Source organism: Coffea arabica, chromosome 6c, assembly GCF_036785885.1.
Source record: "Coffea arabica cultivar ET-39 chromosome 6c, Coffea Arabica ET-39 HiFi, whole genome shotgun sequence".
NCBI classification, from domain to species: domain Eukaryota; kingdom Viridiplantae; phylum Streptophyta; class Magnoliopsida; order Gentianales; family Rubiaceae; genus Coffea; species Coffea arabica.
Genome location: NC_092320.1, coordinates 51,412,022 through 51,484,110, shown reverse-complemented (window position 1 = coordinate 51,484,110; position 72,089 = coordinate 51,412,022). Strand labels below are relative to the sequence as shown.

General features: G+C 36.2%; 3 protein-coding genes and 1 long non-coding RNA gene across 4 annotated transcripts; 2 read left to right on the top strand and 2 right to left on the bottom strand.

Moving 5' to 3' along the window:
* Positions 1 to 18,704: 18,704 nt before the first annotated feature.
* Positions 18,705 to 19,841, bottom strand: LOC113693245 (uncharacterized). Its single transcript, XM_027211808.1, has one exon. The coding sequence runs from the start codon at positions 19,839 to 19,841 to the stop codon at positions 18,705 to 18,707; it is 1,137 nt and encodes a 378-aa protein (XP_027067609.1).
* Positions 19,842 to 26,156: 6,315 nt separating this feature from the next.
* Positions 26,157 to 26,872, top strand: LOC113693244 (putative late blight resistance protein homolog R1A-3). The gene is made up of 2 exons (XM_027211807.1): positions 26,157 to 26,645; positions 26,747 to 26,872. Exons 1-2 carry the CDS (start codon positions 26,157 to 26,159, stop codon positions 26,870 to 26,872), a joined length of 615 nt encoding a protein of 204 aa, XP_027067608.1.
* Positions 26,873 to 45,234: 18,362 nt separating this feature from the next.
* LOC140008782 (uncharacterized) lies at positions 45,235 to 46,718 on the bottom strand. The gene is made up of 3 exons (XM_072053658.1): positions 46,628 to 46,718; positions 46,087 to 46,177; positions 45,235 to 45,997 (listed from the first exon to the last, which is right to left on the bottom strand). The coding sequence occupies exons 1-3, from the start codon at positions 46,716 to 46,718 to the stop codon at positions 45,235 to 45,237; spliced, it is 945 nt and encodes a 314-aa protein (XP_071909759.1).
* A 12,287-nt stretch (positions 46,719 to 59,005) lies between these two features.
* LOC113691627 (uncharacterized) lies at positions 59,006 to 67,948 on the top strand. The gene is made up of 2 exons (XR_003448746.2): positions 59,006 to 59,426; positions 67,584 to 67,948. It is a non-coding gene; the product is annotated as an uncharacterized lncRNA (long non-coding RNA).
* The last annotated feature ends 4,141 nt before the right edge of the window (positions 67,949 to 72,089 follow it).

The following is a 72,089-nucleotide window of genomic DNA, read 5'->3' as shown; positions in this document are numbered from 1 at the left end:
AAGATTGATGCAAATATTGTTCTTTGTATTGCAAATCGGGAAGAAGGATCTGGGATAACAATGGTTCAAGTTGTGATAAAAATCACTTTATAGACTTGGATTAGACTCTCAAATTTAATTATGTTTACGGGATGCAAGACACCCTTATTCTCAAAATTCTTTACTAGGAGTTATTGAATCAAATTTAGAAAATGGATCAGTATTATCCAAAATTTTCATTCAATCTTTCTGATCCAAATATTTTATCCATTTTGATGTTCAATAATGTTCAAACTTTAAATGGATAGCCCAAATCAATCAGGACCACAGACGACAGCCTGTCATTGTAGGAACACTATTACCACTAGGGCTGATTGCAAGTCCCAGACGAGCAGCTCAATCAAACTCACGAGCAGCTCGATCAATTACTCAGCTCGAATTCGGTTTGATCGAGTTCGACCCCGAGTTCAAATAGCTCGAGTGGGGATGCAAGTCGAGTTTCCAGTCCGAATATATTAGTTAACTACAGTTATGGGTAGTTTTCAGCATAATGTAAAACTTATAATAAACTAAAAATGTATTTTATTTGTTGATATGTAAAGGAAAGACTAAGAGATATTGTTTAAAGAACGACAAAAAGAAATGAAGTTAACATCATAAATCACCTGTAGTGGAAGTCTTAAATCCTTCCATTGCCTCTACTTAATGTTTAGATGAAACTCAATGGTTCTTGTTATCAACAAGAAAAATTTAGTAGGCTTTCAAAACTATGCCTTGCTGCTGCTGCTTTGCTTTTTTGTTTTTTTGTTTTTGAGAGGGGGCTTTTTCTGGTGTAATGTATCTTTCATTAATCAAGATTGGGTTAATACAATATCATCAACAGGAGCTTGGAAACATTTCAATACAAGTATTCGTTGATGCTAAAGAATCTTGGATGCGTATTTTGAATCATGTACTAAATCGGAGATTTGATCTGAAACAAATGCGCATAATACCTAATAAAAAAGAGTAAATCTTATATACACTAACTATATGAAAACTATCATCGTTGGATCCATAACATATGTACAAAATTTAAATTTCAAATTCAAATTTTGCATAGTTATTTTTCATCCTAGACTGATAATATATACATTATCAGTGTAGGAAAGATTAATCCAATGAAAAAATAGATATTGAAAAAGTTGCATTCTAGTCTAGATGACTTTCAGATTGTTGGATTTTGATGGATTCTAATATCAAATTATAGGATTAAATCTACTAATAATGGAGGTAAACAAATATTTAATTACACTCAAGGTGTATATAAAAGTAACGCTCACAAAATAAACTTGTACTAATTACTACTCTCTCCGTCCCAATAAGTTTGTCACTTTTGGGGAATTGTGTTTTTTATCAACAGTGGTCAAAGAGTGAAGGAATTGTGTTTGCTTTCCATTTCTAACCTTCACTTATCGGTGGGAAAATGTGTAAGTTTAAAACCGTTTGAATGTTTGAAGCTACATGTGGGGCCAATATATTATCTTTTGTGCCTAAATCTCCATACAAGTAGGCATGCTCTAGTACGCTTCTGACTCCTGAATGTATGTTGCAAAGAGAAAGTGGGACCTATAACATTATTTGAAGATTGCTTGTGCAAGTGCATGAGGGGTAAAAATTGGAACAAGTTACAAAATTATTAGCCAAATTTGGTAAGATGACATAATTTTGGGACAGACCAAAAGGAAAGTATGACAGTTTTAATGGGACGGAGGGAGTTCTAAATTGATGTTCACTCTTGAGACTTATTAGAGTCTCACTCGTAAACAATATTTTAAAAGCTGGACCTGACCAATTGGTTCAACTAGTTGAACCGCAATCTGACCATGCCTCAAGTTTGGTTTAATGAATAATCCAAAGAATCAATTAAATCAGTCAAACCCGATTAAGAACCGGTTAAACCTGTAAAAATCGAGAGATTCAACCAATTTTTATTAAATATTTATGTTGTTATTCTTGGTTTTGATGATCACAAAGTACGTTGAAATGTTTATCTAAATCTCTTCAAATATAAGTATTTTTTCCTATCAAAAAATCAGGTACGAATATTTCAAGAAATGAAAATCAACCAAAAGAAGAAGCAAAAACAGGACACTCATGTTGGACGTCCGAAAGGAATCTGTTGGACGTCCGAAAGGATAAAGAACATCAAGAAGGACGCTCTGTCGGACGCTCATAAGGAAGCGTTGGACGTCCGGAAGGATCGGACGCACACCTCGGACGCACATCAACCGCGTCGGACGTCCGAAAAATTCCAAGATGACTTGCTAATTCTCTGCCAGCGATCGAACGCTAATGCTGTCGGATGATAAAAACGCATCGGACGTCCGAACTACAATTTGGCGGTTTTCGGACGATAGGTTCGGACGATGATTTGGTCATCGGACGTCCGACAGCCCCAACGGCTAGCTGACTCTTCATCTGCCTTCTATCCGTTGGAAGCATTGATGAAGCCCATTTTTGGTGCCCTTTAAAAACAAACTGTTCTGAACGAAGAGAGGACTTTTGCACACTTTGTTTACAAGATCTCAAGAGATATTTTAGCTAGAAAATAGTCTCCAAAGCTAGATTTGTTCTCCAAGTGGTGTGAATTTCTTGTGAGCATTTCTCTTGTGGTTGAAAGTTTCATTAGTGTAGCTTTGTTGAGGGTTATCTGAGTGATTGTAAAACTTCTTAGCTTGACTAAGTAGGGCTTAGGGCAAGGAGGAAGTGCTCCCTCCATTGTACATCTAGTTGATCATCTTTCATCAAAGAGAAGTTGCTCAACCTAGTGATTGGTCTTCAAGTTTGAGGAAAGCTTGGTAGACAATCGGTTTGATATTCTATATTATTCTTTATGTTTAATAAAATTCTCATTGCTTATCTATACTTGTTTTTCTAATCACCATTGCTCTCTTCTTCTAATCTACTTGATTGATCATTACTAGAAAAGAAGGTAAATTTTTATTAAAGAAAAAGTGCATAAATTTGATTAAGATTTTAATCAACCTAATTCACCCCCCCTCTTAGGTTGTCTTTGGACCTTACAATTGGTATCAGAACTTGGTCTCCTAGAGATTAAGCTCAAGCGGCTTGGAGTAAAGATGACAACCAGCCATGCTATGTTTGTTGAGGGGCAATCTGTTACTAGGTCTCCCATGTTTAGTGGATCTAATTATGTTAGCTGGAAAGAAAGGATGATTATTTTTTTGCAATCTATTGATATTGAGTTATGGTTTATTGTGAGTGAAGGACCGCATGAAGCTAACTTTCTTGATGCAGATACAGGTTTGTTTCGGCCAAAAACGAGAGCTGAAATGAACGCTCAAGATAGGACTAACCTCACATTGAATGCCAAGGCCATGAATATTCTTTATAGTGCCTTAGATTCAAATGAATCAATTAGAGTAAAAGGCTGTAAATCGGCCAAAGAAATGTGGGATAAGCTAAGAGAAATCCATGAGGGTGGTGACAACGTGAGAGAACAGAAAAAGGCTATCTTGGTCACAAAGTATGAATCATTTAAAATTGAACCTCTTGAGGATATTGACAAAATGTATTGCAGGTTCAACGATTTGATCAAAGATCTCGAGGTGTTGGGCAAAGAATACACCTTGGGAGAGAAGCACAGGAAAATTCTCAATGCATTGGGCAAAGAATGGGAAAATAAAGTGACTGCAATAGAGGAGGCGAAGGATTTAAATTCCGTGCCTATTGAATCTCTTATTAACTCACTAATCTCTTATGAGCTGAAATTGAAATCTAAAGTGCAGGAGGAAGAGGATACTAGAGCAAAGAGAAATATTGCTCTAAAGACTACTCAAGGTGAAGATGATCCAGCTCACTTGGATGATGAAGACTCGGATGGTGATGATAATGATCTTGCTCTTATCACAAGAGGCTTCAAGAGAATCTTGAATAAAAGAAAGTTTAGAAAGGGAGGACCCAGCAATCAATTTCAAAATTATTCATCAAATGCAAGGAACAAAGGAAAACAAGAATTCAACAAGAAGCAAGTGAACAAATGCTATGAATGTGGACTGCCTGGATACTATGCAAACGAATGCCCCATGAAGAAGATGAAAGATGGGAAAGCTGATCGAAAGCCGAGATTCAACAACTTCCAGATTACTTGAAATGAATGCAACTCCGAAGGAGAAGTTGAAGAAGAGGAAGAATCAGCTCAAATGGCCTTCATGGCTATTGGAAATAATGAGGTAACTTCCACACACTCTCAATCTGAAAGTGATGATGATGAAGATGATGATCTTGAATCCTTTGTTGAAAAACTGCATAATACCTTGAAGGAATCTTATGATAAAAACAAGCAACTAAAACAGAAAATTGCTTTTCTCATTCAAGAAAATACAAGTTTTTTTTAACAAAATAAACAACTAAAGACTGACAATGAATGTCTTGTAAGATCTGGATGTAATGTTCAAAATGAGTTTGATAAAAAGACAAATATGTGTGAAATGCTGAAGGAAAGACATGGTGATTTGAAAAAAAGAATGGACAACTTGGATGAGACTTTGAAAGCAAGAAAGTAAGATTTTCTCAAAAAGAACATGTCATCTACCTATCTTACTGCTCATCAAAGAACATTAGCACACAACAAAAATGCACATGGTTTCACAACATATAGAAGAGGTGAATTGAGATATGTCAAACCATTACATGTTAAGGACTCTTCCATTATGTGTGGTTTTTGTTGTCAAAAAGGGCATTTTAAAGGAGATTGCTATGTGAAAAGAAATCTGAACAAAGGGATGAGATGCATGTGGTTAGTTAGACACAATGCTAACTATTGTGGACCCAAAAATTAAAAAGGGTACCAAACACTTTCTCTTTTCAGGAAAAAGGCTCAAACAAGTCCAAATGGTTTATTGATAGTGGCTGCTCAAGGCATATGACCGGTGATCCTTCTTTGTTCTTAAAGTTGAAATCAAAATCAAGTGGGAAGGTGACATTTGGTGATGATGTGAAAGTTAAGACAATTGGAATAGGTGATATTGGTAAGGATGGTGAAACTTTTGTTCATAATGTGCTCTTAGTTGATAACTTAGGTTATAACTTATTTAGTGTTAGTCAATTGTGTGATAAAGACTTGAATGTGTTGTTTAAAAAGCATGAATGCATTGTGCTTGATTCTAAATATAATGTTGTGTTCAAAGGAAAGAGATTTAACGACATATATATTGTGGTTCTTGATAGAATTGATTCATCTAGCTTAAAATGTCTTAAAACTTCAAATGAAGATCCTTGGTTGTGGCATAGGAGACTTTGTCATTTTAACATGGATTTACTAAAGGAAATTTCAAAAAAGGAGCTAGTTAGAGGCTTGCCAAAAATCAGTTTTGAAAAGGATAAAATTTGTGATGCATGTCAATTTGGAAAGCAAACAAAAGTTTCTTTTAAACCAAAGAAGTGTGTATCTACTTCCAAACCTTTAGAACTCTTGCATCTTGACTTATTTGGTCCTACTCAAATCACTAGCTTGGGAGGTAAGAAATACTGCTTTGTGATTGTGGATGATTACTCTAGATATACTTGGGTAATATTTCTTGCTCATAAGGATGATGCGTTCAAGAATTTCACTTCATTGTTTGCTAAAGTGCAAAATCTGCTTGGTTTAAAAATTGTTAGAATTAGAAGTGATAATGGAACGGAATTCAAGTATTGTGGTTTTCCAGAATTTTATGATCATAATGGTATAACATATGAGTTTTCTATTGCAAGAACTCCACAACAAAATGGTGTTGTAGAAAGGAAAAATAGGACTCTACAAGAAGCTGCTAGAACCATGTTAAGTGAATGTAGTTTGCCAAAATACCTTTGGGCTGAAGCGACAAACACTGCATGTTATGTGATGAATCGAATCCTTTTGAGACCCATTTTGAATAAAACATCTTATGAACTGGTTTTTGATAAGAAACCTACGGTTGGATATTTCAAGGTCTTTGGTTGTAAATGTTTTATTTTAAATTTAAAGGAACATTTTGGTAAGTTTGAGAAAAAATCTGATGAAAAAATATTTTTGGGATATTGCGAGAACAAAAGAGGATATAGAGTCTTTAATAGACGGACTTTTGTGATAGAAGAAGCCATACACATAACATTTGATGAAACTAATGATGATAATTCCAAAAGTTCGTGTGAGGATGATGATGTAGGTGTTCGCGAAGGAATGGAAAAGCTAAAAATTGGAGATGGAGGAAACTCTGAACCGGAAGCAAAGGAAATGGAGAATGAAACTCATGAAGAACAAGAAAGGGAAGATGAGGACAGAAATGATGATCCATTCAAAGATCTTCCCAAGGCTTGGAAATTTAGCCAAAATCATCCAAAAGAACTTATAATTGGTGATCCATCCGAGAAGGTAAAGACTCGTTCCTCATCTAGAAAATTGATAGACAATTTTGCTTTAGTTTCTCTTTTTGAACCCAAAAATATCAATGATGTTTTAAAGGATGAAAACTGGATTTTGGCAATGCAAGAGGAACTAAATCAATTTGAGAGAAATAAGGTTTGGACACTTGTTGATAGACCTCAAAATCAACCTATCATTGGCACGAAGTGGATATTTAGAAATAAGTTGGATGATAAAGGTGTTGTTGTAAGAAATAAAGCCAGATTAGTTGCTAAAGGATATGCACAAGAAGAAGGAATTGATTTTGATGAAACATTTGCTCGCGTAGCTAGATTAGAATTTATTAGAATGCTTCTTGCTTTTGCTTGCTTCAAAGGTTTCAAATTGTTTCAAATGGATGTTAAAAGTGCCTTTTTAAATGGTTTTATTGATCAAAAAGTATATGTGGATCAACCCCCCGGTTTTGAAAATACAAAATTTCCAAGTCATGTGTTTTAAACTATCTAAAGTATTATATGGTTTAAAACAGGCTCCAAGAGCTTGGTATGAAAGACTAAGTGGTTTCTTGATTGAAAATGATTTCAAAAGAGGTATTGTGGACACCACACTTTTTACTCAGCAAGTGTTAAATGACCTTCTTATTGTGCAAATATATGTTGATGATATTATTTTTGGTGCTACTAATGAGTATCTATGCAAGGATTTTTCCACCACTATGCAAAGTGAATTTGAAATGAGTATGATGGGAGAATTGTGACGACCCCACTTCTCCCAAAGGCGAACCCGAGGGTATCAGCAGGCCGTCTGCCTAGCTCGCGCCAGGACTCAAAACTTAACGCAATAAAACTAAAAAAAAAAAAAAATCAAAAGAGTACTTATTTACATCTCCCAAAAGTATCTGACCATCCACTATTACACTCTTATAACTACAACCAAAAGTAAAAGGTAGACCCTAAAGAGGGTCCTTATACAACCTACCAAAACTAATACAAACATTCTAATTGTCCAACTATTACAAACAAACTTAACTATACTAGTGTAAGTGCCAAAATCCCCGCGTCGGCCCCTGCTAAGAAAAACAAAAGAAAAGGGGTAAGCTGAATGTTTAGTAAGTAAACAGGGGCGAAAGCATAAATTCACGTAGCAACCATCACACAATAAGAGTAAAGCAAAAGCAGAAAAGAACAACACCATATAATAAGGATACGGGTGGCTTCAAAGCCAATTCATGTGCCATGTATGATCTCCTGCCGACACTCCGTCGACCGCAAATAATAGTCCGTAGAACCCCGCTTGTACACCCACCGAGCACCTTATCACCCTCACTGGCCAGTCACCTCACAAACTTGCTCGAGCGAACGAAATTGAACTTGCTGCGCAAGCTCGGTTCACAAACTTGGTCACCTTCTCGGTGAACCGGATTCATAAAATTGGTTCATAACATGAACCTACAAACTTGGTGACCTCAGACTAAGTTGGACTGACTTCGACCAAGCCCTAACCGGCTCGAATAGTCCATACAGGTCTTAGATCGGGCCCACGAACTCACAAACTTTGCAAACTTCACAAACTTTACTCGAAAGTCGCCCCGAGCCACAAGCTCAAGGGTTTTGGTTCCAAAAGGTTCATATACATATGCTAAGTACAATTATACATTCAAATTAGGGTTTAGGTCGAGCGCGATAAAGTACACCCTCGCCTAAGTACCCTTTTCACACATCTCAAACACATAGCAAAGAAAACACACCAAACTGGCCTGAATACTTACCCAGAAACTGAAATAGCAAAAGTACGAAGTCGGATCGAAATGAACAGTTAGTAGTGGGCCCCACCAGTTCCGCCCAACTCACCACCGTCTGAAATAGGAGATTGTGTCACATAATATCGCAAATGGCTACTATCGTGCCTAAAACAAGCAAAACGGCAAAAACGACACGCGCGCACGTAAATATGACGGACGGAAACGGAAACGGCCGTTAGCGGAAACGGCAGATTTGACACTCGTTTCTATTTTAATCATAAGTTGAGCTACGAATATCGGATTAAGGCGTATGAGACGCCATATCGAAGCTTAAAGGATGAAAAACAACTGTTATGAAGACATCCAGAACTGAAACTGGAGGCTTCAGTCCCAAATGAACCAAACACAATCACTTACGAAATCTGGCCAATGCACAAATGGTCAGTTTTGAGTGCAAACTGTTTTCTATGCTACACATGGTCAAAAGAGCTGAAAATTGGCAGTTAGATGGTTCATTCCAAATGGAACAACTTCCATGAGGTCGGCAATCCAAATTCGGAACGGAAATTGGTCATCAGGACCAAAACAGATCTGACCAGAAAATGGTCATTTTCACGGGCAGGCCTTATTTGCTCGGCTATATCTTAGGTTTTATAAATCCGATTCATGAAATTCCAAGGGTGTTAGAAAGCTCTGATATAGGGATATAAGTTTGGTGTTTTGGTCGCAAGCCCAAACAGCTTGTAACCTAGTCAAATGTGAAGCCAAAGTTCCAGTCCTAAACTGTCCGGATATAAAAACAGTTCTGACATGCATTCTTATTTCGATCATAACTAGTGCTACGGGACTCGGATTTTGACGCACTTTATAGCGTTTCGAAGCTGTGACCAAGATCTACATTTCTTATGAAGGAGTTGACACCCAGATCGTACTCTATCAAAATCGAAAAAGTCACGGTCAGAAACTTTCCAAAAACGTAACAGAATTTGACGGTCAAAACAGGTCTGAGTATTTCGTTTATAACTCAGGATATACTAATCCGTTTAACCTGAAATTTTACAGGCATATTCAGGACCCAAGGGGATACGGCTTTCATGTTTTGAGGAATAGCTAAATCCATACATAGCATTAAGAAAAATGAAGCCGAAGTTCAGTCATTAAACTGTCCTGTTTTTCCCAGTTTTGCTGTTATCGCACGCCGAAGTCGCACGGTCCGTTCCTACGATTCTTATACCAGATTTCCATCCATTTTGATACCAAATAACCTTATGTATCTCAGTTCTTAATTGGTCTGAAATTCCCTTCCCAAATCAGTCCAAATTTAACAAACATCAACCACAATCCCTAACCAAATTTCATTTGTACCAATGAACTTAATCCAACCTCTCACTAACCAAACCCTATCTCACTAACCATAAGCTAAGCTACATTAGCCTAATAGAGTCTAGGGTTTCTTAACCCAAATCAGATTTTTGCAAGTAACCAACCAATCACATGAGGCAATTCATCAAACATAACCACTACAAGTCCATTTCTCAACTAAAACAAGTAAGGAAAGCATTAAAATAAAAAGCCCTAATTCTCTTAATCTTAAATCAAAATTTCAGCAACATCTCCATCATAATTAAACCATGAAACTTCAATATAAACCTCATATTCACCATACAAACCCATAATCATAACATAATACATCATTTCCATATCTTAGAGATTAAAGCCCCAAAATTAATCTTTCAAAGAAGATAGCATACCTTCAAGTGAGTTTAGTAGATGATAAACTTTAACAATCAAGCTCTTAAGTGGTTGCTCCAAGCTCCCAAGACAAGATGCAAGCTAGAAATTGAAGATTTTTAAAGGAAAACTCTCTCCCTTGCTCTCAAGGAATTTCAGCCCCTCTCTCTCTTTTTCCTCTTAAATTTTTACTTTGATTTCTTCTAATTGTCTTATAAGACTAAGAGGTAAATAAGTCAAAGAAGACACAAGAGATATTTTAGGCCAACCAATCACAAAAAAGATGCTTTATTTGCCTTTAAACCCCTTGCACTTCAACCTAATTTTAATTCTACTCTTGCCCAAAAACATTTGATACCATTTCAATTAACTCCATAAGTCATAACTTAATCTCATTTAAAACATGTAATCACACTTAATCACTTCACTAATCACTTCCTCATCTTAATCACTTATACTTAAACATACCATTCCCATAATTAAAACAATCAAATAATAACTTTTATAACTTAGGCAAAATTAGGATTTTTTTTTAATCCCCACTTAAGCTTTCTAATAAATTGGAACACTAAAGGTTTGCTAATCATTCAAACTTACTAAACCTTTGTAATTAAAACAAATCCTATATTTACTTATGTCAAAGCACACACTAGAATACCGAATATAAATTATAACTTGAACCTTATAATAATAATACGTAAACTAGGATTTTCAAACTTAACCGAATTAGGGTTTCCATCCTAGCCATAAAACCCTAATTTTTTTTTCCATACCGAATATCAAATAACCCTAATATCGACTTACGAACGGACTGGGGCCTCACAAGAATTAAATTTCTTCCTTGGACTTCAAATACATCAAGCTCTTGAGGGAATTTTTATAAATCAAGCAAAATATACCAAGGAATTGCTGAAAAGGTTTGGCATGGAGGACTCAAAGCAAGTTGGAACTCCAATGTGCACTTCTACAAAACTTGACAAAGATGAAGAAGGTAATCATGTGGATGAAAAGTACTATAGAGGTATGATCGGTAGCCTACTCTATTTAACCGCAAGTAGACCTGATATTATGTTTGCTGTTTGCTTGTGTGCTAGATTTCAATCTTGTCCAAAAGAATCACATTTGAATGCTGTTAAAAGGATTTTTAGGTATTTGAAAGGTACATTAGACTATGGTCTTTGGTATGCTAGATCTAGTGAGTTTGCCCTATATGGATATTCGGATGCTAATTTTGGAGGTTGTCGTGTGGATAGAAAGAGTACTAGTGGAACTTGTCACTTTCTTGGTAATTGCTTAGTTTCTTGGTTTAGCAAAAATCAAAATGCAATCTCTTTGTCCACAACCGAAGCGGAATATATTGCCGCTAGTGCATGTTGTGCTCAACTTTATGGATGAAACATATTTTGAATGATTTTGGATTGTTGTATGACTGCATGCCTATATTCTGTGATAATACTAGTGTTATAAATTTGACCAAAAATCCAATTCAACATTCTAGGACAAAGCATATAGATATAAAGCACCACTTTATTCGCGATCTTGTTCAAAAAGGTGAAATTTGTGTAAATTATATTTGTTCTAAAGATCAATTTGCTGATATTTTTACAAAAGTTTTGCCATTAGATCAATTCATTCATCTAAGATCAAAATTAGGGATTATTGAAAAATCATCTTAAAATTTTTCATAGCCTTCGGACGTCCGAAAGAAGATGAACGGACATCCGATGATGTTCTTCAGCTATTGTCCAGAATGCACCTGTTCGGACGAAACTGTCGGACGCACGACTTCGTTCAGCCGTCCGACAGTGCAACGGTAAACTTTTTAAAGCAACTTTCTTCCTCATTTGCTTCAAACTCTTCTTCTTCTACTTCCTCTCGGACGAAAACTCTCTCATCTTTTACTCTCAAATTCATACCACTCTGAAATTCTCATTCCCAAATTGACTCAAACAAAACTTTTCCTGATCGATTGCGATTCATTTCTCCTGATCATTTCACCGAATCGCATAACATTTCGCAAATTCCCAAATTTCGCTCAAAACCCTACTTTCTCATAACCGCTCTGTCAAATCTTGTTCAAGGCCTTTTTGTCCCAAAATTTCTGTGAAATTCACTTCCATACTACTGTGTGCATCATTTGCATCCTTCATTTCACACATTTTGCATAATGGTGAATCTGAGAGGGGGGAAGGTTACTGCCGGACGTAAGCATCCACTCAGGGATAAGGATGATGATCATCCTACGATCAAACGGTCATCCAAAAGCTTCAAGAGAGGAGCTGTAAAGGGTCAAATGTCACGGCCTACATCACAACCCACCCCTCTGCCTGAACCTGGACAGAGAACCTCATCTCAACCGCCTCCAAAATCAACCACACTCCCTACATTCTTTGATGATGCTGCAAAAGACAAACACTCCTGGATATCCCAGAAAGGTGTCATCCCTCAACGCACTGTAAACTCTTCTGAATTTCGCCACATAGGTTTAGAATCCATTCTGAGTCTGTTTGCTTTCCAGAAATGGTCACATCTCATTTCTATGCCCAATGTTTATTACCCTGAAATGCTGTATCAATTCTTTGCCAATCTTAGGAAAGGCACTGACCAAACTGAGATCATGTCCAGGGTTAATGGGGTAGACTTAGTCTTTGATTCTGAAACTGTGAATTCCATTTTGAAAACTACTATTGAACGTGGATGCAAGGATAAAATTGCAAGTTTCTTTTCCTATGAAGAGCACTCTACTGCTGATAATTATTTTGATGGGGCTAAAATGTTGACTTATTTTAAAAGAAGTTTTTCCTCCCCTGCTGATGCTAAACTAAATGATCTTGCACCTGTGAATCTAATTGCTTTTTCAATCATTTCAAACCTGCTTGTGCCTACTGATGGCCATAGAATTGATGCAAACAAAATGGAGTTGTATCTTTTTTACTGTTTTCGAGAAAAAATTCGTATTGATTTTGGTTTTGTCATGTGCAAGTTCTTACTTCGCTATGCCACTAATTCTCGCAGAAAATTATCTTATGGAAAGTTTTTCAAAAGATTTTTGAGTTTTACAAAGTTCCAATTCTAGGTGTTTGTCCCAAAGAAGCATCTTCTTATGCCTTTACCAAAGGATATTTTGAAAGGAAAAATCTTGTCTTTAAGGATAATCTATGGGCTTATAAGGGGGCATCATCTAGTGAACATAGGTCTAAGACTGCACATGATCCTTCATTTGTCACACTCACTCCCATTCATCCCAGGAAGTCTGCCACTAAGGCATCTTCCTCCTCCAATGATGAAGTGATTGAGTTCCTTCGTGAATTCAAACAGCATGTTCTTCTTCTGGAACATGGTCTAATGCTCACCATGTCCTCTGAGCATCAAACAGCCTACACCTAGACAAAAAGAATCTCCTTTTCCCCCACCTGTGGTTGAGGATGTTGCCCGTGGCAAAGGGCCACGCCCCACTGATCCAAGTTCATCAATTTCAGACCCGAACTCATCAACTCCTGTGACTCCTCATGGCCCTTCCACATCAGATAAAGGCAAGGCACCAATTGTAGAAGCTGCTGAAGATGATGAAGATACTGAAGAGGAGGACCTCTCCCAATTTCAGCTCTCTCGAAGAACACCTGGATCCACATAGTTTATCATTTAGGACATTTGCATTATGTTTGTCTATTTCATGTTTTCTAGTGTTTGTGGTGTTCAACAATGGATATGAAGGTGTTATATTCATGTTTATGTTGTGTTCTTCTAGTATTTTTGTTTTGGAAGATTATGGTTGTAATGGTTATGAATATGTGGATGGATGTTTAAATATTTTAAATGATGTGTGTGTGGATGTGCTGAATTTTTTGTTTTGTTATTGGTTCTCTGTGATATGATTGATGAATGTTTGTGTGGATGTGATTGATTACCCTTTTGTGATGACAAAAAGGGGGAGAGGACTGGATTGGATTGATTGATGATTTAATTGAAATTGAATTGGCTATTGGATTGAATTGGTAAAATGTTGGCTGCTTAATTGTTATGTTTTTGGATAATTGATTAATTCGGTTGGGTAGCCAAGTGAGGGGGAGTTTTTCAAAATTTTTTTTTGCTCTATGATCCACTAAGTAAGGGGGAGTTGTTGTCTATTAAGAAATGGGGAGCTATTGCAATCATCAAATCTCATTTCAAATCATTGTTTTGTCATCATCAAAAAAGGGGAGAATATTATTCTTGGTTTTGATGATCACAAAGTACGTTGAAATGTTTATCTAACTTTCTTCAAATATAAGTGTTTTTGCCTATCAAAGAATCAGGTACGAATATGTCAAGAAATGAAAATCAACCAAAAGAAGAAGCAAAAACAGGACACTCATGTCGGACGTCCGAAAGGAATCTGTTGGACGTTCGAAAGGATAAAGAACATCAAGAAGGAAGCTCTGTCGGACGCTCATAAGGAAGCATTGGACGTCCGGAAGGATCTGACGCATGCTTCGGACGCACATCAACCGCGTCGGACGTCCGAAAAATTCCAAGATGACTTGCCAACTCTCTGCCAGCGATCGGACGCTGATGCTGTCGGACGATAAAAACGCATCAGACGTCTGAACTACAATTTGGCGGTTTTCGGACGATAGGCTCGGACGATGATTTGGTCGTCGGACGTCTGACAGCCCCAACGGCTAGCTGACTCTTCATCTGCCTTCTATCTGTTGGAAGCATTGATGAAGCCCATTTTTGGTCCCCTTTAAAAATAAACTGTTCTGAACGAAGAGAGGACTTTTGCACACTTTGTTTACAAGATCTCAAGAGATATTTTTGCGAGAAAATAGTCTCCAAAACTAAATTTGTTCTCCAAGTGGTGTGAATTTCTTGTGAGCATTTCTCTTGTGGTTGAAAGTTTCATTAGTGTACCTTTGTTGAGGGTTATCTGAGTGATTGTAAAACTTCTTAGCTTGACTAAGTAGGGCTTAGGGCAAGGAGGAAGTGCTCCCTCCATTGTACATCTAGTTGATCATCTTTCATCAAAGAGAAGTTGCTCAACCTAGTGATTAGTCTTCAAGTTTGAGGAAAGCTTGGTAGACAATCGGTTTGATATTCTATATTATTCTTTTTGTTTAATAAAATTCTCATTGCTTATCTATATTTGTTTTTCTAATCAACATTGCTCTCTTCTTCTAATCTACTTGATTGATCATTACTAGAAAAGAAGGTAAATTTTTATTAAAGAAAAAGTGCATAAATTTGATTAAGATTTTAATCAACCTAATTCACCCCCCTCTTAGATTGTCTTTGGGCCTTACATATGTATAAAGTAAATATTTTAGTTTTATTCAAAATTTTCAATGCTAAAATAAATTAAAAATTTATTAAACCTTTGAATTGGGTTGAACCGATTGAACCGCAAATCGAAAGATTTTCTGGTTTACTCTTTGATTCTAATTTAAAAACATTGCTCTTGAGATGTCTATTTAAACACTCACTAAACAATTGAACTCATTTATGTACTAACTTTTCTTGAGTTGGTTTACAACTAAAGAAATAAAACATATTTATAGTAGTAAGTACCCAACAATTAGCTACAATTTTCCCTCTTCCTCTTGATGCTTAATTTGGTAGCCGCAAAAACTCTTTGAATCCGTTTGGTTCACAGACCGGATGAGATAGGATGACTCATTTTCAGATTATTAATCCTGGGTTCAGTCATCCTTGGATAAATAATCCAAATTATCTAATGTTTGGTTGGTTCTAGATTGGATAGAATATGTTGGAAAATAATCCTATCATGTATTTGGTTAGAGATTGAATGAGGTAAGATTATTATTTTAATGACCAAAGCACCCCCTTAATCTGTAGATTATTTTTTAATACAATAATTTAATATTTTATAAAATATTAATAAAATAAATTTAATATTTTTTAATAAAATAATTTAATAAAAATTTAATGTTCGTAAATTCTATTAAAATAAAGTACTTTGAAACTTTAAAATTATAAAGTAAATCAAGGTTTTTGATATGTAAAAATTTGCATTCGCTCAAACTCAGCAAGTCCTTAAAAATAGATTTTGACCAAGTTTTTGAATCTAAATTTAAAATCCAATTAAATAATTAGCCAAGTTTTGGCTAACTTAGGATTAAATTGATTAAAAACTAATCCACTTAAGTCCCTTAAATGATCCAAACTCAAGCTAATGTAGAAGATTTTTCTTTGGACCAAGCTTGAACTTATTGAAGTTCTCATTCACAAAGTCCAATTGATAAAATTATGTATTTATATAGAATTTGGTTTAGAAAATAAGTTTAGTAAGGGTAAGGGCAATATAGTCCTTCTATTATGATGTTAGTATGGCAAATTAGTCAAAAAATTTAAATTAATTAATAGGGGTAAATTAGTCAAAATTTTTAAATTAATGAATATGAGCAAATTAGTCAAAAAAATTTAATATAATTAGTAGGGGCTAATTAGTCCATTTATCATAATATTATTATGTGAGAGTATGGTTATATAATAGTTAGTATGAATTTGAATCATTCATAAGGGCAAATTAGTCCAAATATTATTATATTGATAATAGGGACAAATTAGTCAAAAAAAATTCAAAATTAGTTAATAGGGTCAAATTAATCCATTCATATTATATTATCGTGTGCGAGTGGGAATATAATTATAAGATTATAAATTTATATTTTTTATAAGCATAAATTAGTCTAAAATTTTAGGGTAAAGTACATAAAACCCCTCTGTGGTTGAGGAAATTGACACGAAACCTCCTCATTATTTAGAAACTCCCATTTAACCCCTCCTGTGGTTTGGACTTGTTTGGATTTTACCTGCTAACCGGCTAGGGAGCTAGCGAGTGATATTTACGCGACTTAATGGTAACTTGTGTCTAGCAGAAACTCATTTCATTCCAATTTTGTCCTCCATGTCTCTTCCAAGCTTGCACCCACCATAGTTGTAGATCTGCAAATGAAAAATTTCGACAGAGAGATGCAAAACGAAGACCCAAAAACGTAAAGAGCTCAACGCAACTTTGGATGGATCAAGAAAAGCTTTAGAGGGGCTAAATCAGCTATCATTTCAAGGAAGAACCCAAAAATGTCAAACTCCCAAAATTTTGGCGGTGGATCGAGAGACCTAAGGTACCAAAATCGGCGTTGTTTCTGCAACAATAAAGCAAAGATTAAGGTAGTAGAATTTGAAAAAGGTATGTTGTATTATGTATGTGAAACTGGTGCTTGTTCATTTTGGGCATGGTGCAACCCAATTAGTAGAGAGGGAGGCACTAATGAATCATCCTACCAAAGTCCATACGTGGAAGGGGTTTCATCAATTCGACCTGCAACCGCAGAAAGATTTATCATCTCTGGGCAAGGAATAGAAACTAATAACTATAACATTATTATGGGATTACAATCGAAGATTCACAATGTCGAAGCAACGATGGGGCTGATGAAGATGATGATGATGCTGACTGTACTTGTATCTTTTTTGTCACTGGTCGTTATATGTATGAGATGAATTTTGGGCAAAAAGTATAATGTTGGGCTGTTTGGCCGTGCAATAGAATATGGAGTTGGGAAATTGTAGTGAAGTTGTTTCAATTTGGAGTTGATTTTCATGTTTGAATTATAAATGAGCAACTGAAGCTGCTTTTGTTCAAGACATTGAAAAAGCCTGCTCTGGTGTGGGACATATACAGAAAAACCTGAGATACCCAATTAAATGCAATGAAGTTGTTATATTAAGTCATCAGATGCAAAGATATAACCAGCAATATTGATCTCCATAAACACTTGTCAGATTTAGTCATTTTCAGCAAAGATATGGCCAGTGATATTGCCATCCATATTACCACAGCCAAACATGATAAATAAGCGAAGACGTGCCATCCATAAACACAAAAATCAACTCATTACTACAACCATACCATAATGGTATCCTACCATAACATGGTCAAAAGGTTCACCAGCATAGCTATACAGTCACAAATGCAACAGTCAATCAAAACATAGCCAATTTATCTGAGTACAATACCACAATGGCATCAATCAACCAAACGATAGCCACAGTCAACGAAATCATTCACACAAAAACCATAATACAATATCCACGAGAGCAACAGTCAACCAAAAAATAACCAAAAATCTGAGTACAATGAAAAATACTGCAACATCCATCCATACCATAATGGCATTAGTACATTCAACCAATAAAATGACATATTCTACTTGGCATAAGCAGTATTGTTAATCAACAAAATCAGGAAAACAGCTTTTCATTTTCTTGGTCTCTTGGAGCCACAATGTCACAACCTTGACATCCTTGAAGTTGCAGCAGGTTGCTTTCTCTTTGAGAATATGCTTTGCTGGCTTTCTTGGTTGGTACCACCTATAGGCTAATTTGGCTCCTACACGTACCTCGTCATGGTTAGTATATATGTAAGTATATTCCAGCATCCAAAAATGTTTGGCCAGTACTCTCTAGTACCTGTGAAAGTGTAGTAGCAGTACTTGAGACGCTTGCTGAGCAGCAGAAGCTACGGATGTTGCATTTGAAGCTGTTTGACCAACTTTAGGTGCCTACAGTCCAAATCAAAATGAATTAGTATATAAATAGCAACAAAACACACTAAACCATATTACAGTAGAGTTTAAAATGTTACATTACTTTGTAAAGTTTAGACTTAGGGTCAATCGCTGATTTGCAAGTACGTATGTTATGTCCAGTTTTCAAACATTTCCGACAGTAAACTGCAAGTCCTTTCCTACTTGCTTTCTGCTGATTTGTAGGCTCTTCTGGACCCTTCTTTCTCTATTTTTTTAGCCTACCAGGCTGTTTTTTCACCAATGGTGGGTTCAGATATTGCATCTTGCTATCTACCTAGAACTGCTTCGAAGGAACGGGACCAATTGTGAAGTTGTAGGCCCTTAAATATGCTTCCCTATGGTAACAAGCATCAACATATTCCTTGAATTTCAGCTTTCTGCTCTGAATGCAGGCAACTGCATGCATGCAGGGAATGCCACTAAGCTGAAAATGACCACAGGTACAAGTTTTCAACTCCAAATTGACAACATTTGTCCTTCCATAGCCATCAACTTCCAAATTTCCATTTCCTCTATAAACCGCAACACAATTTCTTGCCTTTATCTTAAGTTTCTCCAACTTCTCATAAATGTTTGGACATAAAGTTCCACCATGTTTCAGCATGCCCTCTCGTTTGGTTACCAACCTTTGCATTAATCTCCTCCGAATCCACTCCAGCATTGTTATTATTGGCTCCCCTCTAGCTTTTAGAATGTAATTATTCCATGACTCACTCATGTTGTTAATGCAAGTGCCACTCCTACAAGCTGTACTAAAATGAGCTCTAGACCATAATTTTGGAGGCAACCATTTGAACCATCCCGCAGCTGTTAGCTTGTCACCTTCTTGTGGGTCAGCCCTCTCAAGATTTGAAAGGGCAGTTTCATGCTCCGGCATGCTTGCTGCTGCAGCTACCTCCCAAAACAGATCTCTAAGGTCTTGATCCTTGAATCTTTGTTTGAAGTTCTTGAACATATGTTTCAAACAGAATCTGTGCTCTGATTCAGGAAATAATTCTTCAATTGCACGGACAAGACCCTTTTGCCTATCTAAGATGAAAGTGTAAGCCACTCCTTTGTTTCCTCTTCCAATTTGGCTGATTAATTCCCGCAAAAACCAACTCCAACTGTCGTAATTCTCAACCTCAACAACAGCAAAGGAAATATGGAACATATTTTCATTGGCATCCCTACCCAAGGCTGTAAGTAGCTGACCTCCAAAGGGACTCTTGAGAAAGCAGCCATCTAGACCTATGATAGGTCTACATCCTTGTAGGAAACCATTTTTCAACGCACCTAAACCATAATATATCCTCTGAAATGTAGCCCTTTCCTCAATATTTCGCCTATCAATTTGCAATGAAATATGACTACCAGGATTGGAATTTTTTACAGTAGCTACATAATCCCAAAGTCTGTGGTATTGCTCCATGTCATTGCCCCTGAGTGCCTCTAATGCTTTTTGCTTTGTCCTGGTAGCTTTTTTTTTGACTAATGTCTAGCATGAACAATCTTCTTGTCTCATTCACCATGCCAGGAATACTACACCCAGGGTCATCTCTCACTTTGGCTTGAAATTTATGACTCAGATATGTTGAGGTGGCATGTCGATTGCTGTAATCCCTGCCACAATGGTGATCTCCCTTAAGAGTCTTAATCATAAATGTCTTTGATCTCTGGATTCTGCTTGCATGAATCCTCCAACTACACCCCTTTGTATATTTAGCTGTGATTCGAGACCTCTCATTTCTGGTGTACTTGTGCTCATATCCCTCCCTAATACCCCATTCCACTAAAACCTCTCTAAACTTATGAAAGCTGCTAAATTTCTGGCCAACCTTTAGTTCAAAGATCTCTTTTCTAAACTCTTCATCCGCATTGAAGTAGCTGTAGACAGGGGTGCTTTCATCATCAGAACCTATTCCTCAGTCAAACAGGTTTTCATCATCATCTACTGCCTCATTCCAATCTTGTTCTTGCTGATTTTGTTGCTGTTGTTGATGTTCATCTAAATCAGCTTCTGGGTTTTCAGTTGGTTGCTGATTTTCATGTTGTTTTTAGTGCTGTTCATATAAATCAACTTTGTTTGATGCTTTTGCTTGCTGATTTTCTTGTTGCTGCTTAGAAGGAATACCAACCGAATTTGCAGATCCAATATTTATAGACGCCTATGTTGATCCTTGACCATGTAAACCTGCAAATATATCATCATCTTCAGGCAGTTCTACTGCTTCTCTTAGCAAGTCAGGAAAATTTGAGTAATCCAGTATGATTTCATCTTCTTCTCCGCCTTCATGAATTGGTCTTTCTCCATAACAATCAGTCTGCTCTGATGTTGGATCTCTCTCTGTCTGTGTTGTTTCTTCTGCTGATTTCCTTGTATGAGACTACCGAAACTCTGAGGATGTATCACCTTCTTTTTTGTCTTTAAATAACCGCTTGACTGATTTCCTTGCGCTTAACTTTACTCTTTGTGACTTGACTTTTTTATCATTTCTTGCCTTCTTTCTCTTGGACTTGTCACCAGCATCATGTATCTTCTCTTTATGTGGTCCCATAACAGCTGGATTTGACTCCATTTGTGATGACTTTTCTTCGCAGACGTCATTTGCTTTGTTGTTAATGTCTGGAATGTCATTATTGTCCTCACTCCCAATTACTTCCTTGACCATGTCATCCTTGCCTTTAACAGTTGAGGACGAACTAATCCCAGCCTGCCAGGCATCATGATATGGAAGTGCAAGTATGTCATCACCAGTCACTCTCTTGTATAGTAATTTTCCTTCCGGGGATACAACTTCAATGGGATCAGACCCCCTCTCAGCATATATGTGCATTTCTTTAAGCCCCTCATAATATGTTGTCAATAATTTGATGTCCACATCATCATTGATGCTAACCACACCAACATCAAGGTCATGAAAGGGAATAGAGTACTAGAAATTCATATTTGTAACGCCGTGCTCAATGGTTTGGTACATTTTTTGAAACTGAAATATGGATAATTCATCAAGGTCGAAATCACAAAATAGCCTCACATGTTGGCTAGTATATCTAATTCTCAGTTTTCATTTGAAATATCCACCATAATGCAAGTGTATGTCTACGGTCTGCCACGAATTATCTCTCATTTTTATGCACCTAACCCAAAGTAACCGAGATTATTTTACTAATTTCGTTTTCAAGTGTATCAAAAAACAGAGATTCATTTACTCATTTGCTTTTCAAATGTATTAAAAAGGACATGCAATATTTCATACACTCAGTTTCAAAAACATAAACAATGAACAACAACACACTTATCTAGAAGGATGAAAAACATAATCAAGACCAGTATGGACCAATGAAAATTCGATTACTCCACAAAAACTCATATTTTTTTGCAGTATATTGCAATTTTTTAAATAACTGCACCCAAACATTGTCAGAAAAGCTTCTGACTAAGCCAAATCTTGACATTTTGCATATTGTTATAAAAAAAGCAAAAAAATTCCCACAAACATTGTCAGAAGACTGTCGCAAAAGCTTCTGACCAAGCCGAAACTCACATTTTGCAATATTTACCAAATTTTAAAAACAAATTCCCACAAACATTGTCGGAGACAATTCTAACTAAGCCAAACATGGTGGTTCCTTTACCAAGTTTCAAAATATCCCCAACAATTTAGTACCAAAACACCTGTCATCAAACAAATCAACTCGTCTAATGCATAAGGTTCATATATGTATTTTACCTGGTTCAGATATGCTCAATGCATTGCGAGTCTCGACCGATCTACACATAAATGCCGATCCATCTGCACTGAAGCACCGACCGATGTTCTTGGCTGTAGGTTTCCCGATCCGCAGCACACAAACACATTCTTTTTGGAATTAGGTTTAGGGTTTCTCTCTCTGAACATGAAATGTATCTCAAGCCCGACAGATCTTCACCATAACTCGCACCGCTCAGCAATACAGTTACCTTCTTCTTCGTTATAGGTTTAGAATTTCTCTCTCAGTTTCTTTCATCCGCTCCAGATTGACTCATTGCATATGTAACTTTTCACATATTATATATGAGGGTATTTTTGGTATTTCATATTATTACCGGCTCCCCAGCCGGTTAGCAGGTAAAATCCAAACAAGGCCAAAGCACAGGGGGTTAAGTGGGAGTTTCTAAATAATGAGGAGGTTTCGTGTCAATTTCCTTAACCACAGGGGGGTTTTATGTACTTTACCCAAAATTTTATTATCCTATGTGTTAATCATCTCAAAATGACTAATACCACCTCCCACGTGAGATTATTTTATCCCATGAATAGGAGATTAATTTGATTAGATAGAATGTGTCATTCTATATATAAAATGCAATCAAATATGAAATGAGATGACACGGGATTAGATTAATGAACCAAAGAGACACTTCATGTTTTAGTCGCCAACATTGACATCACAAAACTCTTCTATGCCACAAATCTTGACATTTCGTAAAGCTTTTTCTTAGCTTGCTCCGTTTGGATTAACTATTTTTGGGGGTATTTTTGAAATATTTTACTCTAGTAGTGTATATGAAAAACTTTTATTACAAATATTTTTTAAAATATTTGATATATTGTATAGATGAGATGTTTTTTGAATTATTTTTATTTGTATATTATTGTAACATTATATTTGAAAATTTTGTTTTTAAAAAATAGTCCAATCCAAACGACACGCACCTATAGACCGAGCAATGTGAAAAGTGCCACGTAATTATGGCAAATAAAAAGTCTAGAAGTTGGCAAGTATGGCCTAATCTTCTAACTCAACCGTCCCTTAATTACGCGAAGCTGCCTTAACCTTACTCAGCTTAACACCACCGCACCAGACCGCCACCAACCTTCCTCAGCTTACCACCACCACACCAGCCGAAGTTTAATTGGCACTGTCTCAGCTACAAACACTTAGACCCAAAAGTGGCCCTATCATGCTCTGGAACTTCGACCCATCACCACCATCTAGCAATCCTTACGGTGGAGTGTCATGAAGCACAACTTAAGCTAAAGAAATGAGAAGGCATGGTTCCAGAAAAGAAGGCGTGGAATGAAGTGAAGAGGAGCTATGGAGGCGTGGAAGTGAAATCACGCTTTCAGTGGGGAAGCAGCTCAAGAACGTGATTATAACGGTGTAACAACTTCTTACATCAGCAAGACACGTGTCACAACATGATTGTAGCAGTAGGAAGTTAGTTATTAGTCACTGGCTTTATATAGGAGATTTTGTATGTATTGGTAGCAGAGAATATCCAGAATTCAATGTATTGATTTGGGAGATTTCTCTCTCATTCTTTACTTTCCTTTCCTCAAGTTTTCTTGCTTTTCTGTTCATCTTCTTCACGGTAACCACCAATTCTGTATCTGAGCTTATTTCTTAATACAATCTTATTCACAATTCATTCAAGTTAGCTTTTACTTCTGTTATTATTCCACTGCTTCAACCTTAAGCTACTAGAGTTAGTTGCCCTCTGGTTCGATATCATTACATGGAGGAGTTATAGCATCTACCAAGAGGGATCCATAGCCATGTGGATTTTTTCTTTCAGGCACTCCTTTCTCCTTTTGAACCCCAGAGTCTTAGTTCTTTTTTCCTGATCTCTCTCCATCAAACCAATTGCCTGCACGCTTTCATTGTCCTCCATGTCTGCTTCACCTCCTTCAGTGTCCACCATGGTAGATATGTGGGAGTATTAATGTACAGAGAAAAGGAAAGCACTTGATTGTGAGTTCGTGAGGTTTTGCAGTTTCTTTCTCATCGATCGCCTTTCATTCTTGAGAATTGTTTCATCTCTAGATTGAGATCGATCCCTTCTGGTTTCCTTATTAATCTTCCTTTTATCAGATGGCCTCCAGTAGTATTACTTGCATTTCTTACGCCTTGGATGATTTGGAATTGCTGAAGGATGAGTATTCAGGTCGGTGGAACGTGGCCATGGTGGAAGACTGGCTAAGATGTCCGAGAACATTCTTTTGTGTGTGAGAGCGTGGGGCAAAGATGAGGTGCATTTAGCATCTGACGACAAAAAAAATGAGGTTGATAATCATCAAGTAAGTCTAGAGGCTCTGGTAGTACGGATTGAGAATACCATTCCTTGGAGGGCATTGGAGATTCGTGACATTTGTTGTAGTAATGGTATAGATCGATACTTTCAGGTTGCCCGTTTGGTCAATGATATAGCCGAAAAAGACATCATATCTTTTGGGCAGGAAATTTGCGAGTGGTACGTCTTTTTCTCGGATTGCTCATCAAAGCAGTTTAGTACTGATTTGCTTGTTAGAAAGGATGACACTATGGAATTCACGGATTCTCTTCTAGAGAATCTAGTGTACTTTCATAGATTGAAATTAGATGAAGAGCAGTATGAAGCAGATCTCATCAAAGCCCTTGAAAAGCAGCTAAAGTTCTGGAAAAACTTCATCCGTTTTGTTACACAACTGGCGTTGAAGATGCACAATTGGGACCTTTATTGACTCACATTAAAGCCATGGCTATCGACGCAGCACGCGTCTTTTCTAGGCGCAAGTTTATGAAGGTAGATGAATTGCAAGACGACATGAACACAAGCATTTTGGAACTGTTGCTGAAGATTATTCGTGTAGAGCCCCATGTCCACAAGACTTATGTCCAGGCCCTGATTGCTTCAAAGTTATCAAGACAATCACTCGGAGACACAGACAAGCAAATATTGAGAGATTTCGTCGATTCTCTCGCATGTAATCTTGGGGAGACACTAAAGTCTGGTACGTTTCTTATTATTTCTTTAAAAATCAACTGCAAATGGTTTACTAGTGGCTAAATCCTTGAGAATCGATCATTTTCAAGGAGAAAGCCAAAGTGGTTTGATGAGAAAGTAAGAGATCCAATTGTACTCATGATCTATGATGCAGGACTTGTTATTCTATTTCTCTCTCTGAAAGCAATCAAAGACAGTATATTATCCAAGAATATAGATCTTGTTTCTTGTGGTCTGCGAAAAAAGATTAACCTTATGGAGACAATAGTTGCACAGAGATATCCAGAATCAGCATCATTCACCTTTCCTAGGACCAACAACTTGGGCTTTATTGATTCTCTTCTAGAAAAAATGAAGGATTTGGCAAATACTAAGGCCGGCTCGATTGCTTTCACGAATCATCCAATTCAAACATTCCAAGAAGAACTTGTTTGTTTACACTCTTTTCTGGGGGAAATTGTGGAGTTGCGCAATGAAGATGAGGAGCTCCAAGCAATTTGGGATCGTGTGGCAGAGGTGGCATACAGGGTAGAGTTTCTTATTGACTCCTTAATGGTTGGAGATGATCTAGATTCTTCTTCAATGTCGTTTCATTCCATTGTAGAAGAAATTAAGATCATAAAAGCTGAGTCCTTGCAGATTTGTGATATCAAAAAAATTCATGGCAAAGTTAAGGAAACAAGCAAGAGATTCAATCACATGCCAACACGGGAGAAAGCCATTAATCAATGAAGTGGTGGTGGGCTTTGAGTTTGAAGCTGCAGCAATAATCAATCGACTCACAAGAGGATCAGACCAAGTGCAAATTGTTTCCATTGTAGGTATGCCGGGACTAGGTAAGACAACTTTAGCTAGAAAAGTTTACAATGATCCTTCAGTGAAGTCCTATTTTCATGAGTGTGCTTGGTGTACAATTTCTCGAGTATATGACATGAAAAATCTGTTACTTCAAATTTTGACTTGTATTCACTCCAAGCTTCCTGACTATTTTGAGAGATGAGTGAAGAAGATCTGGCTCATCAAGTCAAACGAAGTTTGCTAAGGAAAAGATATCTCATTGTTTTGGATGATGTATGGGATATTGAAGCATGGAACAGATTGGAAGCCTCATTCCTTGATAATGGAAATGGAAGTAGAGTTATCTTGACAAGTAGGCTCCATGATGTTGCTCCGCAAGATAAACTCCATCACGAAACACATTCTCTTCGGCAACTCACTCCTGATCAGAGTTGGGATTTGCTAAAAGCTAAGTTATACCCTGGAAAAGATTTAACTCCAAAATTGTGTGAACTTCAACAGCAAGTTGTGGAAATCTGTCAAGGGCTACCTCTTACAGTTGTCATTCTTGCTGGAATTCTCTCAAGCATGGACCGACGTGATTGGAAAGAAGTTGTGGAAGGTTTGAGTTTAAGAAATGTCTCTAGTATAGAACAATGTATCGCTACATTAGAGCTAAGTTACAAACATTTATCAGATAATTTGAAGGCATGTTTTCTTTATTTTGGACCTTTCCAGAAGACCATGAACACAAAACCAAGAGGTTGATTTCTCTCTAGATCACTGAAGGATTTGTTCAAAAAACTTAGCACAAGAGATCAGAGGATGTGGCAAATGATTACCTGATGCAACTTATTAGCAGAAACTTAGTCATAGTGTCCAAACCAGGATCCATTGATGGTCAAAGCTTGTCGCATTCACGATTTGTTGTATGAGTTTTGTGTGACAAGCCAAAGAAGAAAAGATTTTGCAGCTGGTATGGAGGCATGATGAACTATCTGATTTCAATATGCCATGCTACCTACGCCGCTTGTGCATCAATTCTAAGCTTGAGCACTTTGACAAGTTAAGATTATTTTCTCCAACCATACGCTGTCTCTTATTCTTCAGTCATGGTGTGGATCGTGAAAGAAGTTTCGATTTACGGCCCATTTTTCATATCATCAAACTTGTGAGAGTGTTAGATTTGCGCCAAATTCCTCTAGGCAGCACTTTTCCTAGAGAATTAGCATAGCTTGCTCACTTGCGGTACTTGGTAATTCTTGGAGATGGCAGGGCTGTCCCAGGAACAATATGCAAACTCTCAAATTTAGAAACTTTAATCTGGCGAAGAATTTCTGGGACAAGCCCAGCTCACTGCCATATGCTATATGGAACTTGAACAAACTAAGGCATTTACAGCTAGAGGATGAGTTGGGTAACAGTTATTACTTTAGATTCCCCGACAACAATCTTGACAATATTTGCAGTTGTATGAAATGGATTTCTTGTCCGGTATATACCTCAATCCTCAAGAAAACATCAACAAGCTGTTGGGAAAGTTTCCAAATATCCGCAAGCTAAGAAGCTCCCTTGATCTCGACGAGGGCTATAAATATCATGTAGCAATTGAGCGTCTGAGTCAATTGGAATCTCTCAATTTGAGCTACGACATATACCCTGATGGCCCATATCAGTTCAATATCCAATATCCTTCAGCCTCCTAACCCCCTACCACAGCCTCCTTATACTCCCCTTCCCCCCTTGATTAGGATAGAGTAGGTTATACAAATGTATCGTTGCTGATAAAAAAAATAAAATTTAGAAGGCCTTGCCTTTTTGTACCCTTTCTCTCAATTCAACAGGGACCACGTAGGAAGCATTAGTCATTGTTTAAGAGATAGTTTAGTTTTCTTTCTTTTTGGCTTTTTATGCGTGACTCTTGTTCTATAAATGTCCCAACTGGAGAAACATCCTTTACTTCTTGATTATTTAGTGAAAAACGTGATACCTTACGAATCAATTAAATTGCATGGGAATTTTCTCATAAGGCGTGGCTAGACTTTTCACCTAGTCAAGGATCAACGTGATGACGCAGTCCTGAATATCTGTGAGATCTAATTAGTTTTCACGCGTTCCTTAATTTGTTAATATTTGCACGTTGTCTACTTGAATTTCCATAGGATTATTTTGTTAATTGAATGTTAAGGGCTCGATGTTCAATGCGACTTATTAATCTCCTACCAAATTAGTCAATTAAATCCGTAATTGTTTAATTAATTAATATCAGTAGTAACTAGCGTTTCTACACACTAGGGAAACGTGCAATCTGATTTAAATAATCCTCGTAGCGTGTTATTGGTTGGGGTTAGGTTTCTCTAGTTCTTTATGCAATTGGGAAATTAATTCCTACGGTCATACCTAAGAGTATTTTCTGGTTAGGGGTAATCAATGGTCGTACCTTGACTATCAATAAATTAAGGAAAAATTGGTTGTCAGAGCCCCTCGGCGACTATAACTAACCTATTAATAAATTAAGTGAACCTCCCTTGTATCAATTGTGAGGACTTGCAAATTCCTTATATTTTTCTAAAAAATACCCTTTTATTTGGAAATTATTCATTTATTATAGCCCTACTACCCATTCATTCCACAATAAGTGCAAATGAACCTAGAAAGTAGGGTTTCACTTTTTGTTTTCAAGTTGGAGCAAGTTAGGGTTTTCACGTGTATCCGTAGTGTAATTATCCGGTACGGTGAGAGGATCAAATTTGGTGCTTAAGAGTGACTTTTAGGTGAGAAATAATATGTGATTAGAAGCAATGATAAAAAGTTAGTGAATAGGAAGTAAAAAACCCTAGTACGTGTGATTTAAGGAAAAACGGCGCGAACCGACGGGTACCGCGCACTACCGATTGAACGCACCACTTGACCACCACTTTCTTACCACATGAGCTCATTAATATTTGAGCAAAATATCTCCTTATTTCCAGCTAGCTTTGACCGAAATTTAAGGCTAAAAATGCAAGGAAAAGAAACAAAAAAATGAGTGGTGGTGGTGAAGCCACTTGTTGGCCACCTAAGGGCCATTGACCAAGATACTTATCTTACCTTCTTATCACTTGGAGCCATCTTTCTTCTTCATTTTTTCTGCTGCTTGGCCGAGAGAGAGATTGGAAAAAACACCAAGGGAAAGTTGCCCCATTTCTTCTTGAATCTAGCCACCAAGTGAGAAAGAAAGAAAACTAAACCGATTAAAGCTATCTTTGAGTGTTTATTTAGTGAGAGGTTGGTGAAATTTTGAAGGGGAAGCTAGGGTTGCTCTTGGTAACCACTTAAGCAAGGTAAGGATGATGATTTCCCCATTCCTTACTCTTGATCTTGTTTAAATTAGCTTAGCATCTCAAATTTGTGGTGAATGATGGTTGTTATCATGTTTTGGGTGTTTTTCCTTTTAGTTACATGAATTAGGGTTTGATGGATTGCTGCCTATACTTGATGTATGGTTAATATATATTGTATCCAATATTATATAGGGGGTTTTGGTAGCAAATGAAGAAAGTTATCATTGAAACCAAAAAATTCTAGATTTCTGGCAAATATGACTTCAATTCTGTCTGGTTTTAGTGCTCCATGTTAGAGGCTGAATTAGGCTTGGTACAAAACATTAAAGTTGTATAGAATAATATTTTATAGTTTCCTACAAAATTTCAGCTCAATCGGAGCAATGTAGCCTGTGAAAAGACAAAATACCCTCGCTGACTTAGGATGTTTCCAATGAACCATTTTAGACAGATTTATCCAATTAACCGTGTTTATTCACTATGATCCGTGCTGATTTAGCCATTTTCCAAAACATGAAAGTTTTAGTACTCTATCTTATCTTTTCAACACCACCAAGAACACCTTAAACGGACTTTGGTAGCCTAAGATATGACCATTTCAATGTAGTATAGTCAATTAGCCGATTAGTTGGAATTCGGTTCTGTAAATTGGGAATTTCACTGGGTTACACTGGAAATTTGACTAAGTGATCTTCATGAAAGTTGTATGCCTTCGTCTTAGCTTCAAAACGGTATAAGTTGTACTTCAATCCGATAAGCATAGCCTCAGATGTGTTCCTTCCGCAAAAACCCATCAAATCTGTCTTTTGTTAAGTTCATTTCCGCACTTGTTATTAGTTTAAATTTTTATCCTTGTATTGTCTTGAGCCTATGGAACAGATATTGAAATGAATTTGTGTTGTATGTAACTTTGGGTTATTTGAGGAAATAATGAAGCCATAAATGGCTGGAAATAGGAAAATACAAAGGGCATGCTGCCCAAATTTTCGCTCAAGGGCTAGAGAAATACACTTGCAACTTAGGTAAAGTTGATATATGCATACCACTTGAACTATCTAGGACATTTGATACCTTGTTATCGAGGGTTATACATTAGAACCTAGCCGAACTTGTACCCTTAGGAAAAGCGGTACTAACCACTATAAATCCGTTTTCCTTGCACTTTCGACTTAAAAGTTATTTCCAAGCAAACATGTTACCAAATTTTTTAGTTTGAAAAGCGAGCAACTGTTTCGCGACTATTCACCAAGTGAATTTCAATTTCTTGATTCTTATTGAACGAAACGTTTAAGTTTCGAACCTTAGTCGATTTTCAAAGTTCTTAAATCAAGTTTTATCGCAGATTTGGACTCCAAACTCGGAGTACCCCCCCGGACGTGAACACTAGAGGCACTACTTTTGGTGAGTGCTTCCAAATATCCGATTGCACTTAATACATGTGTTTCCTACTTGACCCACATGATTACATGATGAATGAATGATAGGGCAAGGGTGTACTTTACCGCACTTGTCCTAATATGACTTGTTCTTGTTTATTGATTACACTTGATTCGCTATGCATGTACATGAGTTATATCTTGCCTGGAATTCCAGAAACCCTGTGGCTAGTTAATCGAATCGAGCCGGCAAGGGTCTGGTTGACTAGATAATGAACCCTGGGTAACTAGTAATGTCAAGTGGAGTGTATCTCCTTGGCAAAACGGTATACTCGAGTATTACCACCCGTGTTTTATATGGCATACGGGCCCGGAAAAGGGGTTTGAGTGGTGGACAGAGACTGGTGTGAAATGGGGTTTTCTTTCTGGACTAGTTATTACTTGAAAGTTGACGGAGTGTCAACTACCAATCGATCAAGCTAGGATGGAGCCGAGACATGAGCCACTGTATCCTTACATGTGAACATGATCCATATATTTCTTGACTACTTGAAGTATTATCTCCTTGATTGGACTTGTTTGCTCGCTATTTCATTATCACACTGTTATTATTTTGTTTGATGGCCAATTTGATATTTGGAACTTCACTGAACTTTGGCTCACCCCGTTAGTTTTGTTTTCCTTACAGGGATACGAGCGAGGCGTGAGACGTGTAAAGACTAGCGTAGTCTAGTTGTTTTAACTTTTGACTTTTGACTTGTACTCGCGCTACTCGAATAGAATGTTTTGTATCTGGATTGTATACATTTTGAACCAGTTTGGGTATACTAAGGCTTTGTATCGTGAATTTACATCAATGTAAATTATAAGCCTGAATTGTGATATTATTTATGGTCCATGGATGTATGCACGTGATACGAGTGAATGAGTCCTGGCGAGAGTTGGGCAGGCGGTCCGCCAAACCCTTTGGTATGCCTTAGGGGGAGGTGGGGTCATCACATCAATGATCGGATGAATGGACTGTGTCTGAGTAGTTGTATCCTTGGCTAGAATTTTATCTATTCTTGATTTAATTCTTGTCTATATTCTTGCTAGTTAATTATTCGTTTTAGTTGAATTGCTTAATTATTTTTAGCTTTATTCCGATAAACCCCCTTTTTATCAATTGGAACCTCAAAGAAACAAATATCCCCAGTCCTTGAGGAGACGACCCTACTTGCCACTGTCTACTAGTTAGTCAATATTGTCAACTAATTAATTCTGGTATATCGGATTAAGTAAACTCTTCGGGAACAGGATGAATCAAGTAACCCATTGCATACCTAGAGTCCCTGCTCCAGTACCTAAGATTGATTATTGACTACTTTTAGTGGTAGTTAGGATTTATTTTATTATTGCACAGGCTCAGCACCTGTCACATAATAACTAAATATTCATTTAGTCTGTACAATTAAATTTTGTTGCCGAATGGAACAAATGCCATCATCGTCTCAACCTTACTAGGATTCAACAATTTATTTATTCTTTTGCATAATCTACTTTAACAATTTCCAATCTTTCACACTCCAAATAACAACTTATTAATTCATATAATCAAACATGTATGAAATTAGAAACCGACTACATTAATACTTGTTATATTGGAATTTGGTCAATTCCGTTTCTTGGTTGAATTACAATAGTTTAAGAGTTGATAGAATAGTTTACACCGCTTATTCAAAATATATGGGCCTTTTAATCTAACTTGGAATTAATTTTTTTGAGTGGAATTGATTCTTCTCTCACCCAACGTACCCAAAATACTATGTGGAAGGTAAATTTTTAAAACTCATAATACTCTGCTTGCTAACTAAAGTTTATAAATTTTCCAAGAACTTAAATGTCTAAAACTTTGAATTATAATAAGGATTAACTTTTTGTACACTAACTAGCAGTATTGGATGTATGTCACATATATATGATTTGAATTTCAAATTTGAATTCATGTTATGTGGCAATGATCTAAACCTGTTAGTATAAAAAAAATTAGGGATAATTTTAGAAACCTCTCCTGAGGTTTGTGACAATTTTACTAAGCTCCTCTATGATTTGAAAAATTACATTTACCTCCCTTAATTTGATAGATTTAGTAACAAAACCTTAAAATAATATTGACTTGGTCAATTTTTTAAATGACTACCCAAAAATGCCCTTGTACAATGAGTTTCAATTTATTTCCCTATACAATTATAAGATTATTTAGTATAATTATAAGGAAAAGGTGCCAAATTTGTCTATATCTACTATTAGATAAATAAATATAATAATAATTTTATTACTATGATATGATACTTTTGATGGTATTTTATTATGAATTTAGATTTATAAGATAGAAAAGAAAATGTTGAAATAATTCATTTAGAGTTTGTGAGAATCCAAAATTAATTATGCAATTTATGTTTTTAACTAGAATTGAAAGTGTTACGATTTGCTTGTAATTATTTAATTTATATGTTTACTTGTTTCTTATGATTAAACAACTAGAATGTACCCTAAATTAGTGTGGGATCAACCCTTATAGGATTTAACACTAACTAGAATAAGAAATTAGTACAGGTATAGTATAATAACATAAAAGTGTGGGGTAATTGTTAGATTAGTTCATGACTTATGCATGCTTGACAAGTGGTGAAAAGGGAGTGCCAAGTGTGGATTATCTTGCATGACCTACAACACTTTTGGCTAGAATTATTCTCGTCTTGCTCCATTTCAGTCGAGAGAGGAACTAGAGAGAGACCTATGAGAATTTCTCTTGTCTTGCTCCACTTCAGTGGAAAGAAACTAAAGTGTCTTGTCTCCATTTCGAGCTAAGAGAAACCTTGTCTTGCCTCCATTTCCAGTTGAGGAGAAATTAGGAAGGTGAGCCAACTTCCAGCTTAATTTGTAGCAGAAAAATAAGGTAAAATGACTAGAAACTTCAACCTTTCCATATACTTTAGAGAGATTTGGTTGCATGCTTGATTTGAAGATGAGAATAGGTAGTAATAGGTGGTAGATCTTGCTGAAAATTTTAGTTCTTAAACATGTGATGGACTGTCTTGTTCCATAGCATTTCATTCGAAATTTTGGAGAAGAGAAGATTTTACTAGGAATGTATGATATCTGTCTTATTTCTTGCTTTGCATGATATATATAGTATGTTTACTTATGAAACTAGTGGAAAGTTGATAACTTGGCTAAACCTCTGGAAATTTGTTTGATTGGTCGAGTGAGGGAGAGAGAAGTTTTCCAGTTTTCTCCATGAACTTTTGGCTGTAGAATTTTACATTGCTGGTCAATATACTTCATAACATTAATCTTCACATGCGTGTTGGGTTTGAGTGAAAAATAAAGAGTTTTGTTGGAAAAAAGTTCGTTTAACAAACTATCTTCTTGCTGGAAAATTTTCCAACTTTGAACTGTGGAGGAAGCTTGAATTTTCTGCTCTTAGATACAAATTTTCTTTGTTGAGTTTTGGTGGAATGCATGATTAATACCTCATCTCATGTTACAAGTCTATTATTGTGTGATTTATGGTTAAAAGCGAGCAAGAGGGGTGCTGTTTTGGTGAGAAAAAGTGAAGAGAGACTTGTTGGAATTTTGTTGCCTAAACCGTAGGGTGAAGCTGTGATTTCCAGCTTGTAGCTTCCACTTTTATTGAGATTTTCTATAAGATTCATGCCTTATAATCACATATTGATATATTGTACGATTTATGCTTGAATCATGAAAGAAAGTTGAGTTTCTGGTTAGAAATCCACATGCATGTAACCTATTTTGGAGGCAACTTCCAGCCTTGAACCATGGCTAAATTTCAGCTTTCATTTCAAAATTTTGTTGCTATTTTACCATACATTCATGTGATATGTCTTCCTAAAGGTTAATGTCAAATTTTGGTGTGCTAAATCTAAAAGTCAGGAGTGGTAATGCTGGAATTTTTGCTTGGAGCCCAAGAGTCACCATAATCGCCATATTTTTTCAAGATTTAACACTAATGTTGGCTGCAAACTTGCACACATTGGTTTGTTAAACTCCTAATGTTTTAATCAGGACATGCATGAATAAATTCAGTGATTTTTGGAAAAATTTTTGAGGAATCCTGGTGACAAATATCTGTCAAAAGAAGCCGAGAGTGAGAGCAAGGTATCCAACCTCAATTTCAAGAATTTGGTTGCAAAACTCTACCTTTTAACCTACATGTTTGGTAATCCATTTAAAACTAGAGTTTTATGTATTATTTCACTTGATTTGACTAAGATGATTTAGTAATTTGGAAAGAAAGTTGGTAGTGTCGTAAGGTCTAGTAATTGTAGCTTGGGTTTGTTCTAGGAGTCGAGGGCGAGTTAGAAGGAAACCTTGAAGCCGAGGCATGAGTGTCCACTTAATTTGGTGAGTGTTCCTTGTATGTATTTGTGATTAGACACTAAAGTTGTTTGTTGCTTGTTGATTAGTGAATTGTTGCAAATTGCTAAGTGCCTGTGTTCGAAACTTAAATTGTTTTTATAAAAGACGAGTGTGTATTTTGTCGCACTCGACCTAATTGCTCTTGGGAGTTATTAATTGTTTAACTACTACTGTTAACCATGCATGACCGTTTTGGCCCCAAACTCCATCGATGGTCGGCTTATTCAAACCAACAATGGGTTTGGTCAAGTAGGTCGATAGTCCTTGGGTACCGTTCATTGGTATACTCGAGTATGACCCACCAAAATGATCACCGAACACTAGAAGAAAGGAGAATGTTCGGTACTGTTTAATTGGGGAAATGACATTGAATCACTGAGCATGAGTAAGTGCTACGTTTGAAAATGGACGGAAGCCACCTCTACAGCCTGTATCAGTACCATATCCTTTTACATTGAACATGTCACTTGTTTTAGAATGTTAATTGTTATATATATCATGCTTTATGGTTGAGTTGCGATTGCTATGATCCTTTTGGATGAATGGGTTTACTTGGAACCTCGCTGGGTATTAGCTCAACTCCTCTAGTTGTTTTCCTTATAGGAGTAGAAGACAGGTGTGGGAGAAGCCGGTAGTATCAGTTCGAAACTTGGAATTGTACTTTGGTGAATCTTTTGTATTTGATGTAAAGTCATGCAAACTTATTATTTTGAGGAATGTACATATTAAATGATATAGTTAAAACAACTCTTGTTTTGGTTGGGAAATGTAAGCGTGAATGGATTGTTAGTAGTTAGTCTAAATTAATGTTATCTCTGAAATTAATGTGGGTGAGTGAGTTCTGACGAGAGTTAGGCAGGCAATCCACTAAACCCTAAGATTTGCCAGCGTGAGGTGGGGTCATCACATTATGAATTTTTGGAGTAGTGGGATTATCATAATTTAGTAGTGCTTTTAGGCCATTTCTTTTTTTATTTATTGTTAATTTTAATACCAAAAAATAGAAAACAAAGATTAGCAAAATATTGGATTATATATAAAATTAACTTGCTAAAAAAACACTAGTTCAAGATTTGGTTATAATAGAAATTAGAGACAATAGTGGTAGTTCTATAGTTTTATTGGCGAAAAATTAAAAAAAAAAGGAATAAGAAGGAACAAGGATGAAAAAATAATTTTAAAACTCATTCTAAGTATAAGCATAGTAAATAAGGGAATTTCATAAAAATATTTAAAGGTAAAATTATCATTTTAAATGATGAGCGAGGTATATGTAATTTTTTAAATTTCAGGAGAGCTCAATGAAATTGTCAAAAACCTAGCTCAGTGAAATTTTCAAAAACCTCAAGGGAGGTTTCTGAAATTATCCCAAAAAATTATACATTAAAAATGTATAAAAAAAGCTATCCTTACGATAAATATACTATTGAGTGATTTCTGGTAATAAATAAAGTAAAATTGCAATTTTGGTCCTTAATATTTGGTCGTTGTGTTAAATCAATCCCTAATGTTTCAATTAAAGTAAATGGACTCCCCTAAAGTTATTGGTTTTAGGCAGACTTAGAACAACTAATGGAAAATTACAATATTTAATGGTCAAAATCAAATTGAAACGAGTCAAAACTTTTAATTTTGCAATTTTAGTCCTTAATTTTTAAAATCTTGATCAATATTGTACTTTACATTTCAAATAGTTATATTTAAGGTTTCCAAATGAAATAACCAGTGATTTATCATTAAATGCATGACAAAGTGTTATAAAATCCCTATTAATATTCCTAAAAGCGCTTCACATTGATGCAACATTAGTGAATGTGTTTGTAATGCAAGCAAAATATTATTTAAAATAATTTAGCCATCCAAACACAGCCACTATCTTTTAGCCTAAAAAAATCTTCTTGTTAAATTAATTATAATTGAATAATAATACATGAACAATTTTGTTGATCTTAGTCCCTAACTTTTGATGTTTACAAAACAAATGGACAATATTAATATCTCTTCAAGAAATACTTTCAATTATGCAGCAATTTGATTCTAAGAACAAGTGCAATTGAAAGAAGACAGAAATTGCTGAAAGCTATCGGACGCTTGGATCGGACGTCCAATAATCATTGCGCAATTTCGGACGCATGAAGAACTCCACCACCGAACATCCGAAGGAAATAAGACATTCTCTTGGCTCACTGACCTCGATCAGACGCAAGCATCGGATGTCCGATGGAATCGTTCAAACTCGACGAAACTTGTTGGATGCTCACAAAGACAATACCAGACATCCGATAGAATTGAAGAAGATTTTGCAAACTCACTGCCTACTGTCAGACGCATGCTTGGGTAGTACCGGACGTCCGATACTCCAATGGCTAGTTGACTATTCAGCTACTTTCTATCCTTTGAAAACATTAATGAAACACTTTTTTGGTCTCCTATAAATAGAGCATGGTCAGAATCTTCAAATAACTTTTGCACACTAAAGATACAAAAAATCTAGAGTAGTTTTAGTGAAAGAACACTCTCCAAGGAAGATTTGTAGTCTTAGTGGTGTGATGCTCATTGTAACCTTTTCATTTGTGAGTGAATATTTCATGAGTGTAGTTCTGTGAGGGTTGTCCTGCGGGATAGTAAAACTTCCTAACTTGACCAAGTAGAGTTCGAGACAAGGAGGAAGTGAACCTTTCTTTGTACACAAAAGTGACGTCAACTTGAAGAAGTTTGTTTGAATTAATCTACAAGCTCAAGAGGAGTTGAGTAGTTAATTGGTTTGCAATTCTTTCCTTTTTATTTACTTGTTGTTACGTTTGTGATCTTTACATTGCTTATCTCTTCTACTTCTCTCAAGTGATTTTGTTCATTCATTAATTGATTCATTGTGTGATCACTTAGAAAAGAGAGTAAATTTCATATTGAACAAAAACTGCCGATAACTATCAACCTAATTCACCCCCTCTTAGGTTGTTTTCGATCCTTACAAGTGGTATAAGAGTTTGGCCTCCTTGAGATTAAACTCAATCGGCTTAGAAGTAAAAATGACAACCAATAATGCCATGTTTTTTGAAGGACATTCTGTCATTAGACCACCTATGTTTAATGGGTCAAATTATGTTAGTTGGAAAGAATGAATGATTATCTTTTTGCAATCAATTGATATTGAATTGTGGTTTATTATTAGTGAAGGTCCATATAATGCCTCTCTTATAGATGAAAATACTCATAGATCTAGACCAAAAAAAAGAAGTGAACTGATTGCTGTGGATAGAGTTCATCTCACCTTAAATGCAAAAGCCATGAATGTGTTATATTATGCTTTAAACTCAAATAAATCTATTAGAGTCAAGGGTTGCAAGTCAGTTAAAGAAATTTGGAACAAACTGAAAGAAATTCATGAAGGTAGTGAGACTGTTAGAGAACAAAAGAAATCTATCTTAGTTACTAAATATGAGTCATTTAAGATGGAGCCTCATGAAAATATTGATCAAATGTATTGTAGATTCAATGATTTCATTAAAGATTTAGAAGTGTTGGAAAAAGAATACTCTCTAGGTGAAAAAAATAGAAAAATCCTGAATACAATGTTCAAAGATTGGGAAAATAAAGTGACTGCTATTGAAGAGGCCAAAGATTTGAATACTATGCCTATTGAATCACTTATTAATTCTCTGACCTCTTATGAGTTGAAACTTAAGACTAAGGTACAAGAACAAGAAGATGCAAAGGTAAGAAGGAGCATTGCTCTAAAAGCATCTCAAGATGAAGCTGATTCTGCCTCCTTGGATGGAGAAGATGTGGAAGTTGATGACAGTGATCTTACTCTCATCACAAGAAGTTTCAAGAGGATCCTCAATAAAAGGAGATTTAGAAGAGGAGGACCTAGCAATGCAAATTCTAATCAATTCAACAATGTAAGAAACAAATGAAGATATAAGGCCAACAAAAAGTAAAGTGACAAATGCTATGAATATGGCCAACTTGGACGCTACATGAGTGAGTGTCCAATGAAGAAGAGAAACAGTGAAAGAAAATCAAGATTCAACAACTTTCAGTTCACATGGAATAGATGCAACTCCGATGGCGAAATTGAAGAGGAAGATGAATCTGCTCAATTGGCTTTCATGACCATTGGAGATGATGAGATAACAACTTGTAACTCTCAATTTGATAGTGATGATGAAACTAATGATGATCTCGAATCTTTCATTAAAAAGTTGCATAATAGTTTGAAAGAATCTTATGTTAGAAACAAGAAATTAAAACACAAAATTAATTTTCTTTTTCATGATAATACACACCTTATTCAAGAAAACAAGATGCTAAAAATTGAAAATGATTTCTTGAAAAAGAATGAGATTGATTTACAAAATAAGTTTGATAGAAAAACAAGGCTTTGTGAAATGTTCAAAAAGGAGCAAGGTGATTTGAAAAGAAGAATGAATAATTTAAATGAGTTGCTCCAACATAAAAAATAAAACTGTTTTCAAGGAAATGAAACAAAAACTCATTTTGGTACTCATGAGAAGAAATTAAATTCTGGTGCAAATAATTTTGTAAGATTTATTAAAACTGGTTTTGCAAATAACTCTTTAGTTATATGTAATTTTTGTTTTCAAAAAGGTCACATGAAAAGTGATTGCTATGTGAGGAAAAATATGAAAAGAGACATGAAATGCATATGAATAGTTGATATGATACTAACTTTCAAGAACCCAAAAATTAAATGGTACCAAATATTAGTTCTTGAACTCTTGAATAGGTGAATCTAGTGAACATCATTAAGGAATCAAAATAGTTCGTAGACAGTTGATACTCTGTGATAGCCCCACCTCACCCTAAGGCGAACCAAAGGGTTCGGCGAACCGTCTGCCCAACTCTCGCAGGACTACGGATCCGGAACGAGCGTAAACCCTACCAACCGCTCAAAAGAACTTCGAGAAGATAACATTCACTGTCCGAAACCCAACCAACCACAACAACTTTAGATAACCCTAGAAAAGAACATTTCCAAACCAAATCAACTTAGGAACGTGGTTAAACACTTTTATATAGACATGGTTGCAAATTTACAATTCAAAAGGGAATTGTTTGGTTAAAATACATTTAAGGTTTTCCAACCATCGAGGAGTTATGCAAAAGAATACTAAAACTAGCTCAACTCATGCTTCAAAACATCATAGTCTTCTAAAGGTGATTTCTTGTAAGGAAAACAAGGATAACGAAACGGGGTGAGCTAAAAGCTCAATGAGGTGCCCAAAATAATAACAGTCAAGAACCAAGGAACTTCATGCTCAATTAATCACATAAGTGTAGCAAATAAGGAGAGGAACAAAGCAACTTAGATAAAAGGATACAGGTGGCTCTCAGGAGCCAAATTTCCCGTTGCAGTACTTGATCCGACTACGTTGACCCTCCGTCAACTTTCAAATAAGGAAACCAGTCCAGTAGAACACCACTTTAACGCCAAATCCCGTTCACCAATCATACCCCCTTACCGGGCCCGAACGCCAAACAGGAACAGGAATGGTAATACTCGAGTATACCGGAATCAAGAGTCTCAATACTCAAAGATTCCCCAGGAACAGGTACCCAAGAATTGTCAATTATCTCGACCAAGTCCTTGCTAGCTCGATTTAATTAACTCCCCATGAGGTTGAGCTCAAGTTTAACGGGACGATCAAGTTTAACAGGACGATCGCTAGACACACTTCCAAACGATCTCATAACAAGTGTAAGTAACAAGTTCAAGTACATAACAAGTACAAGTAATAGATTCCAGTTCGTTCAGTACAGGCAAGAGAACGAGTGTGATAAAGTATACCCTCGTCTCATACAAGATAAACAATCAGGAAAGATATTCAAATAGTAAGTTGCAAGTATAGAAAATCAGTTTAGCAATAACTCAGGGGAGTGGTGCACACACCTGATCAAACAAGGATAATTTCAAAAGTTACCTTCCTAAGTGTGGCTTTACTCGCCGGCACCTCCTAGAACAATCAAGGCAAACACTTAAGACTGGACTCCAAAACCTAGTAAGTGGAATTCGCAAGTAAAGCTCGATTACAAGTCGGGTGCCTATCCAAATAAACCATTAATGTAAAGCGAAGAGGTGATTTTAGAGTGAAAAGATAACAATTAGTCCTAAAGGCATGCACAACCTCAAAACTCTACCTACAATGATTGACCAACTCCAAATTTGAAGTAAAAAAAAATGAAAGTAAGGTCAATACTAGGAAAATAGGATTTTCCAGTTTCGCGCAACCCTATATGAAAAATCATATCTCAAGTTTTGTAAGTCCAAAATTAATAAAAGTTATACCGTTGGAAAATACATTCAAAGGGCTATAACTTTCCAGAAAACACCATTGTAAGATTCGGAACACAAGTCAGTCAAATTCAAGTTGCAAGTTGTTGTTTTATCCAGTGGAAGACAGAACAGGTACAATATTTCAGTCAACTTTGAAAAATCACCATAAATTGCATAAACAGAAACAGGGTTGAAAATTTACACGGTTCATAGCCCTATGAATCTAGTTTAAAATTCAATAAACGGAACTCAATTCTGACATTTCTACATCAAGATATAGCAAATCTCCCGAGACTGCGCAGAAGCTCCTGCGAAAATTTTGACAGCACTTCCCCTAGTCTTCTTTACCTTTCCAACCAAACCTCAACACCCAATCACAAACTATCAAACACCTTTAATTAGAGCCACAATACCCTTGAAAACAACCAAATGGTAGCTCAACAAAGAAACCCTAGAAAAGCCCCAATTATAAACCCAAAAACCAAAAGACAGTTTCGACATCATTTAGCGGAACGAACACAACTGGAGCTACACTTATCATATTGGGGTGTAATTTGTACCATTATGAAACTAAGACAAAGGGATACAACTTTGATGAAGGCTACTCAGTCCAGTTTACAATGTTGCTAGGTCAAATTTACCAAAACAACCCCAGATTTTCCAATTCAAAATTTACTGTAACAGTCCTGATTCATTCAGTCATATCTCAGCATATACAACTCCAATTCAAGTGATTCCAAAGCCATTAGAAAGCTAAGACACAAGGCTAGAATGCTTAAGAAGACATCAACAACCAAATCAGTAGTATTCCGGGTCAAAACAACCAATTATAGAAGCTGATTAGCATGTTCGGATAGAAACAAGGCAGCAGGGGTATTTCGGTCTTTTCATAAGGTACGTTGCTATGATTGAGCTGAAATTTTATAGCATACTATAAAACATCATTCTCTACAACTTTCATGTTTTGGGCAAGAGCTGATTGGGCCTCTAACATGCTCAAACAAAACCGGACAGAACAGGGTCATTCAAAACCCTAACCTGGAATTCATGCATTCAAGTGCTAATCTTCCCCAAAACAACATTTAAAACAACTAAAAACCACTAATAAGCAATTAATTGAAGTAAAGAGGATGTTCTTGGAAAAAAAACCTTAAAACCCCAAGAAAGTTGGTAGCTTAGTGCTTCCCTTTCCAAAACAACTCCACCAATCCTTCTTAATCCTTTCTAGCAAGAAGTTTTATGGAGTAATTTAAAGATTAAACAGTTGAATTGAAAGATTGGGCAAAATTAGAGGTAAGAAAGTGGAGAGGTTTTTCTTCCTTTTTGCTTGAAGATGGCTGGCCAAGAAGATGAAGAAAATGAAAAATTTTTGATCATTTTTTTTGTTTTAATTGGTAAAGTAATGAATAGTGATCAAAATTCAAGAATAAATCACAAGGTGACACTTGTCACCCTCATAACTGCTAAGCTATCATTTTGTTTCTTCAACACTCATCCAAATAGTATCCTCTAATTATCTCTTAGCACCTAGTAAATTAAACCCTGTATACAAAACTTAACCTAATTGGCCGAATATTACCGAACTTTCCGCACTAGCGGGTCCCACGCCCGGTATACGCTCCAAAAATCTCATGAACTCAATTATATTAGAAAAATGTTTTAAAAACCCTATTTACTCATAAAACAAGTTATAAAATTTTCTAATAAAGAAATTATAGAAAAACGTGCGATTAAATAAAACAAAACCCTAGAAAATACGAAAATTTACAGGTTCTCACATACTCAAGACACATGACCGGTGATCCATCACATTCAAGCCAAAATCAAGTGGCAAATTGACATTTGGAAATGATATAAAAGCAAAAAATTAGAGCAAGAGATGTTGGTAAGAATGATCAGATTTAAGTTCATAACGTTCTTTTGTAATTTTTTTTAATGTTTCTGATATTTTGAACTGAGTTTCCTTTAATGTTTTTAATAATTAATGGATTTCGATTGATATGCATGTGGGTATGAATGTTGGTTTCATTGATGTTCATTGTTATTTTTTTTGTCTCTTTTGATGTGATTTTTCTGTTATTGACTGATGATGGTTGCAGCTACTGTTCTTTTTATGGCAATTACTCTCTACTTTTATGATGACAAAAAGGGGGAGAAATTATAAAATAGATGTGGTTTGGGATGCTATTAGTAAGGGGGAGTTCATTTGATGCTAGTTTGGAATACTATGAGTAAGGGGGAGTTTCTCCTCATTTTTCTTCCTTCCATCTATTGTTTTGTCATCATCAAAAAGGGGAGAATGTTGATCTTAGTCCCTAACTTTTGATGTTTACAAAATAAATAGATAATATTAATATCTCTTCAAGAAATACTTTCAGTTATGCAGCAATTTGATTCGAAGAACAAATGCAATTGAAAGAAGACAAAGGTTACTGAAAGCTATCGGACGCTTGGATCGGACGTCCGATAATCATTGCGCAACTTCGGACGCATGAAAAACTCCACCATCGGACGTCCGAAGGAAATAACACATTCTCTTGACTCACTGACCTCAATCGGACGCAAGTATTGGACGTCCGATAGAATTGAAAAATATTTTGCAAACTCACTGTCTGCTATCGGATGCATGCTTGGGTAGTACCGGACTTCCGATACTCCAACGGCTAGTTGACTGTTCAGATACTTTCTATCCTTTGGAAGTATTAATGAAGCACTTTCTTGGTCTCCTATAAATAGAGCATGGTCAAAATTTTCAAATAACTTTTGCACACTGAAGATACAAAAGATCTAAAGTAGTTTTAGTGAGAAAACACTTTCCAAGAAAGATTTGTAGTTTTAGTGGTGTGAGATTCATTGTAATCTTTTCATTTGTGAGTGAATATTTCATGAGTGTAACTCTGTGAGGGTTGTCCTGAGGGATAGTAAAACTTCTTAACTTGACCGAATGGAGTTCGGGGTAAGGAGGAGATGAACCTTTCTTTGTACATAAGAGTGATTGTAATTCATCAACTTGAATAAGTTTGTTTGAATTAATTTACAAGCTCAAGAGGAGTTGAGTAGTTAATTGGTTTGCAATTCTTTCCTTTTTATTTACTTATTGTTACGTTTGTAATCTTTACATTGCTTATCTTTTCTACTTCTCTCAAGTGATTTTGTTCATTCATTAATTGATTCATTGTGTGATCACTTAAAAAAGAGGGTAAATTTCATATTGAATAAAAAGTGCCCATAACTTAATTAGGTTTTTAATCAACCTAATTCACCCACTCTTAGGTTATTTTCGATCCTTACAAATTTATTAAAAGTTAGTAAAAAGTAGAGAATCTTAATTTTAGTAAATAACTTTGTTTTAACACTACTGTTTACATAAATTGGAACCTGATTTGGGTTATGATCAAGAATAGTGATTAATTTAGTAAGTAAAGATAATTGCAAATCAAGTACTCATATAAATTTTTGGAAAGACTTCTTATTGTTCTTTCTTATTTTTCCTTCTAAATTAAATATTTCAATAATAAGATTTTAGTATACTTATATAAATGTTTACCTACATTTGAAATATTTTTTCATTTCCTAGGTTGAATTAGTTTTGTTTGATTAGTGCTAACTATTGCTAATATAACACCACACAAGTTGTCTAAGAGTGTCCCTACTTTTTCACTAGAAAAATTCGACACAAGTGAGAAGAAAAAGGTAACAAATTTTTCCTTTTTTCTTGGATGAATTTTAGGTATTTTTCTCTCTGGAATTTTCTAAAAAATATCATAAGTCAATTTGTGCATTGATTAGTCATGCTAGCACAAGTTGAGGGAGTATTTTTTTTTCAAAACAGCCTAATTTTTTATTCAAAAACAATAGCGTACATTAGGTAGGGTACCCTAAGTCAAGCGTACATAGGGCATCTGTATCCTGTCTAGGTGGGCTAATCCCTTTATACATACTAGAAGTGGGGTGGGAGGGAACCTTTGACTAATGTGCGTGGAGCTTGCTAGGTGAGCTAGGGCATTCGCAACAGCATTCGCTTCTCTATTGGTATGAGCAAATGAAACTTGGCGATCTATCGCTAAAGCCTTGATGCGTGAGACAGTCTTCCATAGCTTCCAAAGGACTCTGTCGTTGCCTGTCACCATGTTCAGCAAAACCTGAGAGTCCATTTCAATGTGTAAATAGGGGATATCCACTGAGGCTCGCATGCCTTCCAGAAGCGCCAAGGCCTCTGCTTCCATATTTGTCATGGGCCCTAAGAACAATGAAAAGGCACTCAAGATATGACCCTCGGGGTCGCGGAGTATCCCTTTGGCTCCTGAGTGTCCTGGATTCCCTAAGGATGAACCATCAATATTTAACATGACATACCCGAGCGGCAGCCGCGTCCATGTGACCCAATGCAGGAAGGGTCGCTCCATCTGTGTCATGTTAATAGATAAGCCTGAGAGGACCAACTCCCTGTCGTCCTGCGTCGCCTGGATGAAGGGGCGGGCCTGGGACATGCCGAGCAGCAAAGCTTTGATGTTCCAACATAGTCGAGACGGCGTTGAAACAATCCCCTCGTACATTGTCATGTTTCTGGCCTTCCATAGTTCCCAACATATAAGGGGTGGCAACACCCTACACAACTCATCCCATGCAGTACTAGGAGACCTGTAGAGCCACCACTGTTGCAAGGGACAGATGACACCATAGGGAGGTCTAATGGGCAGCTGAAGGACCTTAGAGAAGTAGTTCCACACCTCCGTAGCAAGGGGATAGTCGGAGAAGATGTGGTCCTAGGTCTACCCATCAGGGCAGAAATGACACTTGGAGAGGAGCTGTAAACCGAACCTGCATAAAGCTTCAGGAAAAGGCAAGCAGTTGTTAAGCAGCTTCCACATAAAAATGGCGATTTTGCACGGGATGCGACAACTCCAGACGCACTTTCGTGACCCTAGATAGGCTCGTTTAGGCCGTAGTGCGTCCCATGCAGAGGAGACTGTAAAATCTCCAAAAGGCGTAAGAACCCAAACTCATCGAATGCCACAGTCTAGCTCGATATCTTGTGTGAATTGGTCCACCGTATCCCGAACAGCCAGCATCCTTTTCCAAACTCCTGAAACCGTAGGCCGGACACCACCATCCATGGGGTAATGAGACCTCATATAATCGGGCCACAAGGAAGTTGAGTTGCAAAACCTCCACCACAATTTGCAGCTGAATGCCCCTAGTATGTCCTCCAAAAAATGCACCCCAAGTCCGTTCTCATTCACCGAATAACATAAGTTCCTCCAAGAGTACCAATGATGCTTAGGACCCAACTCCGATTGTCCCCAAAGAAATTTGCCATGAGGCCTTCAAGGCATTTGAGCACCCCCTTGGGGGGATCCATGACCGCCAGCACATGCGATGGGATGGCTGAGAGAACATGTTTGATCAGGATCAAGCGACCACCTGGCGAAAGGAGCTTTGTTTGCCAGCCCGCTAGCTTAGCAATGAATTTGTCGACCAGGAACTGGAAGTACTCCTTTTTCCTGTGGCCAACAAAGAGGTTACATTGCAAATAGGTGAAAGGGAAAATGCCCTGTTTGAAGCCGGTCAAGTGTTGGATGCGACGTATTTGGACCGTGCTATACCGCTTGGATGCTATGAAGAAACACTTTTGCTTGTTAATCCATTGTCCTGCCCCTTCTTGGTAGAGTGTTAAAAAATGGACTAGGTTCACCACAGAGCGCCTATTCCCCCGAGCAAAAATCACAACATCCTTATAAACAAATAACGATTATTCAAATCCTTATAGAAACTTGAATCTCATTTACAATAGGATTTAGTTTTATTATTGTAATGTAGCTCTTATATTGGCAAGCTTAAACTTATTTGCACTATAAGTCCCACAAATTTCATTTGTCTTACAAATTAAACTATAAGTTATAAAAAATTTTCTCTCAAATCCATAGTTGCATTTCTTTTAATCTAACTTAAGAAATTCATAATTTATATAACTCGTTAGGTTCTCATGCACATTGGCCATAAGTATAAATTATAATTTTTAATAAACAAAAATTAGATAAATTAAACATCTTTAATTTATCAATCATTCAACTAATCAATTAAATTACACTTATAGATTAGAATTGGTATCTAACAATGCATTATGACCGCCCAAATGATGATAATAGTCAAGCAAATGACTTCACCAATTTAGTGAACATTTCCCGCACAATTAATATGCTTTCACTATACTTGGCTCATAGTTTTAAGTATGTGTCTAATCTTTATAGACTAATATTAAATTTTTATTTTTTATACCAAAATATAATTCTAATGAAGAAGTATTTAGAAACACTTTCTAAGGTCTTTCCACTTTGCAATAAGATTTTCAGTTATACTTTTACAAATGACCAACCATGATATAACTCTCTTACATAAGAGGTGATAAATCCTTATAAATTATTCACTATTTTTTCTTGCTTTATGTTGAACCTAGTCACTAGCGATTTAAACGATTCAATTATGAGGAGCAATCGTATAGAATCAAAGTATAGTAATTTAATCAAGATATTGTGATAATCTTAAATCTAAGAATCATGCATACAAACATCACTTAGAAATTAATCGATTTGCACTTTAAGTATATCTCTATACAAATCAGTCTAGTAAACTTAATCATCTTATCAAACACCCATATGCTAGTTTAGATGTCTCATGTCATAATAGAAATAGTTTACTACTCACATAGAAGAAACATAGTATATGTTAGTGATAGGGTGCATAATAGTGATTTAATTTGTGAATATCTTTTCATTATTTTGGTTAAATATTGCATTAATTGGTAGATTCTATTTAAATTTTGCATTTGGTGCTAATTGTAGGAATTGAAAGTGCAAAGGATCCAAAGTGGTGTTTTTCCAAAAGACTTCTACCCAATTAGGCGTGGGAGCATTCAAAGGTGTCTGCAAAGTCCGAAAAGTTCGAGATTGTCATGCACTGATATTTCGAATTCCAATTTGGACTCTTGGTTGAATCAAGATTCTTTTCTAGACGCAAGTCCGCACTTCAATAGTACACTTTTCAGTCTTCTTTTTGCTTCTATTTTTATTTTTCTTTTCCTATAGGAATTGTATGTTTTGACAGCTATAAAATGTAGGAAACAATTAGAAGTAGGGTTCATTTTTTTTTCTCTTCTCTCCAACAAAACAACGATTTTTTGCTTCTCACTTGGAATATAACTTTTGCACTTTTTCTTATTTTTGCTTGGGTTATATTCATGAGGAGTAACTAAACTCTCTTTCTAGTTAAGAGATAACTTGAAGATTTGATTCTATAAGCAATTGCGAGATCGAATTTTTTTTTGTTTCTTTTATTCATTGGTATTTATATGTTTTTTGGATTAATTTATTATGATTACTATGTTTAGTTGAATATCAAGGGCCCGATATTTGATTGATCACTGCTATGTATCCAAACATCTGATCAATAAGGACTCCAACTTTTGCAGAGACTATTGCCTCAGCCCCATATGTAAGAGAAAAAGGAGTTTCTTGAGTGGCAGCTCAAGGGTAGTTTGGTATATCTAGAGCATACTAGGTAGTTCCTGCATTCACAAATTCTGAGCCCGAATCAATCAGGTCTTCAATCCTTGCAGCATAGTCCAATTGAGGATTTTAGCTTACCCATTTGCCTGTGGAAGGCCTACAGAAGTAAAATACTGTTCGATATGCAATCCCTCTCACTAAGCTCGGAAAGGATTTTTGGCAAATTGTTTGCCATTGTCAAAAATTGTTATTTGAGGCAAGCCAAATCGGTAGACTATTTTCTTTCAAAAGAAGTTTTGAATTGCTCTACCTGTGATAGACACCATGGGCAGAATCTCGACTTAGTGAATTAGTCTATAGCTACAGTTAGACACCTGTAGTCTCCAATGACTCTGATAAAATGTCCAAGCATATTCATTTCCCATTGTTCAAATGGATAGGGGTACATTATCGGTATCAATTCTGATATGGGTTGATGGTATTCAGCAGCATGGACCTAACATGCACTGCAGGACCGAACAAGATTTTGTGAGTCTTGATCCATAGTAGGCCAAAAATAGCCCAACAAGAGTGCTTTTCGGGCTAACATCTGAGACCCTATATGTGCTTCACATAATCCCTTGTGGATTTTCCTCAAGACATAAAGTCTATCTTCGAGTATAATACATTTTATCCATTGATCAAAATAAGATTTCTTGTATAGTTGCCCATTATGCGAGACATATCTTGTCGATCTCCACTATAGTTGCCAGGCTCTTCGTTGATTTTTAGGTAAGGTTCCTTAGGCCAAATAGACTATATCCATCCATGTGGCCACCCTAGCGATGGGATATACTGAATGTTCCATGTAGCTCAATTGAGGCAAAGTCTCAACAAGATTGGACTGCCAAAATGAGCCAAAGAGGACGAGGCCAACTTTAAAAGTGCACCAGTCCATTTGTTTTGTGATATTGGAATTTGTTTGATCTCGAAGGGTTGGAATCCTTGTTTTCGATCTCAAACTCGATTAAGATATCATTGCATACTATATTCCTTGGTCTTGTAATCTCCAAGGACTTGCTGAACCACTAATTGGGAATCATTAAAACATGTAAATGCTGAACTTGTAAGTCCTAGGCCAATCGCATCCCTGTAGAAAGGGCTTCCTATTCATCCTCATTATTAGAAGTTGGAAAAGTAAAACGTAAAGCATACATACACTCTTTTTTATTAGGACTTACCAACAGAAGCCCGGGTCCCCCCACCAACTTGATTTGAGGATTCATTTACATAAAAGGGACCATGGACGCATCGCCTGGGATGATCTTGAATGATGGGTGTTGGGAGTGAGTTTGGCAATAAAAATGCTTGAGCTTTAATGGCCATGCGAGATTGCTAAGTTATATCAAATTCCCCGAGCTCAGTGGTCCACTTAGTCAGTCTATCCAAAACTTTGGGTTTCATTAATAGTTGGTAGAGGAACTTATCAGTCATGGCACAGATGAGGTAGGATTGAAAGTATGGTTTGAAATGCAGAGCTAGTTAGACAAAACACAGGTCCAGTTTCTCCATAATCGAATATCTCTGTTCAGCTCCTTGAAGAGCTCTCTCACATAATAAATAGGTCTCTATACCCACTGGTTTTTAAAAGTGGTCTGGAAAGTGGTAGCCAAATATAAGTATAAAGTTTTTCCACCGACTGGGGAGACTAAAGTTGGCAAGGATCTGAGGTAATTCTTAAACTCCTCAAAAGCTGTTTCATAGGGGCAATCCATTCAAATTGGTCTCTCTTCTTTATATTCTTAAAGAAAGGTAGGCCCCATTCAGTAGATCGAGAAAGAAACCTACTCAAAAAAGTCATCTGACTAGTTAATCGTTGGACTTCCCCAACTATAGTTGGAGCAGCCATATCTAGGATTGCTTGAACCTTGTTTAGATTAGCTTCAATGTCATTTTTGGAGACCATTAAACCCTAAAAACTTTCCCGAAGAAACTCCAAAAATGTATTTCATAGAATTAAGGTGCATTTGACTTTCTTCCAATACTTCGAAGATTCCCCTTAAATCCTTGACCAAACATTTATGCTTTTTGCTCTTGACAATGAAGTCATCAACATAACCTTTTGGGAGTGCCCGACATGTCACCAACTATCTATGCAAAAATCCCCTTAAAGTCTTTTAAGAAATTAAGAAACTGTGTTTTAATTGTTCAGGCTAGGGTTAAACTAATACGAATAACCTAATTGGTTTTATTCGACGATAAAGCTACTTCATCGACCTCATCCCTGATCTTAAGCCTAATAGACATTTTGGTATCTTGAGGTCATAAGGACTCCAAGGTCAACACAGAGGGCCCTCAATTCTTTAGATGGAGAAACTTGGTGCCTTCGAGGGACGAGTAGCTTGTAGGATGGCTAGGTAGTATTTCCTCTTAGCTCTCAAATCACTATACACTTCGGCTACCCCATTTCTAGTCGAAAACTTAAAACTAAGATGGTAAGTGAAGAAAATAGCTTGTAAGGCATTGAGGGCAGGATGCTTGAGCAGCATGTTATGCGAGGAATTAACCTTGACCACCGTAAAATTGATTGGGATTATCCAGCTTAAGGGGGCTTAGCCAATAATTACGGTGAGAGTAATAATCCCTTTAGGATATAACATCTGTCCTCCAAATCTGACAAGTGGATTTTGGGTAGGTGCAAGTTCATCATCCTTCAATCCTATTTGTGTGAAAGGTTCATATTATAATACATCAATGGAGCTCTCTAGGTTAATGTGCACCATGTTCGTGAGAAAATTGTTGACCAATACTTCAGTAACTGATAAGTGCATATTTTACGTGTTTTTAAGCGTGTTTTGTTAATTATTTTTGGTGTGTTTTAATTAGTTTTATAACTAATTAACTAAGTTTTTAGTGAAAATATGCATTTGTGATTTAAAGTGTGAAAATTGTATTTCTATGGATTTTAATGGTGAAAACTTCATATTTTTGTAGGTTTAATGATTCAATCATTAAATGGAGTGACTTGAAAAGATAATTGGATGATTATTGATGATTTGAAGTGATTTAAAGAGGACATGAAATGGCAACTGTTCAAAAGAGAAAATGCTATCAAGAATAAAAGGAAGGGAGTTTTCCAACTTTGACACCCTGTGATATTTTGGCTATATCTTGAGTTACAAGCATTGGATTGAAGTGATTCTTACGCCATTTTGAAACTAAGAGACAGATCTATGCAGACATCCAAGTCCAATTTAGTCATTTTCCTAGCCAAAAAGTCGAAATACAGAAGTGCATTTTCATGATTGAAAGTTGAAACAGAGTTCTAACAAGTTGAGGGTATTTTGGTCATTTATTGGTCCAAAGAGCTCCAAATTGGATAATTCTTGATTCACTGGAAAGGAAACTCAAAGGACTACAACTTTTATGTTTTATGCAAGAGCTAGTTCAGCCTCCATCATCGAGAAAATATCAGTTGAAGTTGAGCCAAAAATAGAGCAAGGATGAGTTCTGCCCAGAAAATGCAAACTTGCAGAAGCAAAACATGGGGTGCAATATGCAACCTAAGGTCGCGTATTCTAGTTTTTCTGTTGCAATTTGCTCTGTAACTTGTTTTGCTTTCACACAACTTTTCTAACTCATCTATAACTCAGAATTTTGGTTGTATCTGATCAAGAAGAGTGTAGAAACTTGGAGTGGTGAGTTTAAAAGCCAACTTTGCCAATCAAGAAACAACTCACCTTGAGTTTGAATCCTCTATAAATAGCTGCTTTTGGAGACCATTTTGACAACTTTGGAAGGCTAGAGAAACTTCACAAAAATGTAGTCTTCACTAGAATTTCCTTATTTCAGTAGTTAGGGCAGTATAGTATAGTTTGTGTAGTTTTTCCTTCTTATATTTGTAGTTAGATTTGGATGAAGATTTGGGGGGCAAAAATGGAGAGTTAGAGCTCATGTGATAAGGGTGATTTCTCTGCTATCACTTTCTCTTTTATATTTAAATTCATGTTTAACTATAATACATGTTTGGATCTTGTTCTTCATATTTAGTTAAAGTTTATGCCTAGAGTATGGATGAACTTGCTATATATTGTTAGTGATATTTACTTGGTTATTTGATGATATTATTTTGAACAAATTATTTATCACTTTTGCTTTTCTAATCATGATTAACCGGCCATTAATTATAATAGTCTTAAGGTGTTAAGTTTGCAATTAGAATTGAAATTTAACACTAGTTTAAGGAAGTGATAAACCTAGGGAGTACACTCAAGAAAGTAGAGATACACTTTTGTGGCTTTACTGACTTGCTTCATATAATTTCATAGAAGAAATGAGCTTGACCATGAGAATAGGTATGGCTTAACTATAAGTATAGTTGATTCACTATAAGAGTAGGTTTCACATACATTAGGAAATTACGCCATAACTAGCCAAGATAATAACATTCACTTAACCGGTAATGTCATTTGCAAGAGTAGTAAGGAATTTCATACCTCTAAAAGTTTTCTATTGTATTTTTGTTAATTTTATAGTGTAAATTTAATTTCTTGTACTTGTGATAATCTAAATAATAAAGGAATTCAAAAAACATTAGTAATTGGCAATCTTCTCTATGGGATCGACACCTAATACCCTTATGCTCAATAAACGATTTGTATACTTGCGAAAAATAGCATGTGGGTATTTAAGAATTTATAAATGTAAAATTTGACTGTGGATGAGCTAATTGTTATATGTATACCCCGCGCTCGTCAAGTTTTCGGCGCCGTTATCGGGGAAGATTTGTCAATATTGATGCTGAAAACAACTTTATAGTTTAGATATTTTTTCTTGTTTTTCTTGTGTTTAGTGTCCTTTTGTTGTGTCTTGTATATTTATTGAGTCTTTATTTGTATGTTTTCATTTGTGTCGAGTCATCCATTCTTCTTGACTAAATGTGTTTTTATGTTATTTTGAAAGCATGTTTAGAGGCTCAAGGAGAGTAGAACACATGGACGAACAATGGTTGAGAAATGGAAGATCAACAATGGGTGGTTACCACGTGCAAAGCTCCTTGAATAGAGGTAACCAAAAAATTACCGAAGGTATGTCGTTTAAAGATGGTTTAAGAAGTTTAAAGGCTAAACTTGATGTTATCAGTTAAAGGTTCAATTGGATATCATTATGCATGAGATTGAACAAAAGAGAAATGCTAATACTTTCAATTCTTATCATGTAATTTGTGATTTGTGTGAAAATTATCATGCTACTCATACATGTGAGCAAGCACAAAATATGGATTATTTTGATGAATTTGGGTATTGCAATCCTTATTTTGATCAAAATAGACCTAATTGGGGTAATTCTTATACTTATGGTTGGGATAATCTATGTGGATATAGTGATTCTTCATGTTCTTATGATTACCAATCTGAATTTGTTCAATATGATTTTAATCCATCTTGGGATTTAGGTATAGAAAATTCTTTTAATCAATTTGATTTAGTTATAGAAAAGTTAGCTAATGCAACCTTCAATCATTTTGCTAAGATTGAAGAAATGTTAGATGAATTAGTTTCTCACTTTGGTAGAATACAAGAATAATTACATGTTTTGTGTGAAGTTATTTCTTTTAATGATATGCAAATGACCCCAATATGAATGATGAGAATGTTGTATGTGAAAATGGATTGCATTTTGATGAAAATGATGCATCTAATGCGTGTTTCAATGAAAAAGAGTCCATTTCACATGATAGTACCTTTGAAACTAACCTTGAATTTCAAGAGGTGATCCTTCACGAACCGTTGATAATCCCTCTTGAGAAGTGTGTTGAAAGTATAGGTTCTAAAGGTATTGTTGCCCAAGAAACCCTCATGGCATCTCCTTTGGTGAGTACTCAAGTGATGCACATTCAAAATAATATATATGAATCACTTCAAATAGGTAAGCCACTTCCTCCTCTCTTATCATTAGAACACGTGGCTTTTGTTATTAAATCACCTTTTAATGATCCACCACGTCCTAAAATGGTGGATTATTTTTTAACAAAGCTTCCTTCAAAAATGAGGTGAAAAGTCAAACTATTGACTATAAAGAAGCGCAAGTTGGGAGGAAACCCAATGTTTGTTCAAATTTATGTTATTTTGGTGTGATTTTATGTTTAAATTATGTGTTTAAGTTATTTTGTTGTCTTTTTTTTATAGATGGAAAATAGAAGCAAATGTGACCAAATGAGGTGAAAAACACGAAATTTGATAAAGGTATTCCATCCCACGATTTGAGTAAAAGTTGTTTTCGATTAGTTAAAGAGCGGTAAATTGCATGTTTTGATCGTTTTACATGTGCATGCACTGATTATTTTGACAAAAGAATGATCTAATATGCATTTTGAGTAATTGGGGTATATTGCATAATTTTAGAAACTTGAAATTTCTGCAAAATTTACAGAGCAATACGCAAAACTTAGAAAAATACGACTCTAAGTTGCGTATTCTCCAACTGACTTATTATTTTTTGGAAAGTTATAACATAAAACGTGACTTCAATACGCGATTTTAAGTCACGTTTTTATGAAGTCGCGTATTCATTTTTTAGAAATTTCAATAGAAAACGCAGCCTTCAAAACACGACTTAAAGTCACGTATTGAAGTCGTGTATTCGGGCACTTGTTGGTTAAAAGCCAAAACGCAGCTTGTATTCTTCATTCTTCTGCTCTTCTCCAACTCGCGTTTTCTCTCCACCAACATCACACACATTTATTTTTACTCCATATCTTTGATAAAAATCATCAATCCAACACTTTTTGATCATCATATAACCTTTCTAATCGATTGAAATTCAAGAAAAACAACTAAAAATTGGTTTTTAAGAAATTTTGGGTTAGGGTCTTGGTTCTTAATTTCTGCAATTCGAGGTCAATTGGAGTATTTTTCATAGGATTTTTTTGCAAAATCATCATCCCCAAACATCACTCTTCATGATTGAGGTAAGTTTCTTCATTAACTCTTTGTATTTTAGAAGTTGATATTTTTTAATTTTCTGAGTTTTCTGACATCTTCCAATTTCGAATTTTTGATAATGTTTGTTGATATTTTTGGCCTCCAGTATGCTTACTATGATTGCTTAAGCATGTTTACATATTTAAATGTAGCAAATTGATGGATTATTAGTTGATTAGATTTTTAATGTGCTATATTTGGATACCTTTGAAAAGGTAGTTTGAATTATTATTTGAGCCCTTTTAATTGATGATTATGACTAAAAATGATTAGTTTATGGTGTTTTAGCATGTGCATTGTGTATAAAGAGTAATGTTGATAAATTTTGCGATTTATGGGGATAATTTGTGCTTAATCATGTTTATAACAAAATGTGGATTATTTTGCTAATTAATGTTTGTTATAAATTTGATTATTATCAATTCATTAATTCGAACATATTTGTTGCCTATTTTAATAAATTGATAATTTTGACAAATTTTTGATAAATTTTGAAGTTTTATTTTAATGTCATGTATTTAATGTCAAAATTTTGGATATTTTTTACCATTTAATTGCTTTTTTTATGACATAAAGATATGTACTTGTGGTTATTTGTGCCAATCTTGATTCCAATGCATGCATGATAATTTTATAAAATGCTTATGGTTACTATAAGTGGAAAGATTTTTCTTTAGGTATTTTATATGAATTATTTTGTGTACATGTTGACCTTGGTCCCTAGCTTTTGATGATTACAAAACAAATGGATATTGCTAACATCTCCTCAAAGGTTTTTTTAGAAATGAAACAAATTAGGTTCAAAGATTAAGCACATTTGAAAAAGATAGAGTGTGCCGAACCTGTCGAACGCTTAAGAAGACAGTACCGGACGTCCGATAATCATTGCACAACTTCGGACGCATGCTTCGGACGTCCGATAGGATCATTCGTAGTCAACGAAATTATCGGACGCTGAATATGTCTCTACCGGACGTCCGATAGAAACAAGATAATTTCTCAAATCTCTTTGTTTGCTGTCGGACGCACAAAAAGCTTGCACCGGACGTCCGAAAGAATTGAAGAAAATCTCTTAAACTCACTGCCTGCTATCGGACGCATAAAACAAGGCTATCGGACGTCTGACACTCCAATGGCTAGTTGACTTTTCAGCTACTTTCTATCCGTTAGAAACATTAATGAGGCACTTTCTTGATCTTATATAAATAGTGGTTGGTCAGATACTTCAAACAACTTTGACACACTGAAGATACAAAAGATCTGGAGTGATTTTAGTGAAAAAATACTCTCAAAAGAAAATTTGTAGTCTTAGTGGTGTGAGACTCATTGTAAGCTTTTCATTTGTGAGTGAATATTTCATGAGTGTAGCTCTGCGAGGGTTGTCTTGAGGGATAGTAAAACGTCCTACCTTGACCGAGTGGAGTTCGGGGCAAGGAGGAGGTGAACCTTCCTTTGTACACAAGAGTGATTGTAATTCATCAACTTAAAGTAGCTTGTCTGAATTAATCTACAAGCTCAAGAGGAGCTGGGTAGTTAATTGGTTTGCAATTCTTTCCTTTTTATTTACTTATTGTTACGTTTGTACTCTTTAAATTGATTATCTCTTCTACTCCCAAGCAGTCTTGCTTGTTTGTTAATTGTCTCATTGGTTGTCTTCGGGCCTTACAGTACAAGATGTGAAGTGTGCAACTGTTAACATAGTATGTGAATGTAATTGAAAATTCTTTCTTAGGCATCATGGTACAAACTCGAAGAGCTATCATTCATTCATCATTTTCCTCTTCCGAGAGTGAGAAGATGGAAGTGAGCGAGGAGATGGAGGAAAGTGAAGAAGAGAGGTTTCTTTTGCCCCAACCAGTGGTTAGGAGACAATAGGGGAGCACGTCTTGTAGCGCCGAAGTTATAGTATTTGACAGTGCCAAATTTACAAGTCCTAAAAATCAAGAGTGGCACTAAACACATGCTAACTTGGAGTTTATCTTCAAGATGCATGTTAGTCCGGAAATTGAGACGGTCTATCGTATTTCGGAGGCATTTAACCAATTTGGTTGGGCGCCGATTCTCACATTACAGACTCATTACTATCCGGATTTGGTGTACGAGTTCTATGCCAATTTTGTTAACAAAGCCAGTCACAGTGGAGAGTTGGTGGACTCCAAGGTGCATAGTACTTGAATTTACTTAACCTGTGATCTTATTGCTTGCATTCTGGGTTGCAACAACACAGGAAGGTGGTTGATTTGAAGAAGGGTGTGAGGACCCCAAAAATATATATATAAACCTGTGCATATTTCATTTGCATTTTCTTTAATTCTTTAATAATTTCTAGCATTACTTTCACCCGTTTCCAAATAAGTTCGTAAAAACACTTTTCATGTGAGAAATAATATAATTTTCCTAAGTTATGAAATTTCTTGGTTTTGTTAGACTAAATTAAAATCTTTGGAGTTAGAATAATTTATCGCCTTAACATAAAATGCTGAAATACTTAGTCTTCTCTATGTTAAAATTAATACTACCTGAGTAGATTAATTATATAAAATTTCTTGAATTTCAATAATTAATTCCAATTAGTTGCTAACGTTAAATGTTAATAAGAATTTCCGCGTTAAGATGAAAACCAATGAATTTTAGATAATATATGATTCTAAAATTCTAAACATACTTAAGGCGTGAAAATTCGATAAATATATCCTTATCTTTCTTTGTTTTCACAATAAGTGCGTAAAAATAATTTTTATGTGCAAATTGACATCCTTGGATTTGATTATTATTTCACTTGACTTTACATTACTAAATCGATAAATTTCGAGTTAGACTAACTCTATTCCTTGAGAAATAATAATTGGAAATTCTAATAATTAATTTAATCGCTAAATAATATAAGAATTACTAGGAATCTCAATATTCAAGTTTAATCGATAATTATTCGATAAAAATGGTTTAGGTGTATTAGGGTATAATTAGGCGTTTAAATCACGCTTGGGATAATTTTTAGAATTAAGTCGGAATTGGGAAATTAAGTTGAGGTTAGGGAGCAAAGTGAAAAGACTAAAATGCCCTTACCTTTCCATGCAAACCAAACAAAACCTCTGACCGCAAGTTCAATTACCGCAACTATCACCAATTCTATACGCAACCGATTTTAATTCACGAAACCACTACTCCTAAAACCGCGGCACCACAATACTTCCTCATCATCTCATATTACAAACCGCGGCACCTTATCTGCCATTCATCTCCATTTCCTCTCCATTGTTACCTCAGCCCAAACCACAACAACATTTCCTCACCTTGTAATCATCGACCAAGAGAGAGAGAGAGAGAGAGAGCTGCACTCTGCAAGCCGAGAGTGAGAGTGAGGGAGAGCCGAGCTTCTTGTTTCTTTTCTTTCCGTCCGTAAGCTAGAGAGGGAAGAGAGGAACTTGCGATTCATTTTGTCTTCTAACCGTGAGCTGGTGAAGGGACTAAGGGCTGAACTTTCTCCATTCCAGCCGCAACCCAGAGCAAGGGAGAGAGAGAGCTAGTGGTCTGCATTTTCTGGGCTGCCGAAGGGAGGAGGACTATTTCTGCTGCTAACCGTGTGTGTGAGCTCCATTTGAGGTAACTTCTGAACTGAAATTAGTTGGTTATAGGCAAGTGAGGTCAGCTATGGACTTGCATGTGGTGCTTGTGAGGTTAGATGAGGAATTGTGACTTAAGAAATCTGATTTGGAAAAGAATTAAAGCTATCGAAAGTTTGAAGCTGGAATTGCAGCTTGTTTCTGGAAATTTCGGTTCTTACTTTGCTAGCTGTGATCATCTGAGCATAAGGCTGTGATTAGCTAAGTTGATAACACAAAGATTAATGTACGCATGCTGGATTGAGTGTCCGGATGAGGAATTAGGAGCTTGAGAAAAATCCGATCCAGTGAAAATGATTTCTGTCGTGAGTTTGAGATGAAAAATGCAGTTGTAATCTGCTTAATTTCGACAATCTGAGCATGAAACCGTGTTTAGCTAATTAAAACTTGGATGGTTAAGCTGATTAGGGCCTTGCATGATAATTTTATGAAGTTGGATGATGAATTAAGGAGCTTAGGAAAATTCTGTTTTGATGAAAAATTTCTACCGAGAGTCTACCTTGAATAATATAGCTTCATTTGGTTTAATCTTGTTGCTTTGAGCCTATAACCATAACTAACTAGCTAATAACGAGATAATTGAGCTTTGCATGTGGCTAATTAGTTGGGTTAAAACCGAAATAAAATCACAATGCAATCAGTTTTCATGCCACAACAACCGAGGTTTGAAGCTGGAAATTTCTGGAAATTTTGGAGGATTTTTATTGTTAATCGAAAGTAATTCCTGAGCTAGATATGTTAATTAACTAGTTAAGTGATGACATGTTGAATTGAGACCTTAATACTCTGTTTTAGCCAAGGAAAAAGTTGTAATAAAAACATACAATCGCTGGAAAATTTTGTGAACTACCGTGAGGTTGAACCTGGAAATTTTGAGGTTTATGACCATTGTTTGAATTTAATTCCGAACTAGAAGTGTTAATTGGTTAAGATAAGTTAATGCATGAATATATGTGTCTTAAGTCTTGTAAGATATTCAGTTGTAAAGTACTTGATCCGTTGGATGAATTGACCAAAAATGTTGAAACATAGCTGCTGCAATTTTTTTCCAGCTTAGCCGATGGTGGCTCTTTTGAGTTTTAATGGAAACTTGGTGAGTGGGCTCTATGAATTCCCACAATGACTTGGATGATCTGATTAGCTAGTCAAGTATTTGCTTGTCGGATTTGAGTACTTAATATCATGTATTAGCCGAGTAAAAAGTTGGATTTATGACCAATTAGCTGCTGGAAATTCTGTTTAGCCAAGGACAGATTTATTGTGGTGGAATTATTTGCCAAAATCACATGCTATTTGTTTTATTTCATGTCGGAAAATTTTGATGGTGGGCTCTATGAACTCTCACCCTTGGATTGATGATGGATATAATGCTAGTTTAGTGTTTAAATAGGTAGATTAATGATACCTAGCTAGTCTAGACTCCAAAAGATGCATAGTTAAAAAATGTTCAGATTTGCCCTGTTTTAATCGCACCCCTTTTTGCAAAATTTTGAGGGTTTCATGACTTGTATATCATGTTGATATGTTGAATATATGGTGTTCAAAGTTTCATTGAAAAATATTGAGGTTAGGTTGGTCAAATAAATCGATTTAACAAAGCTAGTAAATCTGGAACTATTTCCGAAATGCTCTGACCAGCTTTCGTATTTCGGCCATAATTTTGAACTCCGATGTCGAAATCGAGTGCCGTCAGCGGCATTTGAAACTAGACATTCCAACCTTTCCGACGATATAAAATGCACATTCTGGTTTGTTGATCTTGGTCGATCAATCCTTGGTTTTGATGATTAACAAACCAAAATGTAGATTTGGGCTAATGTTTTTATGTGAGTAATTTGTTAGAACAGATTCTTGTGGCATAAAAGAAGAAGCAAAAACAGGGCACTCATGTGGGACGTCCGAAAGGAAGCTATCGGACGTCCGAAAGGATGAAGAACATCAACGGACACACGCATCGGACGCACATCGATCGCATCGGACGTCCGAGAAATTTCGCAAAGATTTGATGACTCTCTGACGACGGTCGGACGCAGGGTTCGGACGTCCGACAGGTGGTTTGGACGCAGGGTTCGGACGTCCGACAGGTGGTTCGGACGTCCGACAGGCCAACGGCTAGTTTTGACAGCATTTAATATTTGACCGTTGGAGAGCCTTTTAGAGCCATTTCTCACCTTCTATAAAAACCCCAAAGCACAAGAAGACAAGGGACTTTTGCCAACACAAAATACAAGCTTACAAATGAGATTTTTGAGTAGAAAGATTCTTTGTTGGTTGTATAAGGGGTTGGAAAAGTTGGGTTGTGAGGTTGCTCAAGTGAAAACCTTGGTGAAGGTTGCCTCATTTGTATAAAATAGTTCTTAATTGGGTGAGTGATCTTTCAAGTGTAGGTTGTTGAGGGTTAACTAGAATTGTTGTAAAACTCCTTGGCTCAACCAAAGAGTATTTGGGGTGAGGAAGGAGTGAACCTTCACTTGTACATCTTGGTTAGCATCGCCATCTATTGAAGAAGCTATTGGATTCATATTTGGTTTGCATTTCTTATCTTTTCTCTTTAATTAAGTTTTCTTTATTGTGCTTAAATTTGATATATCTTTGTGCATCATTGTGATATTGTTTGTACTCATTGGGTTGCACCGGGCACTTACAATTGGTATCAGAGCTTGGTCTCTTTTGATCAAGCTTAACCGCTTAGAGTAAAGATTATGGCAACCATAAAAGTTTCTTTTTTAGAAGGGCAATCTATTGATAGACCACCTATGTTTAATGGTTCTCATTTTAGCATGTGGAAACAAAGAATGATGATTTTCTTACAATCCGTTTATATTGAATTATGGTATGTAGTAGAAGATGGTCCTTATGAAGCTAGAATAGTTGACTCTACCACCAATTTGAGTAGATTAAAGACTAGACAAGAATTGAATGAAAAAGACAAGAGATACCTTTCTTTGAATGCCAAGGCCATGTGTATATTGTACAATGCATTAGATGTAAATGAATCTAGTAGGATTAAAGGTTGTAAATCAGCTAAAGATATTTGGGATAAATTGTGTGTATTTCATGAAGGTAACCAAGATATTAAAGACCAAAAGAAATCTTTGCTTGTTTCTCAATATGAATTTTTCAAAATGCATCCTCTTGAAAATGTTGATAAGATGTGTAGTAGATTTTGTGACATTATTGAAGATCTTAAATTGCTTGGAAAAGAATATTCTTTGGGTGAGAAAAATAGAAAGATTTTGAATGCCTTACCAAAAGAATGGGAAAACAAAATAAATGCTATAGAAGAGGCAAAGGATTTAAATTCTATGTCCATTGAATCTCTTGTGGATACCCTAACCTCTTATGAATTAAAGCTGAAATTCAAAGTGCAAGAGGAAGAAAATGCAAGAATGTATAAGAGAGGCGTAGCTTTTAAAGCATCTCAAGTGGGGGATAACCCATCCTTCATGGGTAATGAAATCATGGAAGTGGACAATGATATAACTCCTCACATCAAAAGTTTCAAGAAGATCTTCAACAAAAGATGCTCAAGAGGAGATTGCAAAATTACATGGGATGAATGCAATTCAAAAAGAGAAAAAGAAGAGTTGGCCCAAATGGCACTAATGGCCGTTGGAGAAGATGAGGTAAGTTCTTATCACTCTTCTTGTGATGAAGATAATGAAGATGATGATGTGAAAATTCTTATGATTAAAATGCATAAAAGTTTGAGAAAATCTTATGCTAAAAATAAAGATTTGAAAACAAAAATAAATGATTTGTTGGAAGAAAACTCCAAACTGTTTCAAGAAAACAAATGTTTAAGAATGGAAAATGATGATTTAAAAAATCAAAAAAGTGTTTTTGATTGCAAAAATAATTTGAAAAGGAAGTTAGAAGAGAAAACAAAGTTTTATGAAAAAATGTTGGAGGAACAAAATGTGTTAAAGAAAAGAATTAATGACTTGAACGAGTTTCTCCAAAATGAAAAACAAAAGTTTTCTCAAACAAAAGAAAGCAAATCTTTTCAAGGCACAAATAAGTTTGCTATGATAAGAAGTAAGAAAATTAGTTGCATTAAATCCACCTATGTGCAAAATACTTCTATCATGTGTAACTTTTGTTGCAAATTTGGACATATGCAAAATGATTGCTATGTAAAGAAAAATATGAGAAAAGACATGAAATTCATGTGGATTGCTAGATCATGTCGTATTAACTCCCAAGGACCCTATAAAGAAAGGGTACCAAATGAAATTTCTCATATTTAGGTACATCATGAAGATTTGATCCAAGTAGTGCTATATGGTTGTAAGTACATTTGAAAATTTTGATATTCAATATGGTCTTGATTTGAAAAATAAAGGGGAAGTTTGTTTTTTTTTTTTTTTTGATTGATGCCAAAAGGGGGAGTAGGATTTATTGAAATTTCTTTGTATGTTGGCACTTTCTAAGGGGGAGCTTTATTTGAACTTATTTGATAAAAGAAATCTTCATTTTGTTTGTCATCATCAAAAAGGGGGAGATTGTTGACCTTGGTCGATCAATCCTTTGTTTTGATGATTAACAAACCAAAATGTAGATTTGGGCTAATGTTTTTATGTGAGTAATTTGTTAGAACAGATTCTTGTGGCATAAAAGAAGAAGCAAAAACAGGGCACTCATGTGGGACGTCCGAAAGGAAGCTATCGGACGTCCGAAAGGATGAAGAACATCAACGGACGCACGCATCGGACGCACGCATCGGACGCACATCGATCGCATCGGACGTCCGAGAAATTTCGCAAAGATTTGATGACTCTCTGACGACGGTCGGACGCAGGGTTCGGACGTCCGACAGGTGGTTTGGACGCAAGGTTCGGACGTCCGACAGGTGGTTCGGACGTCCGACAGGCCAACGGCTAGTTTTGACAGCATTTAATATTTGACCGTTGGAGAGCCTTTTGGAGCCATTTCTCACCTTCTATAAAAACCCCAAAACACAAGAAGACAAGGGACTTTTGCCAACACAAAATACAAGCTTACAAGTGAGATTTTTGAGTAGAAAGATTCTTTGTTGGTTGTATAAGGGGTTGGGAAAGTTGGGTTGTGAGGTTGCTCAAGTGAAAACCTTGGTGAAGGTGAACCTATCACTTGGAGTGGTAAAACCTTGGTGAAGGTTGCCTCATTTGTATAAAATAGTTCTTAATTGGGTGAGTGATCTTTCAAGTGTAGGTTGTTGAGGGTTAACTAGAATTGTTGTAAAACTCCTTGGCTCAACCAAAGAGTATTTGGGGTGAGGAAGGAGTGAACCTTCACTTGTACATCTTGGTTAGCATCGCCATCTATTGAAGAAGCTATTGGATTCATATTTGGTTTGCATTTCTTATCTTTTCTCTTTAATTAAGTTTTCTTTATTGTGCTTAAATTTGATATATCTTTGTGCATCATTGTGATATTGTTTGTACTCATTGGGTTGCACTGGGCACTTGCATGGTTCCATGTATGTGAGCCAAAACAACTATTTTAAGTCGGCTGTTCTGTTTCTCTGTTTTACAAGAACAAATGCTGAGGCTGCAACTTGTGACTCGAATTCGAGCTAGTTGTGTGCCGAAATTTCAAAATAATTTCTTCTGTGAAATTATAGCTCTATGAATGTGTTTTCCAACACCTTAAACCATGCCAAATTCTGAGTTAATTTGAGAGATCTGTGATCAAAATATGAAACCTGCTCTGCCCTTGAAAACCCTGATTTTTTAGACAGATTTGATGCAAGGTTTGGCAAAGACTTGCTAACTGAATATTTTGATGCTAAACACTTACCAAATGTACCATGAACGTTCTTTAAATTTTGCCTAAACAAATGAACCAGGTTTGGAGAAATTTTCCTTTGACCAAATGTCTGAAATGGAAAAACAAAAGGTTCAAGGCAGTTTTGTCTTAGTATTTGCGAAATTTTAGGTGTTTGATTGACCACCTTTCCGAAGTTATTTTTCCATGAAATTTGGTAGAGGAACAACCCTTATATGGTAGTATTATACTGCTAATTATGGTGTTATTCTAAGACCGATTCATGGGTCAAATAAATTACCAAAGTTCATGACTCGAGTTTGAAACACCCATGTTTCACATGGGAATTTTAGTAACTTTGAGCTACCGTATCTTGGTGCTCAAAACCCCGTTTCTCATTCCATTTGTTTTGTTATACTCTTGAATTACAACACTAATAGAGTTGCAAATTTCAAAAGCTAGTTCCAAACAAGTGAATTGTGCCGAAATTCCAAAGTTGGCCAAAAACCAACTTTAATCTGCCTTATGAACCAATACAGTAACTTTGAGCCCATTTTTGACTATCTTCCATTTAGAATCATGGAAAAGTGTATTCTAGGAACTTTTAGTACTTTCAAAGAGGTTTCCAATAGTACCAAGTTTTTCAATTTTGGGCTTGTAGAGAGTAAGACATGATTTTTCAAAGATTACTTGTTAAATCTGAAATTTTCTAACTTAAAGGAAACTAAGGGGTTTCGAACTCTTCATTTCTGTCAATATCATTTGATTGTTTTACATTTGAATCCAGAGATGGAAATTAGATTTGTCTTGTATTTTAAAACCCCACTTTTGAACCTCGAGTTACACGAATTCTAGGCTCATCTCCGCGTTAATTTCTTAGATTGCACTAGCGTACAATCTTCATCGAAAACTAGAGAATTCGTAGCGATATTGAGTGGTACTTGAATTATTGTTTGCTCAGGCAATCGAGGAGATCTCCAAGAGGAACTCGGAGCGGACGCCTAAAACGCTTGTTTGAGACCTATTGCGCTTGTTTGACTAGGTGAGTGTTCCATATAGGAATACGTAATTGAGTAAGTCTAGGACATGCTCATTTCATGATCGTTAAGTATTTACCATACTCGTGCCTATTTAAGAAATATATATATGCATTGCATATCGACATGAATTGGTTAAATGATTAACCCTATCAAATGATCTTGTAAACTCAATACGTGCTTAGCCTGCTTGTTTTATGCTTATTTGGTTAAAGTGCTCTTGTGACTCGTTATGTGACAATTTGGAAAATGAGTTCCGATCCATCGAAGTGCGCAGTGTGTACTTTATCACACTAGCCGTTCGAGTGGTGACTTGCGTGAAACATTTTCTCGTGAATCTAAATGTAGTAACGTCGTTGGAGTGAATCTCCTCGACTCTCACATGGAAAAAAATGGGATAATGGCCAATGATGGCCTATTAATATGGCAAATGCCTGCCAAATAACCGTCATTACTCAACCGTTAACCGTCAACCGTTAACCGTTAACCGTCAACCGTTTACCAACTCACATGACTACCTGACTATTTGCTCATATGATTTCTAATCTATATGATTATTCGATATCCGTGAATTACATGCTCCCATGAAATCAACTTGTATTGCTTACGTGTTAAGTATCCACTTGATTACTTGATTATCATGAATCACATGTTATATGAAGTTGTCCATCATTGTTAGGCGAGTGTGTACTTTACCTCACTCGACCTATTCAAATGATGAATTTTACTTTTTGTCGAATTACTTGGTTACCTGTGCATGTTGTAAGCTATAAGCTGAACTTGGGCCCTGCCTCGGTTACTGACCTACTCGAGCCAGGACTGGGCTCGGTCGGGTAGGTTGGAACCCTGGACAACCGTTTCGGTATACTCGAGTACTACCACTGGAGGGATAAGGTGATGGCCAGTCAACCGTGGGGATCCGGGAGTTATAAGGTGCAGATGACCGACAAAGTTCCACTGGAACACCGTATCCTTTCGTGCTTGCTTTATTATTAATAATATTATTGCTCTCCTAGTTGGCATTCTTGGGTAAGACTCCTCATGAGCATTAACCTCTGAGATGAAGCAATCCTTGTAATGTTCTTCTAGTCGGACGAGCCACTATTTGTTTGACTGAAAATTTATGAAAATATATTTATATGGCTATTCATTCCAAAAGTACTAGTTCTACATGTGTTTTCAAAGTAGCAATTATCCGTGTAATGATTATCACCTCATGGTAACATGCCATTGTGTAACCCCGAATCATGCATATGATATGCACAACTTACCTGACCTATTTGAACTGTTAGAGCGTCTTGGAACCTCACTGGGCTGTGTAGCTCATCCCACGTTGTGGTTTTCTTTTACAGGTTCTGACAACTGAGGAAGACTTGAGATCTACTTGTACTTTAAGCATGTAGTTTGAATTAAACAATGTAGCTGTCTCAAATGTGCTCGGAAGTAGTACTAGATTGTTTACTTTCATGAATGTAATTCGAGTTAAACATTGTAGTTTTGCCTTAGGTTGCGACTTGAAGCTGGAAAAGTGTAAACCCTGGATTTGTATGTGGCTGGTATAAATTTGTTACTTGGCTTGTATGGATGTATTTGAATTGATGTTTTGTTTCTTGGGTTGTATTCGGGAAGGTATTTTAAGAATCGACGTTGGCTATCTTAAGGCACTGTTATCTCTGAAGTTAATGTGATTCTAGAAACCGGCCTATTTGGAGGGAAACGATGTTGTAATAGATTAGGTTATACTTCGGAACTAGCTTGCTTGCGTGAGTCCTGGCGAGAGTTAGGCAGACGGCCCGCCAACCCTCTGGTTCGCCTTAGGGGGAAGTGGGGTCGTCACAAAGGGTTTGTCCCTCCCAACAAGAAGTGGGATCCTTCTCATGCTATGTCCCGTTTTGGTCTCAAGTACCAGCCTTTCCATTCTTCTAGGAAGGAGACGATGGTTGCTAGTGTCTTCGACACCATTGCGTCATCATTTATATGATGGTGCACAAGTTGATCCACAAGAAGACTGGCCATATAGAGGTTCGAAAGAGTGACATTTACTTCTTAGATTATATGTGTCACAATCGAGAGTCCTCTTACACTGGGATCTTGCTACCGAATATCATCACCAGTCACATAAGGTCAGCAGTGAGACAACGAACTACTTCTTTCAAACTGGCATTTCCTCGTCTCTTATTTTTGGTGTTTGAACGGGACAGTGTTAACTTATAGGATGTAGCTCATGAGTTCGCATCGCGCCCCATTTTTGGAAAAATTGAAAAGAGTCGTTTGAAATCATAATGCGTAGTGTGCGTGAAATGTGTGAAGTGTGTGAATGTGAGAAATAAAGGAAAAGGCCATGGGACTTTTAAATGCGACAGTTTGGCTAAAATAATAATCTAAAAAGGTTTTTAAATAAAAAATTGGGAGTCACCACTTGGTATTGAGTTGGGGTATACCAAGTCACCCAAAAAGTAGTTTTTGAAAACATGAAAGTAAAAAAAAAAACCTTTTTAGATGACTCCTAGTCTACGAAAATCAAAGAGACGAGTTCGGGGGTCACGGTTGATAAAGGGAAGGCAAAGACAAAGTCGAAGGCACACTTTTACCCTAACCCAAGCTAGTTGCGTGATTTAGTCATAATTTTCCTTAATTTCTAACCAAAAAATGTATTGCATTTGGATGCATCTAATATGAATGCAAACCTAAATCTAATGATTAGTTCGAATGGGACAAAATGTCTCTTTTGAGTCTCGATTGGTCCTAATCACATGAATTGTGATAGCCAATGGTGAATCCTCAAAGAGGTCACGAATAAATGCAAATGAATGCTCGAGTAATAATGAAAAAAAATGAGAGTGTGTGAAAATGTCTTGCTAGGTGAAAGTGCAAGTGTGCAAGTAGGTGTGTAAAGTGCAGGGGTGCAAATGAATATGAAAAGTGCGCGTGTGCAAGTGAGGGAGAATATAAGGTGCAAGTGTGCAAATGAGTATATAAAGTGTAAAATGTGCAAATATGAGAGAGTGTAAAGTAAGAGTGTGCAAAATGATAGAGTGGATAAAGTGATAGTGTGCGGGGTAAGAATGTATAAAGTGAGTGTGTGAAGTGATAGTGGGTGAAAAAATGATAGTGTGGAAGTGAGAGTGCAAATGGTAATGTGCCTTAGAAATGTATGAGCCCTAGAGGAATGCGAGCAAGATGGGTACGGGGAGACCCTAAATCATGACTTTTGATTTGCCTTTTGGTTAGAAAGAAAACAAGCATGCTAAGGTTATGCGTAGCCAAACTCGTCTGTTTCCCTTACCAGAAGGGTAACTCCCTAACCCAATCAAGCAGATGACCCTAATAACTAGGATAAAATGCAAAGTCCTAAAGATTGTGTTTCAAATGCAGGTAAATGATGAAGGTTCATGCAAAGATGTAAAAATTCTAAAAGGAAAAATGAATGAAATGTAGTGAAGGCATGCGAGTATGCACTAACGAGGGACGACCCTATTGGGTCTAGCATTGGACTAGCCCTTTACTAATGTTCTCTCACAAGCATTGGACTTGTAAGAGCTCGAGGCGAAAGCCATGACTAGCATTGGACTAGTCACAGTAACGTGCATTCCATCCACATAATCAAATATAATACTAAAGCAAATAGACATGCAATGCACATAGTTTCACATAGCACGTAGCACATAAGCATGTTTATATAGATGCAGAAACCTAGGGAAAGTAATTAAACACATAGGCATATAGGCACACACAAGCACATATCACATAAGCCCTATCTATTACATTTGGGGAACCCTATTACAATCTAAAAGGGGAAATAATTAAATAAATACCTAACTATTACAAATTTGGCATTCAAGTGCCTTTCAAATGATTAAAATTAAACTAAAATAAATATACAAAAAAAATTTGAACAAATAAAGCGAATAAATAAATAAATAAATAAAACGAAAAATATTCAAAAGAAGCATGCAATTAAGGACATAAAACACATAAAGGCATATAGGGTCAAGTAAATCAAAAGCAAGGGATAGAGTGTACCTCCCTAGAGTTAGGGGCCCCAATGAAGTGAAATTACTTATTTACCCTCCAAAATAAAAAAAAAGGTCAGGACATCACTTTAATTAACAAAATAACCACATGACATGAAAATAAACATGAAATTGAATCACTCAAAGCACTCAAATAAACTAAACAACTCATATTCATCAAATTGAAACAAACAAGGACCCAATTGAAACAAATAAAGAAGATAAAGGGGCCAATTTGATTGATTTTTCCAAGTGTTTGGGCCATAGTGAAACAAGGAGAGAATTGAGGGATTGGAATGCAACTTTTGGAGCATTTTCCATGCAAAATGCCTGCAAAGCTACGAATAAACTTTCTGCAACAAAGAACGAAGCTTGCTGCAATTTACATTTGCAAACTTTCCGCAGCTTTCTAACAAAATTCAAACTTAAAACAACAAGACCACTTTCTAATCCTCTCACTTTGCAATATAAACTTTAGATTCAAACACAAAAGGTCGGACAAAAGAGCGTGCAAACATTTACATAACATTCTGCAACTTTTCCTTTGCTCACTATGGTAGCTTATCAAATTACATGTTCAAACCACAAGTTAGCTATTTCAGTCAAACTCAACTTGAATCTAACAACAAAAATTTCCTACGTATCCTTCTAGCATGAACTGACCAGCAACTAACATCATGGGAGTGAGTTAAACTACCCCATTTTAGCCACCAAGACAAGAATATGCAAAGCAGGGGAGGACACAAGCAGTGGAAAAAAAAAGCTGTCTGCAACTTCTAATTCTTTGAGAATTTCGCAAATTTTCAGCTATGTTATCACTCTGATTTGTTGCACAATCAATACAAGAACATCAATACAACCATGGCATGCCATTTTAATAAGAAACAAACCTTCTAGCAAGAACATCAACTTCCTCAAATCTGGTAAACAAAATTTCTAGGACAAGAACACGCAAATCAGAATTGAAGCTTTCTTGTTCTGACTCAAGACCTTCGTATGAACATTTCATCAAACAACTAGCGGGCATAAAGAAAATCACAGATTCTCAGCTCAATTGATGCTATAACCGGCCCCCACATTGTCAGAAAACCAGGGAAATTTAGTCTAATTGACCCACAAAACACGCATATTCAAAAATCATGAACAAATAACAAAAAATTCGCAACAAACATAGTCAAGGCAGCCTGTTTCGAGAGTTTGATCAGAACTGAAATTTTAAAGAAATAATGGACAACTTACAGTGCTCCTGCTTGAGTGGCGGCAGTTCCGGTTAGATAGTCTCGGGGATGACAGCAGGGAGGTAGGCGGTGGCGATGCTGCTACTGCTACCATTTCTTTCTTAGTCTTTTGTTATCTTCAGCCTGTCAATCCCAAGATTTTTCTCTGCTTTTCGTTTACTCACCAGGAACCCTCTTGCTCAACCCACTCCCTCTCGGCTCTCTCTGTTTCCCGAAAAACCCCCAACTCTCTGTTTTCTCTTTTCTGGTCTTTTCCAAAGCCCCTCTTCGTCCGCCGCCCGTTTTCTCCTTCTCAAGCTCACGGCGGAAAACTCTCTGTTGTGTTTTCCTTGTTGATTTGCTCCCTTTGCCCTCCTTTTCTTATTCTTTTCTTTCCTTTTTGTTCTCTCCCTGTTGTCTCTTTTCTCTGCCGTCATCCCCCTTTTTGTTTTGCTCTGCTCCCCAACTCCCTTTCTCTCTGTCTTTTGGCTTCTCCTCACGAAGCTCCCCTCCAGATCCTATTTCAACCCTAGCCGCCATTTCCTTTCTTCCCTCTTTCTTTTCGTGACTCGCAATCGGTCATCCCCTCTTCTTTTTTCTTTCATTTTTTGTTCCCCCAAAATTCCTT

Bases quoted from the DNA above. Each gene is read 5' to 3' on its own strand.
- LOC113693245 (XM_027211808.1), bottom strand. From the start codon at position 19,841: ATGGAGCAATACCACAGACTTTGGGATTATGTAGCTACTGTAAAAAAT.
- LOC113693244 (XM_027211807.1), top strand. From the start codon at position 26,157: ATGAGTGAAGAAGATCTGGCTCATCAAGTCAAACGAAGTTTGCTAAGG. The intron at 26,646-26,746 runs GCATGTTTTCTT...CAAAAAACTTAG, and splicing joins ATTTATCAGATAATTTGAAG to CACAAGAGATCAGAGGATGT.
- LOC140008782 (XM_072053658.1), bottom strand. From the start codon at position 46,718: ATGGATCCCCCCAAGGGGGTGCTCAAATGCCTTGAAGGCCTCATGGCA. The intron at 46,178-46,627 runs GTACTCTTGGAG...AGCTTTATGCAG, and splicing joins TTGGGTCCTAAGCATCATTG to GTTCGGTTTACAGCTCCTCT. The intron at 45,998-46,086 runs GTGTGGAACTAC...GTGGCTCTACAG, and splicing joins ACTATCCCCTTGCTACGGAG to GTCTCCTAGTACTGCATGGG.